Genomic DNA, 72089 nt, shown 5'->3' on the forward strand with positions numbered 1-72089 from the left:
TTCGATTAAATGGATTAATTCTTTATTATATTTGAATCATATATTTATCTGTATTGATTTGATTTTAATTTGTAGAATTCCACTACTTTCTCCATTAGTCACCTTGCTTTATTTTAATTTGCATTTAAAATTAAATTTTAATCTCTATTAAATCATTTAATATTTTCTTCTATTCTCTTAATTTGTCTCCATGTAATATTTTTTTCTATTCTTTTAATTTCTCAGTGGAGACTCGATACCCCAAAGTTGGGCTAAAATCACCACAAAAAATCTTTATATTTTTAACTGACAAAAAGTCACTGAAAAACTCGGAAAATGATGTTAAAAAAATCCCATGCTTTTTTTGCTGTTCTTCATGGAGTTCCATTGTCGGTCCTGCTTTGCCAGCATCATTCTCCTTCACTAGCCACATGCAAATCTTTGGTTTTTATTTCATCTGGCTCCACCATTATTTGCACTCATGATGTTGGGTTGTGATGGAGATTCATCTCAACCAAGAAGACGCGTGGGAGTTGCACCAGAGAAGAAAAGGGGGAAGAAAGAAAAAGGGATTTATGTAGTTTGTGGATTCAGTCATGTTTTCTCTATTAAATGGATTAATTCTTTATTATATTTGGATCATTTATTTATCTGTATTGATTTAATTGTTTTACTATAATATTGATTTAATAAAACCAGCACCAACAAATCCTATAATTTGCATTTAAAATTAAATTTTATTCTCTGTTAAATCATTGACTGCTGTTCGGAGCTTTAAAATGCATGCCATGTACAATTATATTAACTTAATACATTTAAAAGTCATAAATATTCCATCTTAATTAAGCAAACTTGATAAATCTAACTTGATAGATATAACTTAAGATATGAAGCGAAGAGTTAGCAGGGAGTGCAGATAGATGGCATATCATTAAAAAAAAAAATCTTAATTTTTCTAATTTTTTTTTTTTAAAATCTTAATTTTTTTTTCCCTAAGCGTGTGCTCTTCTTCTCGGTCAACAATCGAAACTATTTTCTTTCTTAAACCTTACGCAGCATGGGCCACTTTTCTTGGCTTTTTACTCAGATGATTTTTGTGTTATAGCTTTTTTTTATTATTATTATTATTATTTCAGAAAACTATCCTTAATTGGAAAATAAAATGGAGTTGCTCGCCTCGCAACATTTAATCACCTGTTTGAAAGTTTAATTATAATTATTTTTTAAAATATTTTTATTTAAAAATATATAAAAATAATATATTTTTTTATTTTTTAAATATTATATTTTATATCAACACATTTAAAATAATTTTAAAACAATAAACATGTAAACCTAATAGGGCTTAAGTCTAATCAAATTCACTAATCAATAAAGAAAATTATCATAAGTTGGTGTTGTAACAATATTTTTTAAATATTTTTTTATTTTTTTAAAATTATTTTTATATCAACATATCAATTAAAATGATTTATAAATATATATATAAAAAATTTAACCAATACCCATTTAAAACGAAATGGCAAACTGGGATTAAGCAACACTGAATTAATCAAATAGTTTATTGGATAGTGATAATTTTGTTGGGCCACGGAATTAGGTCACTGAACAACTTTTTAGTAAATAATTAGTTACTATGCTCTTATCCACACAATCCTTCATCACCATCCAATCCCATCACTGGAAAACTTATCCTCTTTGATCTCAATGCCCTTTTGTCATCTCCAAATATATGATTTTATCCCTTTCCCTTTGTATTTTGTCGTTTGTGTCTCTGTCTACTGGCTTAAGGGTGTTTAGTAATTCTACATACGGTTTTTTTTAAAAATATTTTTCAAATAACAATATATTAATATAATGTTTTTTAATTTTTTTTTAATACCAACCCATTAAAATTAATTTGATTTTTTTATATAAAAATAATTTAAAAATTATATCAATTACATTATGACTATGTTTGGGAACGCAGTTTAACCTGTATTTCCAAAAATTTCAATTTTTTGTTTTTGTTAAAATTAAATGTGTTTTGTATTTTTTGGATCGTTTTAATGTGCTGATATTAAAAATAATTTTTAAAAAATAAAAAAAATCATTAATATATATTTAAACATAAAAAATTATTTAAAAAACAACCACTATCAAATTATAAAAGACTCTACCACCAACTCCATGGATTGGTTTATTGGGATCAAATTAAGTCAAGAGAAGCATAGGTTTACGCTAATGTATGATTACGACCCGAACAAGGGTTTAGCAAGGATCGGAAGAGGGACAGGAGGGTTTAAAGGACACGTGTCAAGTCTTACTATAAAAGTTAAAAAATGATTAATGAGATTACGCTCGTCCTTTGAACCAGCCGCCATCTTTGACCCTCTCCTCTGGAATACTACTATGGATTTTTATTTTATTTTTAGTCTATTCTGAACTCTTGCTACACGTTTCACTCTTCCTAGCAACTTCCTTCCTATCAAACAAAACAATAATTTATGTATACCACAACTTTATTATTTTTCTAAATCATATAATCTTCTCTGATCTGTGATTTCTCTTCTCTTTTCTCTGGACGTACTAATCATCTTCTACCTATTTTCCTTTCCACATCTAACCAGTGCGAACTAGTTTTATGTATACTGCAACTTCATTATATTTTTAAACCATATATTCTTCTCTGACCTGTGATTTCTCTTCTTTTTTTTTGGCTGAATACTGGTCAAGCAAACCAGCACTTGAATCCAGGTAAATTATTTGTACTTCATCTTGTTGGTGTTTTTGTTTTTATATATGTAACTATAGTTTGAATCTTTAAAGTAATCAATGATAAATAAATTGATCTTTTTCTCGGATTTTATAATTCATGCCTTGTGGAGTTCATACTAAATTAACCCTAAACCTTGAATTCATTGTTTTTGTCTTTTCAAAATTCTTTGCTGTTTTTAACTCATTATTTTAGATCCACCCTTTTCTTTTCCAATTAATGGGACTGCCATTAATTTTTATTCTTTTCTGATCTGAGCTTTCTGTTCTTTTTCCATCTCAGTACATACTAATCGTCTTGTACTTGTGGTCAGATGGAAGGGTTCCCACAATCTTCTATGGAGGATGTTGTCAACGTGACATCGAATCCGTTCGATCTTCAATCACTAGAAGATACATTCATGTCTGAGCTTCTCTTGTACGTCATTCTTAAGCATATTTTATCAGAAGACGATTGCTTGCAATTTAGTTATTCTTCAGTTTATTCTCCAGAAACAATAATGTTACTGACTATGGAAGCAGGTCGCCACCGGAGGTTTCAGGCAACCAAAGCACCATATTATGCAATGATCAAGGTGGACAGAACAATGTGATCAACGATAGTATTCAACAAACAACTCTGTTTCCACCTTCATTTCCTCAAACCATGGTGATTACTCATGCCTACTCCAATTTGCTACAATGTCCATTGAATTAGCAAGTGTTTGTATCACCCATTGGATCACAAAGTTTTATGTTTTCGTGTATCAATTTATCTCGAGCATCTTCAAAATGTTTATTGTTAAACAAACAGACAACAATGGGAGATTTAGATGGAACATCATCGTCATGGATCAACCAAAACGAACCAAATTCGCCTCAAGCTCCATCAAGGTACATAATATTCATCATTATTTAAACTTCTTCTTCTTGTTCACACTAAATGAATTCATTATGTTTGAATATAGGTATCAGCCTAATCCTGATTTATTTGATCCTCAATGTGCCAGTCCCATGCTACCCGCATCATCAATGCCTTCGAGGTAAGCTAAAATGATATCAAATGCTTAGTGGATTAATAGCTTACAATTATGCATATGTATAAAGAAATTACTAAGAAATGTTGCTAATTTAGGGACCAACATTGGACTGATTATCAGTTATCAATGAGCAATCAAGTGCCTGCGATGCCACCTGGACCTCAACCTCCATTGAATCAATGGTATTAACCTCGAATATACACTTTTTTAATCATGAGAACAATAAACTTGACCAAAATTGACAAGGATCTTTCATGTCTTTTTGAGCTCTCTACCTCACTTTTTTGTGTGCACATAATGGAACTAGAAAATCAACCAAGTGAGAATAACAGCTCTAAGTTTAACTATTTGAATATTCTTCAGGCATCAGAACTCCAATATTCATCAACCTCATCCGGGACATGGCTATATGACACCGAACGCAACCACTTCACAACATGGTGGCTTCAATCAACCTGGACCTTCTTTTCCTGCTCCCCGGTATCAAATTTTTCATGTTTAGTATTTTCTGTTACAAAAAAACAATAGTTTTCAATCATTATTTAACTTCTTCTTCTTCTTGTTCCTCTTGTTTTTGTACTTATCAGTGAATTGATTATGTTTGAATATATATAGGTATCAGCCAAATCCTAATTTATTTGATCCTCAATGTGCCAGTCCCATGCTACCCGCACCATCAATGCCTTTGAGGTAAGCTAAAATGATAACAAATGCTTAGTGGATTAAAAACAAAGAATTATGCATATGTAGAAAGAAATTACTAACAAATGTTGCTAATTTAGGGACCAACAAGGGACTAATTATCAGTTGCCAATGAGCAATCAAGTGCCTGCGATGAATCAATGGTATTAACCTCGAATATACACTTTTTTAATCATGAAAACAATAAACTTGACCAAAATTGACGAGGATCTTTCAAGTCTTTTTGAGCTCTCTATCTCTCTTTTTTTGTGCACGTAATGGAACTAGAAAATCAACCAAGTGAGAATAACAGCTCTAAGTTTAACTATTTGAATATTCTTCAGGCTTCAGAACTCCTTTATTCATCAACCTCAGCCGGGACATGGCTATATGACACCGAACGCAACCACTTCTCAACATGGTGGCTTCAATCAACCTGGACCTTCTTTTCCTGCTCCCCGGTATCCAATTTTTCATTTTTAGTATTTTCTGTTTAAAAAAAATTAGTTTTTCAATTAGGAAAGAACATAATAGCTTGAACATGAACCCAGCAAGATAATCATAAGTTTGTATGCTTCATATTGCTTGCGAATGATTTTTGATTCAGGAGTCAATGTCTTTTTAATCAAGGACAAGTCCATCAAGCTGCTGTAATTCCTGACACAGACAATATGCAACAAGACAACTTCGTGCCTCGGCACTTTGGCAACTCTACTAGGTACTGATTGACTTCTAGCTGTTGTGTTTTAACACAGTATTAATACTTTTTTGATAATTACATACAGCATTGATTTTTGGTGTTATCTAATGGAAAGGTTTATAATTTCATCACTTCATTTTTATATAGGTCACAGATGGATAACCTCCAAGTCCGAGAATTGCAAAATCAAACTGCTAGGCCAAATGCCTCAAATCCTGGCCTTGACACTTCCCTGCAAAATCAAATTAGGGGTTTAAATACTCAACAAGTAAGAAGTCTAATTGAATTATCGTCGTCTTTTTCCCCCTATGATTGTGCAATAAACTAACAATCAATTTTAATGGAAAAATAAGGGCACAACACTGAAGTAGTTTCTCATCCATCCAGATATGGTGTAACTTGATCTGTTAATTTTTATTCCATATTTTGACTGATTTTTATTCTATATTTTGACCCCCCCCCCCTCCTTTTTTTTCTATAGTTTGAAATGGTCGGGTCAAATGATTCATTTTGGAATTATGTTGAAGTAAGGGCTGATGGTAGCATGAAGTGTAAGTTTTGTCGGCATACATATGCCATTAAAACTTCCATTTCCAGGATCAAATGGCATTTATCAGGAGAGCGAGGGCATAACGTTGTCATTTGTCGTGGGGTGAATAAAGAAGTTCAAGAAGCAGCCTTTCTAGCTATGTGTGGTGGAAATAAAAGACATAAAATCACAGCAAGTTCAATCAATGTTAATGATTGTGGAATTTCAGCTTGTCGACGAGAACAAAACATTGAGAATAGCATAGTAGGAGGTATTCGAAGGGTACAAAGAGTAGTTGGAAAGAGGATTTCTTCACATGCAATAGCAGGAAATGACGAAGTTAGCATGACTGGAATGAGAGCACAAGAAGATAGAGTTTCCAAAGAGGCTCTCGAGAGCAGACTGAGGACAGAACCAGTGGATCGAGCGTTGGAACAAAGCAATGCAGTACATGGCAATTTGGCAGGGGGTGCTGGAAGGATACAAGTGGGAGTTCAGGGCATGGAACAAGGTCTCGGAGAAGAGAGAATTCAGTCGCATTTACAAGCAGAAAATGGCATGGAAAACACTGGTGAAGAATCTTTTCGGCATGATGCATTTGAGACTGTACCAAGAACAGAACAAGTGCAGCTTCTGAAGCCTCGAGGAGATTCATCCCAATTTTTTCTTGACATTGGAAGTTGTTATGATCAACCTTGTGCTCCATCAGTAAACAATGATGTAACTAGGCATGATAAGCAGGACATGGTTAGAGTGAGGACAGAACCAGTGGTGGAGGAGGAGGATGTGGAGAAGAGTGGAAGATCAGTAGTGCAGGCTGGCCCACGAGCTATATCTTCTGAAAGTCTGAAATACAACAAGACTAGAGGAGTTCCATTACCTACTAGCTCTACAAAGCCAGTGGGTCAAGCATTTGAAGAGAATACGAAGGTGATTTGGTCTTCGTTAATGGATGATGAAGTCTCAACCATTGGCATTTATGGGATGGGGGGAGTCGGTAAAACAACAATACTACAACATATCCATAATGAACTTCTACGAAGACCAGATATTTGTGATCATGTTTTGTGGGTGACTGTGTCTCAAGATTTCAGCATTAATAGATTGCAGAATCTTATTGCTAAACATCTTGATCTAGACCTTTCATGTATAGATGATGATCTGCATAGAGCTGCCGAATTGTCAGAAGAACTAATGAAGAAACAAAAATGGATTCTCATTTTAGATAATTTGCGGAACAATTTTGAGCTACATGTAGTGGGAATTCCTGTCTGGTTGAAAGGATGCAAGCTAATTTTGACAACTCGATCAGAAACGATTTGTCATCGGATGGCTTGCCAGCACAAAATCAAAGTGAAGCCACTTTCTAATGGAGAAGCTTGGACTTTGTTCAAGGAGAATCTTGGACGTGACATGACACTTTCACCAGAAGTGGAAGGCATTGCAAAAGATGTTGCAAGGGAATGTGATGGTTTGCCACTAGGAATTATTACAGTGGCAGGAAGCTTGAGGGGAGTGGATGACCTCCATCAGTGGAGGGATACATTGAATAAATTGAGAGAATCAGGATATAGGGACATGGATGAGAAGGTATTCCAGGTATTGAGGGTTAGTTATGATCGGCTAGGTGATTTAACACTACAACAATGTCTCTTATATTGTGCCTTATTTCCTGAAGATCAAGAAATTGAAAGGGAGGAGTTGATAGGTTATTTGATCGATGAGGGAATAATTAAAGGAATGAGGAGCAGAGGAGATGCATTTGACAAGGGCCACATGATGCTTAATAGACTTGAATATGTCTGCCTATTGGAAAGTGCTCAAATAACGAGGGCCATACGAGGTGTCAAGATGCATGACTTGATTAGGGACATGGCCATCCAAATACAGCAAAAGAACTCTCAAGTCATGGTTAAAGCAGCTTCGCAATTAAAAGAGTTGCCAGATGCAGAGGAGTGGACGAAGAACCTGACGAGAGTCTCACTTATGCAAAACGAGATCGAAGAAATTCCTTCCAGCTATTCACCAATGTGTCCAAATCTGTCCACTCTACTTCTACGTGAAAATGTGGGGTTGGGATTTATTGTGAATTCATTTTTCAAGCAACTGTCTGGGCTCAAGATCCTCGATCTGTCTTCAACAGATGTTGAAATTATGCCGGATTCTATCTCTGATTTGGTGAGTCTCACTGCATTATTGCTCAATAAGTGTTACAACTTAAGACATGTTCCATCATTAAAGAAGCTTAGGGCACTGAAGAGGTTAGATCTCTCTCGTACTGCACTTGAAAAGATGCCGCAAGGAATGGAATGCCTAACCGACCTGAGGTATCTTAGAATGAATGGATGTGGTGAAAAGGAAACGTTTCCTAGTGGGATATTACCGAAACTCTCCCACCTGCAAGTCTTTGTACTAGAAGACTTTTTTGAGGGAAGTTATGCTCCGATAACAGTTGAAGGAAAGGAAGTAGTATCCTTGAGAAATTTGGAAACTTTGGAATGCCATTTCAAAGGTTTCTCTGACTTGGTGGAGTATCTCAGATCTCGGGATGGGATCCAATCAATAAGCACATACAGATTTTCAGTAGGAATTTGGTGCCGCATTGAAAAGTTTCCAAAGTTTCCAATTAAAACAGTTAGGTTGGGTAATTTGAGTATCAACAGAGATAAAGATTTTCAGGTCAAGTTCTTAAATGGTATTCAAGGACTGGTTTGTCAACACATCGATGCAAGAAGTTTATGTGATGTTTTGTCATTAGAGAATGCAACTGAACTGGAGGAAATCAACATTGAGGGTTGCTATAGCATGGAGAGCTTGGTTTCATCTTCTTGGTTATGCTCTGCTCCACCACCATTGCCATCATATATTGGTACGTTTTCTGGTCTTAAGGAGTTTTATTGTGGTAGATGTAAGAGTATGAAGAAGCTTTTCCCACTTGTGTTGCTGCCCAACCTCGTAAACCTGGAAGTGATTGATGTTAGTGATTGTGAGAAAATGGAGGAGATAATAGGAACAACAGATGAAGAAAGCAGCACCTCCAATTCCATCACGGAATTAATACTCCCAAAGTTAAGAACTCTGAGATTGTTAGAATTACCAGAACTGAAAAGCATTTGTAGTGCAAAACTGACTTGCAATTCTCTTGAAGATATTTCTGTAATGTATTGTGAGAAGCTGAAGAGGATGCCAATTTATCTTCCGTTGCTTGAAAATGGACAGCCATCTCCTCCCCCTTCTCTTAGAACAATCTATGCAAGGCCAAGACAATGGTGGAAGTCAGTAGTGGAGTGGGAGCATCCTAATGCAAAGGATGTCCTTCGTCCCTTTGTACACATTTTTGGATGGGATGATAAAGAATAATAAAGAGTAAAGGGTAAGCATCATCTTTTATTTCCCTTTTAATTTATTTATGTTAATTAACATCTGATTGATTGGGCTCAGTTAAAAGTTGATTAATATGAAATTTCTTATTTATATCGTGTGCTTACAATTAACATAAATAACATTTTTCATTATTTATTTCTGTCTTTTTAAGACTATTGAATTGTCATATATATATTTTTTAACTCTGTAGATAAATAATTATAATTTGATGTTTGATGAATAATATATTTTCATCCTATTAATTGAGTTTCTCCATGATGAAAAATCCAAAAAATAAAAAAAATACTATATTGATTTATCATTAAAGTAACCTAATAAAATAATAGATCTATTCACTAGTACAAATCATCTTATATCATTAACTAGCAATAAATTATTTTTGAAAAAATATATAATACAGATTAAAGAGAGAAGACACTTTTATAAGGATATATTTAATTAGAAAAAAAATTCATACATATATCTATTTTTTTTATATTCCTTAAGATTTTTTAAATTGTGTTTTGAAGCTTTTTTCTGTGTTTATGAACAACAACAAAAAAAAACCTAAAAGTATTGGTTAATCCATTATCATTATATTACGTTTCAAAGTGTTTTTTTTTCTACAAATAAATTAAAATATATATTTTTATTTTTTTAAAAAATTATTTTTAACATCGTGATATCAAAATAATTTAAAAGCAGAAAAAAAAATAATTTAAAGAAAATATTTTTCCAAAATGTTTGTGAGCTTTTTCCCAATTTGTTGAGGTGATGTTGGTGGGCTTGGTGTTGCCTCAAATAGCTTCATATTTAGTTGCTTTCCAAAGTTTTAACATTACAGGTAATTGCTCCAATTCTTTTGCACATTACCTAAGCGGTGGCCTGGCAATACATATCATCTTTTAGATGAAAGCTAACACTTTTTCCTCGCACCAGGAGACCTGCTGGGCATCAGACCGTGCATCCACACTTTTGAGCGGCACAGTCAAAATCCCATGCTCTTTTCGCTGTTCTTCATGGAGTTCCATTGTCGGTCCTGCTTTGCCAACATCAATCTCCTTCACTAGCCACATGCAGATCTTTGCTTTTTATTTCATCTGGCTCAACCATTTTTTGCACTTAGGATGTTTAATCTTAGGCCCTTTTTGAATTGTTCTGGCAGCGTGCTAACAGCCTGCTCCAAATGGTTGCCCAGTTCGATCTCGAAGCTTACAATGTTTTCAGATTAAGAGTGTGTTTGGTATTGTTTTCATTGTTCTTTTTAGAAGATATTTGGAATCATTTGCTGGATCTATTTTCTGTTTTTATTTTTCAAATTTGAGATGACTACTCAGAAAACAATTCCAACCAATTATTTGCCCTGGAATTTGGAGCAGGAATTGAGGTAGCTTGTTTCTGGCTCATGCTTCTCTAGGTATGATTTGTTGTGTTTTCGTCCTTTCTGCTAATTTATCTAAATATGAACTTTAGAATCTTTTAAATGAAACTAGCGTTCTTGATTTCTAGGCGGTTGATATAACAGTAATATTATTAAAATAAAAATAAAAATAAATAAATAAATATGCTCAGACTTTTACCATGTAGCAATAGAGAAAAACACGGCGTCTCTCTGTTTTTTTTTTTTTTTAAGCATTTTTTTTTTTAATTTCATTATAATAATTTATTTCAATAAGCTTTGTATGCTTATTATGAAGCTCTCACACAATATTATAAATTACAACTTGACTCTTAAAATCTTACGATTTTACGAGTCAATATATATATATATAACATGTCAAATCAGGTTAAAATTCAAAATCGGTCAAATTTCGTTAAAATCGGTAAAATCAGAACGATATACCTTGTACACGGGTTCACTGTATTGGTCTTTGTTAAATTATTTTTGAAGTTGGTGATATACCTTGTATCATCTCACTAGTTCAAGACTTGTCTTCTAGAAAATATTCTGAAACTCTATCAATAAAACATAGTTGTTCAATCTAATTTTTTTTCTTTTCGTATTTTTAAGTTATTTAAACAATGTATGAATTTTTATTTGAATTATGTATTTGAAGGTGTTTGGACATTTGTATTGTTTATTTCACTTTTATTTTAATTGTGTTATATTATTATTTACTACTTGACTAAAATTGTCAATATATAATTAGTTAAAATATTTTTCTTGTGATTTTACAATTTAAGTTTACTATCCAAGTTTATATTATATATTTTGTATCGTGTTAAAAAAATATTTTTGACAAACTTCCTTTCACAGTTTAAGAAAAAACATTTCAATGTAGAGTAGAAGCTCTCACAGACAAGTCAAGGCCGAGGAGTCGTGAAATTCACTTTGAACCAGCCTGGACGCACTTAAAATAGTAATGTTTTTTCTCTTGGAAACAGCCTGGGTGCACTTTAAGTATTTTAATCATAACTTTTCACTCACATATCGGATTACTGTGATTCTTGACGCGTTGGATAGGTATCTTGAAGGGCTACAAATTAGTCTCTGATGAGGATTTCAAAAAAGGAACTCCTAAAGCCTAAAATTTAGGCAATTTGTTTTTGACACAACGGGGATCATGGAGACGCGATGAAAAATGAGGTTGAAAAGTGGGGCTGCCTCCTTCAGAAAAAAAAGGGGCTGCCTAATTTGAAAAGAGTATTTCGTGTGGGAAATGCACCAGAGAAGAACCAAAAAAGAAAAAAGAAAAAAGAAAAGGGAATTATGTAGTTTATGGATTCAGTAATATTTCTAAAGTGTTGGTTGATCTATTCCATTGTCGGAGCATCAGTCCTGCTTCGCTCAACCATTATTTGCCCTCGGGATGTTTAATCTGAGGCCCTTTTTGAATTGTTCTGGCAGCGTGCTAATAGCCTACTGCATATGGTTGCTCAGTTCGATCTCAGTACATTCAATTTGTGTACTCTAATTTGTCTCCAATATCTCTCACCCCTTGTCAAATACTGACATGTAAACCGCTTGCATGGTTATCAATATCTTTCAAGTGAGTGTTGGATATATAACTTAAGATATAAAAAAAAAAAATTCCTTTTTTATTTATTTTTCATTTTTTTTTCTTAATGTTTGAGAAAGATGCCTACAGATGGGAATGAATGGACTGATTCGAAATCTTCTTCTTTTGAAAGGGATGGCAGATAAGCGCTAATGATGGAGATTCATCTCAACCAACAGATCCATTGTGTCTTGACCATGGAAGAGATATATTATGATCAACTCTGTGCTCCAATCGCTAAACAAAGATGTCATTATGTGTGATGTGCAGAACATGGTGGAAATGAAAGACGGATTGGTCTGAATATTTCTAATGAAGATGAGGAGCTGCATAGAGTGGTCGAATTGAAAAAAGAAATAATGGAGAAATACAGAAATGGGTTCTGATTTTAGATTGCTTATAGAACTCCCTTGCCGCTCTTGAAGCTAAGCTCTGGCTAGGTTCTTGAATAAAAAACTTACGCATCGTGGGCCACTTTTCTTGGCTTTTTGCTCAGATGATTTTTGGGTTTTTTTTAAAAATATTTTTCATGTGTTTACATTTCCTTGGCAGCTTCTTCGAAGTTTCAACATTGGGTAGGTCCACACGTTAACTTTTCATATCTTATAATATAATATGGAGAAGTGGTGGTTTTTTTATAAAAAAATATTGAGACATGGAGAAACAGACGGCCATACAAATAAGAGTCGGGAGGCCGAATGTATTGGGGCAGCCACCTCTCTGTTTTAAAAAAAGGAGAAGCGTGTGCTCCTCTTCTCAGTCAACAATCAAAACTATTTTCTTTCTTAAACCTTACGCAGCATGGGCCACTTTTCTTGGCTTTTTGCTCAGATGATTTTTGTGTTATAGCTCTTTTTTTATTATTATTATTATTTCAGAAAACTATCCTGAACTGGAAAATAAAATGGAGTTGCTCGCCTCGCAACATGTGATCCTCGTAGGGCTTAAGTCTAACCAGATTCACTAATCAATAAAGAAAATTATCATTGAAATAATTTTTTTTAATATTTTTTTATTAAAATAATAAAAATTTTCTAACAAAAAAAACAGGATCATCTTTTTGTTAATGGAAAACTGGTGTGTAGATTAGATAGCAAATCATACTTTATAGATGGAGGGCTAAAAATATAAATTTGTAGAAGGGAGTTTGAAAAATAATAATTTCCACGGTTATGGAAGAGTGCCCGATCATGACATGTTTTTTTTTTACTAACAAATATATTCGGGTTAGCTTGTATATAACTTAACTAATTTTACATGTCCTGAAATTAACGATTATATAAATTATTAGTGGTTCTGAAATTTTTGGAATTTAAATTAATAATTTTTAAAAATAAATTTAAAATTTAATTAATTAAATTAAACTTCTCATGTAGATCATGAGATGTTTTGAAAGAAAGGAGTATGGCGTTCATTGTACTCTAAACTCATTGACTGATGAACCTCTTAAATAAAAGCACACCATATACTGTCAATAAAAATAGAATATCAATAAAAGCTTATCATGTAAAAGTCATAAATATTCCATCTTAATTAAGCAAACTTGATAAATCTAATTACACAAATTTGACTTAATACATATTAAAGTTTGTGAAGATTGAAGACTGGTCTTAATTTTTGAGTTATTCTATATTAAATTATATTATTTTAATATATTTATAAATAAAAATACTTTAAAATTTTTAAAAATAACAACATTTACGTTCCTTTCTGCATTGTCAAAATCACTCTAAAAGTAGTAGTGTTTTTTGTCCTTGGAAACATCTTGGATGCACTTTAAAAATATTTTATTCACAACTTTCCACTCATATGTCAGATTGTTGTGATTCTTGATGCGTTATCTTGTTTGGAAACCTAGTGCTTTTAAAAATTTTTATTTGTTTTATTTTTTTCATCCTAAACATAAAAACAGGTGCAAAACAAATACCTCGCAAATCATAAAAATATATTTGTGATTATAATAGCCATTGCAATTCAAAATATTTTTGTTTAGAAATATATTAAAATAATATTTTTTTAAAAAAAATTCAATAAAAAAATTTAAAATTTTAAAAAAATGCAGTTAGATAGTGAAGTTGATGCTATAAGAACATTATATTTAAACATGCATATTAGAAAACAAAAACATATAAACATGAATATCCAAGGTATGATGGCGTCAACCTCCATAAAATTCAATATTTAAAATAATACTTAAATAAAATAATATTGTGGTATAAAGTATATATTTAAAGTGTATTTTAGAGATAATTTTTGTAATTTTTTTTAATATCACTATATTAAAATTATTGAAACATACTAGAAAAATTATCAAATTAATATTTTCTAGAGACAAATAAAAAAAACATTTAAAAGCTTAACGCATTTTCAAAACTGGAAAACATCAAAAGATACACTTAAGTAGTAGTAATGTTTGTTTTTCTTGGAAACAGCCTCACACATCGGATTGCTGTGATTCTTGACGCGTTGGAAAGGTATCTTGAAGGGCTAGATATTAGCCTCTAATGAGGATTTCAAAAAAGGAACTCCTAAAGCATGTACGTGGCTGCCAAAAAAAATCCTAAAATCTGGGCAATTTGTTTTTGACAACGGGGATCATGGAGACGTGATGAAAAAGGAGGTTGAAGATGCCTAATTTGAAAAGAGGGGCATTTGGCATAAAGAAGACGCGTGGGAGTTGCACCAGAGAAGAAAAGGGGGAAGAAAGAAAAAGGGATTTATGTAGTTTGTGGATTCAGTCATGTTTTCTCTATTAAATGGATTAATTCTTTATTATATTTGGATCATTTATTTATCTGTATTGATTTAATTGTTTTACTATAATATTGATTTAATAAAACCAGCACCAACAAATCCTATAATTTGCATTTAAAATTAAATTTTATTGTCTGTTAAATCATTGACTGATGTTCCGAGCTTTAAAGTGCATGCCATGTACAATTATATTAACTTAATACATTTAAAAGTCATAAATATTCCATCTTAATTAAGCAAACTTGATAAATCTAACTTGATAGATATAACTTAAGATATGAAGCAAAGAGTTAGCAGGGAGTGCAGATAGATGACATATCATAAAAAAAAAAATCTTAAATTTCTTAATTTTTTTTTAAAATAAATTAGAAAGGATTGAGTTTTTGTAAAACAGTTGCGTTGGGTAATTTGAGTATCAACAGAGAGAGATTTACAGGTCAAGTATTTAAATGGCATTCAAGGACTGGTTTGTGAATGCATCGATGCAAGAAGTTTATGTGATGCTTTGTCATTAGAGAATGCAACTGAACTGGAGGACATCAACATTCGAGATTGCAATAGCATGGAGAGCTCGATTTCATCTTCTTGGTTCCGCAACGCTCCATCACCATTGCCATCATATAATGGTATGTTTTCTCGTCTTAAAGAGTTTTATTGTTATGGATGTAAGAGTATGAAGAAGCTGTTCCCACTTGTGTTGCTGTCAAACCTCGTAAACCTGGAAATGATTGATGTTAGTGATTGTGAGATAATGGAGGAGATAACAGGAACAACAGATGAAGAAAGCAGTACCTCCAATTCCATCACGGAATTAATACTCCCAAAGTTGAGATTTCTGAGATTGTTTGAATTACCAGAACTAAAAAACATTTATAGTGCAAAACTAATTTGCAATTGTCTTGAAGATATTACTGTAATGTATTGTTAGAAGCTGAAGAGGATGCCAATTTGTCTTCCATTGCTTGAAAATGGCCAGCCATCTCCTCCCCCTTCTCTTAAAAACATCTATGTAAGTCCAAAAGAATGGTGGGAGACAGTAATGGAGGTGGAGCATCCACACGCAAAGGATGTCTTTTTCCCCTTTGTAAGGTTATCTTCTCAATCTATATTATAATATAATATAATATAGAATAAAGGGTAAGCATCATCTTTTATTGCTCACACTCTCAATCTCTCTTTCTACAATTCATTCTCTGCAAACACCATGTTAATTTCTTTATGTTAATTAACATCTGATTGATTGGACTCGTAAAGTGTTTATTAATATGAAATATTTCTTATTTATATCGTGTGCTTACAATTAACATAAATAACATTTTTTATTTTTTATATATTTCATTATCTTTTAAGACTATTGAACTGTCATATTTGTTTTAACTGGATAGATAAATAATTATAATTTGAAGTTTAATTAATATTATATTTTCATCCTATTGAATATTTCAAGATGAAAATCCCAAAAACAAATACTATATTGATTTATCATTAAAGTAACCTAATAAAATAATAGATCTATTCACTAGTACAAATCATCTTATATCATTAACTAGCAATAAATTATATTTTAAAAATGCATAATACAGATTAAAAAGAAAAAAAGAGAGAGAGAGAGAAGAAACTTAAAAAAAGAATAATAATCGAGTTACATGAATTGGAATTTTGAAATTTTTATAAGAATATATTTAGAATAAAATTTCATACCTCTATCTATTTTCCTTGTGGGAGGTACAAAAATTCAACTATTTTTGTAATGTTTTGAAAATTGAAAAGATTGGAAAATACAATAAAGCCCTTGGAGGCTTAAAGAGAGGGTATAAATGATTGAGGGGTAGTGTGGTAATTGACCAATGGTTAATAAATATAAATAAGAAAAAAAAAAAAAAAAGAGGGATCTGAATATTGGAAGAACAAACCGTAAGAGAGAAGGGAGGAAGAAGAAGAAGAAGAGAAAATAAGGGAAAATAAGGGGAAAAGGAGAAGAGAAGTAGAGGAAATAAGTAAAAAGGTAAGATTTATGGTTTTAAGTGTATAATATGTTAATTTCGGTTTTGATTAATTGTAGAGTTTTGAAGTTTGTATGTTGAGTTAATTGATGAATTAATTTGAAGGTTAGGAGTTGATTATTATGGGTATTTGATTAATTAGTTGATTTTGAGAGAATGAATTGAAGGATAATGATTTTGAGTTATGATTTTGTTTAAATGGTGAAAATTGTGTTAGAAATCAGGGGATAACAGTAGGTAATCTGTTGAAATTCTGGGTTTGAGGTTAAAGATGACAAAAATTCAGTTTGGTCCCTCAATTTGCGGAAATTGCAGTTTAGTCCCCAAACTTTGGAAATTTTACAGATTGGTCCCTGGGACATAAATTGAGGTTCTGAACAGAACTGAGGATGATTTAAGGGTAATATTCCAGTATAATTGATATTTTCAGTTTGGTCCTCCAAGTTGACAAATTACGATTTGACCCCTAATATTTTGATAAAATCACATTTTGGACCTTGGGGCATAATTCAAGATTCTGGACAAAGATAAGGACGAATTATGGATAAATTTCAGTATGGTTATGTATTTACAATTCGGTCCTCAATTTTGGTAAAATTACGTTTTGGTCCCTGTTTTGGAAACTTGAGAGATTAAGCCCGGTTTTATTTTATGCATTGGGATCTTTTGTTTTATTTGTTTTTGAGTATATTTCATATATTTATTGTAGGTTCTCCTAACGATCCTTAATAGGATTTTTCGGGTCTTTCGTCCGACATTCCTTTAGTTCTATATTTTCCGGGTGAGTGTAATAATCTTTAATATGCATATAATATAAATAAATATGTATGTTGAGTATACAATAAGTACAACTAGTAAATTTCTTGAATATTTATATATGTTGCTTTATTTTCCGAGTACTAATTTATTATTGAATTTTCACTCGCAATCTGTTAAAGTAAATTCTATTTGATATGATATACGTTTCTTTGATGATTATGTGAATATTTGTTATGCCTTGATATGGGACTTGTCAGTACTCCATGCTAACGGAGAATAGTTAGCCTGTGTGCACATAGTATTCTGTTACCTAGCTGGTGAGAGAGGTATCAGCCTGTGGCGATTGATCATCCCACAGTGGTCACCGACGGGTGTCATCTGGTCACCTTCGGGTGTCATCTGGTCACCTTCGGGTGTCATATGATCTCTGACATGTAATCCACTACATTATGATAATATGTTACGTTATGATAATTATATGTTACGTTATGATAATATATTACGTTATGATAACTATATGTTACGTTATGATAATATGTTTAGTAACTATATGTATATGTATATTAAGATAAATCATCTTACAACTTATTAATATCTGAAATATCTAAAATGTATATTAAATGTTATTCCCTCACTGAGTTGGTTGAACTCACCTCTCATTTTTAAATATTATTTCAGGTTCTTAGTTTCTGGGCCTTTGTTGAGTGTTTCCGCTTCTTCAGTTCTGGTCGGTATGCCTTGCTTGTTCGCGAGGTTTTCCTTTCAGTTTTGGTTTGATGTCTTAGGTGCTCCACTGTTACCTTGGTTAAATTAAATTTGGATTTTGACAATGTAATGAGTATTATGAATTATTATTTTTGTTTTAATAATTATCGTTAGGTTTCATCAGTATTTGAATAATATAATATTTCTGAATATTATGAGCCGCTGCGTATTTTTGAACAAATTGTTCTTTTGATATGTCTGTTCTGAGGCTTAGCGTAGGTGAGGTGTCCTTTCGACACCGCTCCTGCGTTGCCGGTCACGGACCCGGGATTCGGGTCGTGACAATTTTCTTTTCTCCTGATTATTAAAATTTTATTTTTAAGCGTTTCCGGTCTTTATCAAAATCCCATGCTTTTTTTGCTGTTCTTCATGGAGTTCCATTGTCGGTCCTGCTTGGCCAGCATCGGTCTCTCCTTCACTAGCCACATGCAAATCTTTGCTTTTTATTTCATCTGGCTCAACCATTTTTTGCACTCAGGATGTTTAATCTTAGGCCCTTTTTGAATTGTTCTGGCAGCGTGCTAATAGCCTACTCCAAATGGTTGCTCAGTTCGATCTCAATGCTTACAATGTTTTCAGATTTACTTGAGATCGAACAGCCTGCATATCAAATACTGACATGTATACTGCTTGCATGGTTATCAATTTCTTTAAAAGGAGTGTTAGATATATAGCTTATGATCATTTTTTTATTTTTTATTTTTTATTTTTTTTCTTAAAAAATTGTGAAAAACAATGAGGAAACTAATTTAAGGACTGGGAGACGAACTAGTTCATAAGGGTTTTTTGTTTTTTATTGGCAACTCAGAATCCAGAAGTAATTCTCCTTGATGCTTGAGAAAGATGCCTCCAGATGGGAATGAATGGACTGATTCGAAATCTTCTTCTCTTAAAAGGTAATGATGTTGGGCTGTGATGGAGATTCATCTCAACCAACAGATCCATTGTGTCTTGACCATGGAAGATATTTATTATGATCAACTCTGTGCTCCATCGCTAAACAAAGATGTCATTATGTGTGATGTGCAGAACATGGTGGAATTGAAAGACGTATTGGTCTAAATATTTCTAATGAAGATGAGGAGCTGCATATTTCTAATGATTTTTGGGTTTTTTTTTTTTATATATTTTTCATGTGTTTACATTTTCTTTCCAGCTTCTTCGAAGTTTCAACATTGGGGTGGGTGCACACGTTAACTTTTCATATCTTATAATATAATATGGAGAAGTGGTGGTTTTTTTATAAACAAATATTGAGAAATGGAGAAACAGACGACCATACAAATAAGAGTCGGGAGGCCGAATGTATTGGGGCAGCCACCTCTCAGTTTATAAAAAAGCATAAGCGTGTGCTCCTCTTCTCGGTCAACAATCAAAACTATTTTCTTTCTTAAACCTTACGCAGCATGGGCCACTTTTCTTGGCTTTTTGCTCAGATGATTTTTGTGTTATAGCTTTTTGTTATTATTATTATTATTTCAGAAAACTATCCTTAATTGGAAAATAAAATGGAGTTGCTCGCCTCGCAACATTTAATCACCTTTTGAAAGTTTAATTATAATTATTTTTTTAAAATATTTTTTATTTAAAAATATATAAAAATAATATATTTTTTTATTTTTTAAATATTATATTTTATATCAACACATTAAAATAATTTAAAAACAATAAACATGTAATCCTCATAGGGCTTAAGTCTAATCAAATTCACTAATCAATAAAGAAAATTATCATAAGTTGGTGTTGTAACAATATTTTTTTATTTTTTTAAAATTATTTTTATATCAACATATCAATTAAAATAATATATAAATATATATATATATAAAATTTAACCGATACCCATTTAAAACGAAATGGCAAACTGGGATTAAGCAACACTGAATTAATCAAATAGTTTATTGGATAGTGATAATTTTGTTGGGCCACAGAATTAGGTCACTGAACAACTTTTTAGTAAATAATTAGTTACTATGCTCTTATCCACACAATCCTTCATCACCATCCAATCCCATCACTGGAAAACTTATCCTCTTTGATCTCAGTGCCCTTTTGTCATCTCCATATATATGCTTTTATCCCTTTTCCTTTGTATTTTGTCGTTTGTGTCTCTGTCTACTGGCTTAAGGGTGTTTAGTAATTCTACATACGGTTTTTTAAAAATTATTTTCTAGCCCAGCAGTGGTTCCACTAGCCTTAGCCTCATGTTTCTTCAATCTTCTGCTGCTGTGATTATTAAAGCCTATGCTACCTTGGAATTGAATTTCCAAGGTATGATGGCGTCAACCTCCATAAAATTCAATATTTAAAATAAAAATAAACTTCAATATTTCCAAGGTAGGGTTTAATTGAATAATTAATTAATTCACAAAGGATTTTATTTTATTTTTAGTGACAACTAATTTCATCAAACACCAATAACCTGATTTTTTTTTTTTGATTAACGTGGGTGTCCGGGCCAGCTTGCGCGCACCTCGACTAATCCCACGGGCCCTGAAGTTAACGACCATGTAAGTCTCCCGTGGCCATCATATAAGCAACCTAACTTAGGGTTTGAACAATAACCAGATTTTTTGATCATAGGAGTTTGAGACATGGCACATGCTACAATAATGTTGGGACCACAGTCACACTCTAACAATAATGTTTGGACCATTTAAGATTGTACCCTACTACTTCACTCGAACTTTATTTTGTATTTATAATAAGGAAAAAGCATGATTGGGTTGAAAACCTTTTTATGCTCGGTCGAAGGCTTTTGGGACTATGTTTTCATTACATATTGTGGTATAAAGTATATATTAAAAGTGTATTTTAGAGATAATTTTTGTAATTTTTTTTTAATTTTTAATATCAGCATATTAAAATTATTGAAACATACTAGAAAAATTATCAAATTAATATTTTCTAGAGACAAATAAAAAACTACATTTAAAAGCTTAAGCGCATTTTCAAAACCGGAAAACATCAAAAGATACACTTAAAGTAGTAGTAATGTTCGTTTTTCTTGGAAACAGCCTCCACACACTTTAGTATTTTAATCATAACTTTCCACTTACACATCGGATTGCTGTGATTCTTGACGCGTTGGAAAGGTATCTTGAAGGGCTAGATATTAGCCTCTAATGAGGATTTCAAAAAAGGAACTCCTAAAGCATGTACGTGGCTGCCAAAAAAAAGTCCTAAAATCTAGGCAATTTGTTTGTGACAACGGGGATAATGGAGACGTGATGAAAAAGGAGGTTGAAGATGCCTAATTTGAAAAGAGGGGCATTTGGCATAAAGAAGACGCGTGGGAGTTGCACCAGAGAAGAAAAGGGGGAAGAAAGAAAAAGGGATTTATGTAGTTTGTGGATTCAGTCATGTTTTCTCTATTAAATGGATTAATTCTTTATTATATTTGGATCATTTATTTATCTGTATTGATTTAATTGTTTTACTATAATATTGATTTAATAAAACCAGCACCAACAAATCCTATAATTTGCATTTAAAATTAAATTTTATTGTCTGTTAAATCATTGACTGATGTTCCGAGCTTTAAAGTGCATGCCATGTACAATTATATTAACTTAATACATTTAAAAGTCATAAATATTCCATCTTAATTAAGCAAACTTGATAAATCTAACTTGATAGATATAACTTAAGATATGAAGCAAAGAGTTAGCAGGGAGTGCAGATAGATGACATATCATAAAAAAAAAATCTTAATTTTCTTAATTTTTTTTAAAAATAAATTAGGAAGGATTGAGTTTTTGTAAAACAGTTGCGTTGGGTAATTTGAGTATAAACAGAGAGAGATTTTCAAGTCAAGTACTTAAATGGCATTCAAGAACTGATTTGTGAATGCATCGATCCAAGAAGTTTATGTGATGTTTTGTCATTAGAGAATGCAACTGAACTAGAGCGCATCAGCATTCAGGAATGCTATAACATGGAGAGCTTGGTTTCATCTTCTTGGTTCTGCTCTGCTCCACCACGATTGCCACCATATAATGGTATGTTTTCTGGTCTTAAAGAGTTTTATTGTTATGGATGTAAGAGTATGAAGAAGCTGTTCCCACTTGTGTTGCTGTCAAACCTCGTAAACCTGGAAATGATTGATGCTAGTGATTGTGAGATAATGGAGGAGATAACAGGAATAACAGATGAAGAAAGCAGTACCTCCAATTCCATCACGGAATTAATACTCCCAAAAAAATAAGAGTCGGCAGGCCGAATGTATTGGGGCAGCCACCTCTCTGTTTAAAGTTAAAAAAAGAAAAGAAAAGAAGATGTATAAGCACTTATATTATTTATTAATTATACATGATATATTTTCACAGCAAAGAATATTGTAAAGTTAAATACGTACACGTAGAACTTCACGAGATGGGGTATGCTTCTTTCTCATTTTCATGTGTTTACATTTTCTTGGCAGCTTCTTCGAAGTGTGAACATGGGGGCGGGTCCACACGTTAACTTTCTATATCTTATAATGTAATATGTTTGGGTTGCTTCCTGGCAACTTCCTTCCTATCAAACAATACGTTAATTAATTATTATTATTGAGGCGACCTTACTAATAAATAGTATTATTGAGGCGACCTTGCTGCTTAACATTCTCTTCCACATCTCATCTCATTATAGAATTCCCTATTTTCCTTTCCACATCTCATGATCAGTGCGAACTAGATTTATGTATGCTGCAACTTTATTATTTTTCTAAACCATATATTCTTCTGTGATCTGTGATTTCTCTTCCTTTTCTTTTGGCTGAATACTGCTCAAGCAAACCAGCACTTGAATCCTGTTGGTAAATTATTATGTAAGTATGGTTTGAATCTTTAAAGGAATCCATGATAAATAAATTGATCTTTTTCTCGGATTTTATAATCCATGCCTTGTGGAGAGAGTTCATACTAAATCAATACTGAATTCATTGTTTTCGTCTTTTCAAGATTCTTTGCCGTTTTTAACTCCTTATTTTAGATTCACCCTTTTCTTTTCCAATTAATGGGACTGCCATTCATTTTTATTCAGTATTTTTCAACTTTTTTTTTTCTTACAATGATTCAATGAATTAACTTGATCGCTAATTACCTTTCAATAAACAAAATAAGAATAATTAAAAAAGAATAAATAGGAGTTGAAAGAGGTTTGTTTAACAGTAAACAATGAATCTTGCATTTGTTTTGCTCCCCAAATTATGAATAAAGAGGAGTTGAAAGAGGTTTTTGTTCACCCCGTCAAAACAATCAGCTCTTCTACCTTCAACAGTTATTCTGCATCTTTCTATCTATCATAAAAAGAATTTGAGTATGATAATTTATCTTAAAAGACAAAGGATTAAATCATTAACAACAACATTTATATTTCATATTTTTCATCCGAATTTCTTTAACCAACAAGTAAGTCATATATATGTTCTTTTCTGATCTGTGCTTTCTGTTCTTTTTAGACCTCAGTTTTTTTGTCTTTTCTGATCTTTTCTGGTCAGATGGAAGGGTTCCAACCATCTTTTATGGAGGAGGTTGACAACTTTGAATCACTACTGTCTGAGCTTGAGTTTCTCTCGTAGGTCATTTTTAAGCATATTTTATCAGAAGATGATTGCTTGCAATTTAGTTATTCTTCGGTTTATCCTATTATTGCCAAAAAACAATATAATGTCGTCACTGTCCATGGAAGCAGGCCGCCACCGGAGGTTCCAGTCAACCAAAGCTCCATATCATGCAATGATCAAGGTGGACAGAACAATGTGATCAACAATAGTATTCAACAAACAACTCCGTTTCCAACTTCCTTTCCAGAAACAATGGTGAGTGCTCCAATTTGCTAAAATGTGCATTGAATTAGCAAGTGTTTGTATTATGCAAAAAGTTTTATGTTTAGTGTATCGATCTCGAGCATCTTCAAATTGTTTACTGTTAAACAAACAGACAACAATTGGGAGATTTAGACATTTTTTATGATATTTTTTTATCATTAAGTTTTATATAAAATTGGGCTCAAACTCCATCAAGGCATCATAATTCCTTTATTCATCAACCTCAGCCGGGATTTACAATTTATTAATTTTAGGCTGGTTATAATTCAGCTTTAATTTATTAATTTTTATTCTATTTTTTTATAAGATTAACATGATTTATAATTTTGTTAAAATAACTCAAATTACACTAGTTTTTAGGTTTGGTGGGATATTTTTTTGTTTATTAATTAAAAAAAAACTAAAAGTTGTAAGAGAATAACTATTCAACCACACTCATTTCATTATGGATTACAATAGTAATCGATAATGTTTTGCCTTTTCTATTTTTTTTTTCTTTTCTTTCCTTTTTATTATTATTTTTTAAAAAACTTTTTTTTGTCTATTTCATATCTGGGCCAAATTAGCATGCATATATATATATATATATATATATATATATATATATATATATATAGGGTTGATATTTAATTTTACAGTTATCTATTTTTGTTATGATATTATTAAATAAAAATAATTTTAAAAAACATTATAATTCTAGTTAAGTCCATAATCTGGTTCATGGGTTTGATGTGCTAGCCCAAATTACCTGATTCACAAGTTTGAACAGGTTTACCCATTGATCGAATATGTTTTTTTTTTCTGTTTTTTTTTTTATTTATTTAATTTTTCAATTTTGTCTTTCAATATTAGATTGATTTGGAAATAGACTAAATGATTTATTTATGTTTGCTTTCTATAGGGTTATCAAAATCTTAAAATAAATATTTATTTTAGGATGATAACATCTATTTTTATCATATAATTAAATAAAAAAAGTTTATAAAAAATGACCAAACCCAATAGAATCCATGACCCACGTCGCGAGGGACTGAGATCGATCAAATCTGTCATTGTTTCAATATTTGTTTTTTAAAAAAGTTGTCTAGAAGTTTTTTTTTTTAAAGCTAAGCCATGTTTTTACTAGTTTTCTAAGTTGTATTTGGATATTGATCGATTTAAACTGAGTTAATTCCCATATAATTTAATTAAAAATTTAAATTAAATAAAAAGTTAGGTTAGAAGATTTTAATATTAACTCTCCTGACGAGTTTTAATAATATCGCCAACAAACTTTCTTCACTCTTAACATTTTATTTTTTATATTTAAAAAAAATTAATTCAAACATGGAAAAACACTGGCCAAAAAAACTAGGACATATTATTGAGTGTAGGTTTTTGTTTATTAAAAGTAAGGATGGAGTCTTTGACTGCATGTAATGGCATCGACTGAAAACCTTTAATCACATGCTATTAATCACATATTTAATCTGTTATTGTTAGAGCACATGCTTTTCAAACACTTTGAATTTTTTTCTTTTTAAATTATCATTTTTTTTATTAAAAATAAGTTTTAAAAAATAAAAATCATTATTTTAAATAAAAAATATTTTAAAAAAGATAAGTATATTATTGTTTCTCATATTCATGTGTTTACATTTTCTAGGCATCTTCTTCTAAGCTTCATAATTGGGTAGGTAAAGTAGTGTTTTTAACTCCTTATTTTAGATTCACCCTTTTCTTTTCCAATTAATGGGACTGCCATATATATATATACTTTTTTTTTTCTTTGCTATGTGCTTTCTGTTCTTTTTTCACCTCAGCATGTACTAATCATCTTGTACTTTTGGTCAGATGGAAGGGTTCCCACCATCTTCTATGGATGATGATATTTTCGATCTTCAATCACCACTTCTCTCGTACGTCATTCTTAAGTATATTTTATCAGAAGATGATTGCTTGCAATTTAGTTACTTCAGTTTATCATTATTCCATGGAAGCAGGCCGGCACCGGAGGTTCCAGTCAACCAAGGCTCCATATCATGCAATGGACAGAACAATGTGATCAACGATAGTATTCAACAAACAACTCAGTTTCCAACTTCATTTCCTGAAACCATGGTGAGTACTCATGCTTACTCCAATTTGCTACAATGTCCATTGAATTAGGCATCATAATTCCTTTATTCATCAACCTCAGACGGGACATGGTTATTTGACACGGAACGCAACCACATCACAACATGGTGAATTCAATCAATCTGGACCTTCTTCTCCTTCTCCCTGGTATCCAATTTTTCATGTTTAGTATATTCTGAAAAAAAAAATAAAAAAATTTCAACCATTATTTAACTTCTTCTTCTTCCTCTTGTTGTTGTACTTATCAGTGAATTCATTATGTTTGAATATAGGTATCAGCCTAATCATAATTTATTTGATCCTCAATGTGCCAATCCTTTGAGGTAAGCTAAAATGATATCAAATACTTAGTGGATTAATAGCAAAGAATTATGCATATGTATAAAGAAACATCATAGCTTGAACATGAACCGAACTAGATAATCATAAGTTTGTAATGCTTCATAATGCTTGCGAATGATTTTGGATTCAGGATTCAATTTCTTTCTAATCAAGGACAAGACGATCAAGCCGCTGTAATTCCTGACATAGACAATATGCAAAAAGAGAACTTCGTGCCTCAAAACTCTGGCAACTCTACAAGGTACTGATTGACTTCTAGCTGTTGTGTTTTAACACGGTATTAACACCTTTTTGATAATTAGATACACCATTGATATTTACTGCTTAAGAGAGGCTACCAAATATTGAAAGGTTTCATAATATGATCACTTCATTTTTATAATTAGATACACCATTGATTTTTGGTTTTATAATATGATCACTTCATTTTTATACAGGTCACAGATGGATAACGTCCAAGTCCGAGGATTGCAAAATCAAACTGCTAGGACAAATGCCTCAAATCCTGGCCTTGACACTTCCTTGCAAAGTCAAATTAGGGGTTTAAATACTCAACACGTAAGAATTCTAACTAAATTATCGTCGTTTTTTTCCCTTATGATTGTGGTATAAACTAACTATCATTTTTAATAGCAAAATAAGGGTAACAGCACTGAAGTAGTTTCTCATCCATCCAGATATGATTTTTATTCTTTATTGACCCCCCCTTTTTTTTTCTATAGGTTGAAATGGTTGGATCAAATGATCCATTTTGGAATTATGTTGAAAAGAGGGGTGAAATGGTTGGATCATTAATCAAAACAATACTGAAGTGTAAGTTTTGTCCACATACGTATGCCATTACAACTTCCATTTCAAGGATCAAATGGCATTTATCAGGAGAGAGAGGGCATGGTGTTGACATTTGTCGTGGGGTGACTCCAGAAGTTAAAAAAGAAGCCTTTCTAGCTATGTGTGGTGGCAACAAAAGACATAAAAGCACAGCAAGTTCAGTCAATGTTAATGACTGTGGAATTTCAACTTGTCCACAAGAACAAAACATTGAGATTGAAAATATGGGAGGAGGAATTGTAAGGGTACAAAGAGAAGTTCAGGTTGTAGAACCTGGAGTAGGGGAAGAGAGGATTACTTCACATGCAATAGCAGGAAACGACGTAGTAAGCATGACCAGAATGAGAGCACAAGAAGATGGAGTTTCTGAAGGGGCACTGGAGAGCAGACCGAGGACAGAACCAGTGGATCGATCCTTGGAACAAAGCAATGCAGTACTTGGCAATTTGGCAGGGGCTGCTGGAAGGATACAAGTGGGAGTTCAGGGGGTGCTGGAACAAGGTGCCGGGGAAGAGAGAATGAATCGGGTTAGTGTGAGGACAGAACCAGTGGAGGAGGATGTGGAGAATAGTCGAAGATCAGTGCAGGTTGGTGCTGGAGCTAGATCATCTGAAAGTCTGAAATACAACACAAGTGAGACTAGAGGAGTTCCATTACCTACTAGCTCTACAAAGCCAGTGGGTCAAGCATATGAAGAGAATACGAAGATGATATGGTATTTGTTAATGCATGGGGAAGTCTCAACCATTGGCATTTATGGGATGGGGGGAGTTGGTAAATCCACAATACTGCAACATATCCATAATGAGCTTCTACAAAGACCAGATATTTGTGATAATGTTTGGTGGGTGACTGTGTCTCAAGATTTCAGCATTAATAGATTGCAGAATCTTATTGCTGAACATCTTCATCTAGATCTTTCAAGAACAAATGATGAACTGCACAGAGCTGCCAAATTGTCAGAAGAACTAAGAAAGAAACAAAAATGGATTCTCATTTTAGATGATTTGTGGAACAATTTTGAGCTACACAAAGTGGGAATTCCTGAAAAGTTGGAAGGATGCAAGCTGATTATGACAACTCGATCAGAAACGGTTTGTCATCAGATGACTTGCCAGCGCAAAATCAAAGTGAAGCCACTTTCTAATGGAGAAGCTTGGACTTTGTTCATGGAGAAGCTTCAACGTGATGTAGCACTTTCACCAGAAGTGGAAGGAATTGCGAAAGCTGTTGCAAGGGAATGTGCTGGTTTGCCATTGGGAATTATTACAGTGGCAGGAAGCTTGAGGGGAGTGAATGACCTACATGAGTGGAGAAATACAGTGAACAAATTGAGAGAATCAGAATTTAGGGACAATGAAGTATTCAAGTTATTGAGGTTTAGTTATGATCGGTTAGGTGATTTTAGCACTACAACAATGTCTCTTGTACTGTGCATTATTTCCTGAAGATCATGAGATTGAAAGGGAGGAGTTGATAGGTTATTTGATCGATGAGGGAATAATTAAAGGAAAGAGGAGCAGGGGAGATGCATTTGATGAGGGCCACACGATGCTTAATCGACTTGAAAATGTCTGCCTATTGGAAAGTGCTAAAATGAAGTATGATGATATTAGATGTGTCAAGATGCATGACTTGATTAGGGACATGGCCATCCGAATACTGCTAGAGAACTCTCAAGGCATGGTCAAAGCAGGTGCACAATTAAAAGAGTTGCCAGATGCAGAGGAGTGGACGGAGAATCTGACGAGAGTTTCACTAATGGCAAACAAGATCGAAGAAATTCCTTCCAGCCATTCACCTAGGTGTCCCTATCTATCAACTCTATTGCTATGTCAAAATGATTGGTTGGGATTTATTGCGGATTCATTTTTCAAGCAATTGCATGGGCTCAAGGTCCTCGATCTGTCTTGGACAGGTATTGAAAACTTGCCAGACTCTGTCTCTGATTTGGTGAGTCTCACTGTGTTATTGCTCAATGATTGTCGGAAGTTAAGATATGTTCCATCATTAAAGAAGCTCACGGCACTGAAGAGGTTGAATCTCTCTCATACTACTCTTGAAAAGATGCCGCAAGGAATGGAATGCCTAACCAGCCTGAGGTATCTTAGAATGAATGGATGTGGTGGAAAGGAGTTTCCTAGTGGGATATTACCAAAACTCTCTCACCTGCAAATCTTTGTACTAGAAGAGCTTGTGTGGCCCAATTATGCTCCAATAACAGTTAGGGGAAAGGAAGTAGGATCCTTGAGAAATTTAGAAACTTTGGAATGCCATTTCGAAGGTTTTTCCGACTTCGTGGAGTATCTCAGATCTCGGGATGGGATCCTATCATTAAGCACATGCAAGATTTTAGTAGGAGAGGTGGGTATATATTTTCAGCAATACATTAAAGAATTTCCAAGTAAAACAGTTGGGTTGGGTTGTTTGAGTATCAACAGAGATAGAGATTTTCAGGTCAAGTTCTTAAATGGCATTCAAGGACTGATTTGTACATGCATCGATCCAAGAAGTTTATGTGATGTTTTGTCATTAGAGAATGCAACTGAACTGGAGCGCATCACCATTCGAGAATGCTATAACATGGAGAGCTTGGTTTCATCTTTTTGGTTCTGCTCTGCTCCACCACCATTGCCATCATGTAACGGTACGTTTTCTGGTCTTAAAGAGTTTTCTTGTTATAGATGTAACAATATGAAGAATCTGTTCCCACTTGTGTTGCTGCCAAACCTCGTAAACCTGAAAGGGATTAAAGTGACGTTTTGTAAGAAAATGGAGAAACTGATTTGTAATTCTCTTGAAGAAAGCAGCACCTCCAATTCCATCACGGAAGTCATTCTCCCAAAGTTAATAACTCTGGAATTGGTTGGCTTACCAGAACTGAAAAGCATTTGCAGTGCAAAACTGATTTGTAATTCTCTTGAAGATATTACTTTAATGGGTTGTGAGAAGTTGAAGAGGATGCCAATTTGTCTTCCGTTGCTTGAAAATGGGCAGCCATCTCCTCCCCCTTCTCTTGAAGAAATCAAAGTATATCCAAGATACTGGTGGGAGACAGTAGTGGAGTGGGAGCATCCTAATGCAAAGGATGTCCTTCGTCCCTTTGTAGAGTTTGAAGATTTAAAATGGTAATTGATTGTAAGCTTAAATTTGCTCATATTCAATAATATTCAATTCTTTCAATCATTTTCGATATGATTGATGAAAATAGTCCTTTAAATCAACAAGGATATTCTTATTAGTTAATATTGAAATAATCCTTCATCCCTTTGTACCTTTTTTTTAACTGGATAGATAAATAATTATAATTTGAAGTTTGATTAATATTATATTTTCATCCTTATCAAGTTTCTCCAAGATGAAAATCCAAAAAATAAAAAAATAATATATTGATTTATCATTAAAGTAACCTAATAAAATAATAAATCTATTCACTATTATAAATCTACACACATTTTTAAAGTGTCTAAGAAAGAGTATGAATATGGCAGTTTTGGTTTCTAAACTGAAACTGCCGTATTCATAAACATATTTTTTTAAATAAGTGAAACTTCTAAGACCAAATTTAATATTAAAACTAGAAAGTAGCATAACCTGAAAATACTATATTGATTTTTTTCTTTTTTTTCCTCAATGGAACTGTAAAACCTCTGGGCCAAAAAATATTATTGTTTCTCATATTCATGTGTTCACATTTTTCTAGGCATCTTCTTCTAAGCTTCATAACTGGGGTGGTCCACGCGTTAACTTCTTATATATATATATATATATTTTATTAACGTGGGTGTCCGGGCCAGCTTGCGTGCACCTCGACTAATCCACGGGCCCTGAAGTTAACGACCATGTAAGTCTTCAGTGGCCATCATATGACCAACCTAGGGTTTGAACCTGAGACCACAGAGGGAGCAAACCTCTTGGTCCCAAGCTTTGACCACTGGGCCACCACCTAGATGGTTAACTTCTTATATATATTGTTTGTAGGTAAGCGGCGGGTTCCTTCTTAGCAACTCCTTATGTGATTTCTTTGATATATTTTTTTTCTCTTATTTTTTAATATTAGATTGGTTTGGAAATAGACAACATGATTTATTTTTATTTGGTTTTTATAAAATTATCACAATCTTAAATAAATCTTTATTTTAGAAATGATACTCAATTTTATGAGCATTTATTTTTATCTTATAATTAAATAAAAAAAATTATAAAAAATTACTAAACCCAATAGAATTCATGACCCAGGTCACGAGAGACCGGGATCGATCAAATCTATCATTGATTTAATATTTTTTTAAAAGTTATTGTTTAGAGTTTTTTTTTTAAAGCTAAGCCATACTTTACAGACTTTCAAATTATATTTAGATATTAATTGATTTAAATTAAATTAATTTCCATATAATTTAATTAATAACTTAAATTAAATAAAAAAAATTAGAATTAAAAGATTTTAATATCAACTCCCCTAACCAGATTTAATAATATCGCCAAGAAACTTTCTTCGCTCTTAACATTTTATTTTTTATATTTTTTAAAAACTAGGATATATTATTGAGTGTAGGTCTTGTTTATTAAAAGTAAGGATGGAGTCTTTGACTGCATGTAATGGCATCGACTGAAAACCTTTAATCACATGCTATTAATCACATATTTAATCTGTTATTGTTAGAGCACATGCTTTTCAAAAACTTTGATTTTTTTTTCTTTTTAAATTATTATTTTTTTATTAAAAATAAATTTTAAAAAATAAAAAAATTATTGTAAATAAAAAATATTTTAAAAAGCAAAGTATATTATTATTTCTCATATTCATGTGTTTACATTTTCTAGGCATCTTCTTCTAAGATGGTGTTTGGCTACGCGGCTGCGGCTACATTTTAATTAAAACTAAAACGCAGTTGGCAGTCATTTGGTAATGAAAAAAACTGAGTTACTGTTTATGAGTCCCACATGTTTTTTACGTTCGGACCGCAGGTAATGAAAAGCAATAAATTCATGCTTTTTATGTACTGTGCATGCTAATTGCACTGTTCATCGAACAGTGCAATCAGCAAGAACAGTGCACACTAATGCAGTGTTAACGTTTTTTTTTCTTTCTTTTTGTTTTTTTTAAGTGTATTAAATTTTTTAACATTTTTATTTTTTTTAAAAAAAAAAAACACTAGTTAAACAGTGCACACTAATGCACGGTTCACGTTTTTTTTTTTGGTGTATTAAATTTTTTAACATTTTTATTTTTTTAAAAAAACACTAATTTAAAGTGAATTAAATTCACTCGCACTGTAATGTGAACAATTTTTTTTTCTTGAAAAACTAGTATAGAGTGAATTAAATTCACTCGCACTGTAATATCAATTTTATACCTGATAATATTTTATCTACGCTAAAAAAATTATGAAAACTGTAATTCTTATCAGATGAATTTTGTACGTAATGGAATTATAAATAGTTTAATGGAATAATAAAAAATATTTTATATAAAGTATTTTTTTATTTCATGATGTAATATGAGGTAATTTTTATTTCATGATGTAATATGAGTAATTAATTCTACAATATTTAAATTTAAAACCATCAATATTAATATATATTTTTTAAAATTATTTTATAACCTCAATTTCAAAAGCATTCTTAACCAAACATATTAATTTGAGTATCATCGGAGATAGAGATTTTCAGGTCAAGTTCTTAAATGGCATTCAAGGACTGATTTGTGAATGCATCGATGCAAGAAGTTTATGTGATGTTTTGTCATTAGAGAATGCAAATGAACTGGAGCGCATCAGCATTCGGGAATGCGATAACATGGAGAGCTTGGTTTCATCTTCTTGGTTCTGCTCTGCTCCACCACGATTGCCATCATGTAACGGTACGTTTTCTGGTCTTAAAGTGTTCTTTTGTCATGGCTGTAAAAGTATGAAGAAGCTGTTCCCGCTTGTGTTGCTGCCAAACCTCGTAAACCTGGAAAGGATTGAAGTGAGTTTCTGTTACAAAATGGAGGAGATAATAGGAGCAACAGATGAAGAAAGCAGCACCTCCAATTCCATCATGGAAGTCATTCTCCCAAAGTTAATAACTCTGGAATTGGTTTGCTTACCAGAACTGAAAAGCATTTACAGTGCAAAACTGATTTGTAATTCTCTTGAAAAAATTAATGTATACCGTTGTCAGAAGCTGAAGAGGATGCCAATTTGTCTTCCGTTGCTTGAAAATGGCCAGCCATCTCCTCCCCCATCTCTTAAAGAAATCTTAGCATGTCCAAGACAATGGTGGGAGACAGTAGTGGAGTGGGAGCATCCTAATGCAAAGGATGTCCTTCGTCCCTTTGTAAAGTAATATAATATAGTGTGCTTACAATTACATAAATAACATTTTTCTTTTTTTATTATTTCATTAAAGACCACTGAATTGTCATTTTTTTTTTTAATTCGATAGATAAACAATTATAATTCTAAGTTTGATTAATATTTTATTTTCATCCTATTGAGTTTCCCCAAGATGAAAATCCAAAAAATAAAAATTAAATACTATATTGATTTATCATTAAAGTAACCTAATAAAATAATAAATCTGTTCACTATTGTAAATCATCACTGAAAGTATTCTTCTACACACATTTTTAAAATGTCTAAGAGAGCGTATGAATATGGCAGTTTTGGTTTCTAAACCTGAAACTGCCATATTCATAAACACATTTTTTAAATACTAAATTTAATACTAAAACTAGAAAGTAGCATATGCGTGATTTTTAAAATTCTGATTCCTATAATTATTATCTTTTTTTATTTTTTAATTATAATCTAAAATTTTATTGTGTTTACCTTTGGGTCACGAATTTAAGATGAAAGCACACAAAAAAGGAACTGCTAAAGTAGACGATTTCAAAAAAGGAACTGCTAAAGCCTAAATTTTAGGCAATTTGTTTTTGACACAACGGGGATCATGGAGACGTGACGAAATATAATTTTAAAATTTAAAATAATTTAAAATAATTAAGATTAAATAATTTTTTAACTTAAAACAATTCAATTTCAATAAAAATATCAAAATATCATGAAATTAAAATGTTTTAACACTAATATTTTAAGTATAAAGATAGATCAATGTTATCAAGGCTAATAAGATCTAAAACTTCTATTTTTTTTGCTTAAATTCCTACAAAGTATAAACTTGAAAAAAAATAACATCAATATAAACCATATATATTAATAATAAATCTAATTTTAAAAAATTAATATCATAGTTAATAAAAATAGTAATGAAAAAGAGTTTTTTATACTTTAATGGTTTAATTAATTAATTGAACTAGTTCAATTTGATTCAATGTCTTTGGTTATGATATTTTTTTTTAATAAAAAACTAAAGCATGAACATTTCCTGCTACGCTGTCAAAATCACTCTAAAAGTAGTAATGTTTTCTAATCACAACTTTTCACTCACATGTCATATTGCTGCGATTCTTGACGCGTTACCCTTGTTTGGGAATACTTGTGTTTTTAAAAATTTTGATTTTTTTTAAATAAATTATTTATATTTTTAAATTATTTTAATGTAGTGATTGTAAAAAAAAAATTTAAGAGATAAAAATATTATTTTTATATATTTTTAAATGGCTGCCAAAGAAGTCCTAAAATTTAGGTTATTAATGAAAACGTGTGGGACACGGGGACCATGGGACGTGATGAAAAAGCAGGTTTAAAAGTTGGGCTGCCCATAAAGAAGACGGGAATTCCACCAGAGAAAAAAAAAACAAGAAAAACTAAGAACGAATAAGAAGCTCATGAATAGTTAAGAGACGTATTCACACCCATTTCATTGTAAATTATAATAAGTAATCCAATGTGTTTTGTTTTTTTTTTTTTAAATTATTTTTGTTTATTTAACATTGGGTGATTTAAAATTTAACTTTATAATTTATTTATTTTTATTTTATATTTTTATAAAGTTAACATGTTTTTATATTAGTTTACTAGTTTAATGAAGTATTTTTTTGCTTATTAATTTTTTTAAAAAAAGCTAAACGGTGTGGGAGAACAACTATTCACCCACACCCATTGTATTATAGATTATAATAATAATTTATAGTGTTTTGCTTCTTCTTCTCTCTTTTTTTCTTTTCCTTTCCTTTTTTTGGTTATTAATTTTTTTTCTATTTCATATTTGAGTTGGTTTAGAATTTAGTTTTATAATTGATTTTATTTTTCTTTGTATGATGTTATCGCGGTCTAAAAATATATATATTATTATTGGGCTGATGTTTAATTTTATAATTATCTATTTGTATTATCATATTGTTAAATAAGAATTTTTTAAAAAAAAAATATAATCCTACTGGAGTCCATAACCTTGTTTATGAGTTTGATTTATTAGCCCAAGTTACCTGATTTACAGGTTTACTCACTGATCGAATATGTTTTTTTATTTTTTTAATTGATTTTTTTTTTTTATTTTGACCTTCAATATCAGATTGATTTAGAAATAGACTACATGATTTATTTATTTATTTTATTTTTAATGCTAATACATTAAAATTAAAAAAACATTAAAAAAATCTATTTATCTTTTTTGAAAAAACAACTAAAAACAAAAGCAATCACCTGCTCTTAATTAATCACATATTTATTATTATTTTTTTATTAATTTTTTTTTAAAAAATAAAAAACATTTTAAAAAGGAAAGGATGTAATTGTTTCCAATATTCACGTGTTTACATTTTCTAGGCATCTTCTTCCAAGCTTCATAATTGGGGTGGTCCACACGTTTAACTTCCTAGCAATATTTATACCTTTTTGATAATTAGACACACCATTGAATTTTGGTTTTATAATATGATGACGTCATGTTTATCATGATAAGTCAAAACAATTATATTGATTTAATACATATAAAAGTCATAAATATTTCATTTTAAATTAAGCTAGATATAACTTAAGATATGAGAAAAAGAGTTAGCAGGGAGTGGTGAAGATAGAAGACCTGATATTTGACTCATCAACTAGGCAGAGAGTAACGACATACGCCCTTTTAATATCAAAAGCTAAATTAGTATTCTTTGAGGTTACTTAAATTAAATATTGGTACATAGCTTTTATTCATTTATTCCTAAATATTGACCTTAAGAATGATAAATGGGGTGTTATAGTTAATTTTTAATATAAAAGATTTATAGGTATTGTTTGATATGTCATTTTGATTTTCTTTCTAAAACCAAATTTTAAAATAGACACATAAAATTTATTGGTTTGGATTAAAAGTTTAACTATTTGATAATCTTAAATTTTTAATACTAGGAAGCTCGCCACATATATGTCACAAGCAATTATTTGGTTGAATAATATATATATATATAAATCAAGAAGTTTACTAAACTTATTATTCTGTAAATTTGGTTTCTGAGTGTTGAGTATTTTAAACGATCATGTGATTGGAGAGATTTGATTCTTGTATAATTATTGGTAGCTTATTATTTAATAAAAATACTTTCATTCTTTATTATCGGCTGGAAAGTGAATTGAACATTTATTAACTGAGTTTTTTTCTCCATTTTGTTGAATAAAAATGATTTTTTATTTTATTTTATTAAGCCTTTTTATAAGCCAGATAATTTGTCAGATAATTTTAGCAGAGTCGTATGTTTGCTGGTCAAAAGCCATTCCCATCAATAAGATGGAGTAGCATGAACAATTTATTTATTTATTTTTGGTTTATGCTAACGATTTATTTGATGATTAATATCGATTTATTTCCACTTTCTAGTATACCATAGTAGCCTAGGTGTGTTTTTCCGGAATGGTTATGAGCATTTTTCCAATCTGCTGGGGGTGATGTTGGTGGGCTTGGGCTAGGAGCATGGTTATTTTTAATCTTGGGCTTTTTGCGAGGCTTCACGCTGCTACCTTTTTAGTTCATGAATTTGAGATTAAAAAAATCATGAAAAACTTGGAAAAAGATAAAAAGTTATTGGTTGATAATTTTTCAATGGGGCTAGGCTGGACCCAGCAGGCCTAGCCGGGTCACAGGCTTGACCCAGCTAGCCATTTACTTTACCAGCAGGCGTGCGTGAGCAGTTCACGCACGCCAGCTATAGGAACATATAATTAAAATGCAAAAAGGGAAAGCGCAACTAACCTGGTGCTGGAAATGGCGATCCGGATTTTGCAGTCTTTCTTGATCGTCTATCCTTGCCTCAAGATCCCTGTGTTCGTTCGTTTCCCTTCTGTATATGTATTCCTTCTATCAGCTGCTCGTTCCTCTCTCCTTTTTAATTTCTTCCTCTGGCTGTGGAAGCTGACGCTGGAGAAGAGGAAGTCGATGATGATGCTGGTACTCTCTGCTGGTTCTTCCTTTCCTGCTTTTTTTTTTCTTTGTCTTCTTTTGTTCACTTTGTTTGCGTTCTGGGGACCAAAGCAAAGCCGGGAACGCTGGCTTTTTGCTCCTTTCGTTTCTTAGCTTGTGCTTTCGATCCTCCCTCTCTCGGTACCCTCTGTTTTGTTCTCTGCTCTCTCTCTATCTACTCCCTGTCTATCCTCCTGTTTATTTCTCTTCGTCTCTGTTCCCTGAGAGGAAACAAAAATTTGCTATTCTGGTTCGTTCTTTTGTCTTAGTTTTCTGCCGTTCGTGGCTTTTTCTTTTTTCTTTTTCTGGTCCCCTCGCGAGGTTGCCTTTGCCCAGCTTTTATAAGGCCAAAGATCGATCAGCGCTGTAACGATCGCCACTTAAATGCCCTGTAACTGGTTGCCTTCAATGATGAAACTCAAGTGTTGGCTGGAAACTGATGAAACAGAGGAAGAAGACAGTGAACAGTCGTTGCAAAACGACTCCGTTTTCCAGTTCTAAAGGCTGTCTTTAATTTGGTCCCTGTAATTCTTGTAATTTTGCAATCAAGTCCCTGGTTAAAATGTAATTAGATCCTTGCATTTTCGTGTCATTTTCAATCTAGTCCTTGGATTATAATGTTTGCAATTTGGACCCCAATTAAACCCCAAACTTTGATATTTCTTTGATTAAGTCCCTGATTGGATTAATTAAATTAATCTCAAGCTTAATTAAGTCCAAAAACTTATCAATTCTCCAATTAAACCCTTAATTGGATTAATTAAATTAATTTCAAGCTCAATTAAGTCTCAAAACTTATCAATTCTCCAATTAAACCCTTAATTGGATTAATTAAATTAATTCCAAGCTCAATTAAGTCTCAAAACTTATCAATTTTTCAATTAAACCCTTGATTGGATTAATTAAATCAATTTTCAAACTTAATTAAGTCTCACAACTTATCAATCATGTTGCCCTTAACCCAAATTTTAATTAATTCTTCATTTATTTTATTTTTACGTGTTTTTTCATTATTTTTTCAGCATTTTTTCAGTAAATAAAATAATTAAAATAAAAGGGTCAAAAATTTGGTTATGACAATAGTAATAGAACAAATTTATTATTTTCTTTTTGTTAAAACCATATTAAGATAATTTGCTAAAGATTAGTTAAGAGGAAGACAATTCTAGCCATTCCGTCGATAAATTAGTGAGATTGCTCCAATCACGGGGAAGGCTTTGCCAAATACTTCATCTCATGGATTCTGAGTTCTTAGCTATCAAATGGCTTTCAAAACAGTTGATTCTAAGTTTCATTTCAATAAATGCCAGTACCAACATTAATTTGGAAGTGCTATAACATGGAGAGCTTGGTTTCGTCTTCTTGGCTCTGCTCTGCTCCGCTCCACCATCATCTCCATCTTATCATGGTATATTTCTATTTTTAAAGAGTTTGATCTGCGATTCTCTCCAACAAATTGGGATAACAAATTGTCAGATGCTGAAAAGGCTGGCAATTCATCTTCCGTTGCTTGAAAATGGCCAGCTATCTCATCCCCCTTCTCTTAGAGTGATGGAGTACATCCAAAAGAATGGTGAGAGTCAGTGATGGAATGGGAGCATCCTAATGCTAAGGATGTCCTTCGTCCCTTTATTATTTAAATGATGACTCTGCCCTTTATCATTCATGTGCTAGGTTGGAATCCTTAAACTGGAGAAGAGTCCACTTATATTTCCTCGCCAACCAAGAAGATGAAGAAGACGAACTTTTCTATGACGAAGCTGCAATCAACTCTGTCCTTGATGAATCAGAGAGCAGATCCAGAAATATTACAAAATGTAGGTAACAGGTTTACGTACATGATTTAATTTGTAGAGGAAAAAAGATTGAACTTCGCATAATTAAATTGATGTCGTTCTCTGAAACTTACAGATCCTCTGTTTGTTATATTACGGTTTCTTATGAAGTGTAAATGGCTTCCTTACTTTATCCGTAAGAGAGGTGGAGGGAGTTAACCTCCATGAGATAGTTATCTTAGAATGGATCTCGCTCGTACTGCGCTTGAAAAGATGCCGCAAGGAATGGAATGCCTAACGAACCTGAGGTATCTTAGAATGAATGGATGTGGTGAAAAGGAGTTTCCTAGTGGGATATTACCAAAACTCTCTCACCTGCAAGTCTTAGTACTAGAAAAGTTTACGGCGCGAGGTGATGGTCCAATAACAATTAAAGGAAAGGAAGTAGGATCCTTGAGAAATTTGGAAAGTTTGGAGTGCCATTTCGAAGGTTTCTCTGACTTCGTGGAGTATCTCAGATCTTGGGATGGGATCCTATCATTAAGCACATACAGAATTTTTGTAGGAATGGTGGATGAAGATTATTGGGCATACATTAATGATTATTCGACAAACATTGGTGATTATCTGACATACTTTGATGATTATCCAAGTAAAACAGTTTTGTTGGGTAATTTGAGTTTCAACGGAGATAGAGATTTTCAGGTCAAGTTCTTAAATGGCATTCAAGGACTGATTTGTCAATGCTTCGATGCAAGAAGTTTATGTGATGTTTTGTCATTAGAGAATGCAACTGAACTGGAGCATATCAGAATTGAGGATTGCAATAACATGGAGAGCTTGGTTTCATCTTCTTGGTTCTGCTATGCTCCACCACCATTGCCATCATATAATGGTACGTTTTCTGGTCTTAAAGAGCTTAATTGTTGTGGATGTAACCATATGAAGAAGTTGTTTCCACTTGTGTTGCTGCCAAACCTCGTAAACCTGGCAAGGATTGATGTTAGTTATTGTGAGAAAATGGAGGAGATAATAGGAACAACAGATGAAGAAAGCAGCACCTCCAATTCCATCACGGAATTCATTCTCCCAAAGTTAAGAACTCTGTATTTGTATCGTTTACCAGAACTGAAAAGTATTTGCAGTGTAAGACTGATTTGCAATTCTCTTACTGTAATCCGTTGTCAGAAGCTGAAGAGGATGGCAATTTGTCTTCCGTTGCTTGAAAATGGCCAGCCATCTCCTCCCCCTTCTCTTGAAATAATCAAGGCATATCCAGAAGAATGGTGGGAGCATCCTAATGCTAAGGATGTTCTTCGTCCCTTTGTAACGTTTCCGCAGGAGGAGACTAGTTGGCGCCTAAGATAATATAATATAGAATAGAGGGTAAGCATCATCTCTCTCAATCGAATTGTACCTTTCGTATTGTTAATCCTTTCGTTGTTAGAATACTTCTTTGTTGCATCATTTATCAATTCTATCCTTCTGCAAGAATACTAATCGATTGTAACCTTAAATTTGCTCATATTCAATAATATATCATTCTTTCAATCATTTTTGTTAAAAATCATGTGCAAAACATAATTATTTTTGACATGAATGATGAAAATAGTCCTTTAAATAAACAAGGATATTCTTATTAATTAATATTGAAATAATCCTTTATCCCTGTGTACCTTTTTTAAAAAAAACCCGATAGATAAATAATTATAATTTGAAGTTTGATTAATATTATATTTTCATCCTATTGAGTTTCTCCAAGATGAAAATCCTATATTGATTTATCATTAAAGTAACCTAATAAATGTACTTTTTAAAAAAAAAAATTCATGCATTTACATTTTCTTAGCAGCTTTTTCGAAGTTTCAACATTCACCTCCGCACTGTTAAAATCATTCTAAAAGCAATAATTTTTTTTTTCCTTGGAAACAGCTTAGATGCACTCAATTATTTTAATCACAACTTTCCACTCTCATGTTGGATTGTTGTGATTCTTATGCGTTATCTTGTTTGGAAACACTCGTGCTACAAAATAGTCTCTGATGAGGATTTCAAAAAAAAGAAGAACTAAAGCATGTACGTGGCTGCCAAAGAAGTCCTAAAATTTAGGTTTTTGATAAAAACGTGCGGGACACGTGATGAAAAAGGAGGTTTAAAATTAAGAAGAAAAGGGATTAATGTAGTTTATGGATTCAGTAATGTTTCTTCTATTAAATGGATTAATTGTTTGATTATATTTATTTATCTGTATTGATTTAATTGTTTTACTATAATATTGATTTAATAAAAAGAACTCCTAAAGCATGTACGTGGCTGCCAAAAAAGTCCTAAAATTTACTCAATTGGAAAGGATCATGGTACTTACTGCCATGATTGTTATGCCCGCAATCAAAACATAATTTGTTTTTGTACTTAGAATTATGTTTGAGTGCATTTAAAAATCTGTTTATTTTTTTAAAAAAATTAAATTAATATTTTTAATATTTTTTAATATATTAATATTAAAATAAAAAAAATATTTTAAAGAGGAAAAAAAAAATATTTGACAAAGAATGAATAGGAAGCTTACGAATAGTTAAGAGTCGAATTGCAAAGTATAGTTTACCCGTTGACTCATAGATTAACTGATTAACCCCATCATATTATTTATTTATAAAAACTAAAATAATAATGTTTTTTCTAATATTATCTTTTTTAATATTTTTATTTTAAAAAAGTTTCACGTTGTATAAAAAAAAGATGTTTTAATTTAGCAACGATAGAGCATCCACAAGGAAGATGTTTTTGCCTTTTTCTTTTTCTTTTTTTTAATTTGTTTTTGTTTATTTGATTATAGGCTGGTTTAGAATTCAGCTAAGACATCTAATAAAATATTTTTATTCTTAGAAATTTTGTGAAAACAATCAGAAAACTAATTTAGGGATTAATTGAGTAATTAATTATCTTACAGAGGATTTTCTATTCTTTTATTTTATTTTTAGAAACAACTAATTTAATCAAACCCCAATAGCCTGATTCTTGGATCACAGAAGCTTGAGACATGGCACATGCTACAAGGAAAAAAGCATGATTTTGTTGAAAACCTTTAAGATTGGACTGTCGCATTCTAACAATAATGTTTGGACCATTTAAAGATTGGACCCAACTTCACTTCAACTTTATTTTATATTTATAATAAATAAAAAGCATGCTGCCAAAGAAGTCCTATAATTTAGGTTTTTGACACACGGGGATCATGGAGACGTGATGAAAAAAGGAGGGCTGCCTCTTCTAGAAAAAGGGGTATTTGTTGGCAATTGCGCCAGAGAAAAAAAAGAAGAAGGAGAACAGGCAAGGAAAGGAATGGCTAATACAGTGAAGGGTAGCCAAATTGTTCAGATTTCCAATTATTCCAACGGTATTTGTTTAATATTAAAAATAAAAAATTATTTTGATTACTAAAAACGAATAGAAAGCTTAAAAATAGTTTAAGAGACGTATTCCAAAGTAAAAAACAAAACCACATCATATTATTTATTTATAAAAACTAAAATGATGGTATTTATTTAAAAAAACTAAAATAAATATTTATTTTTAAACATTATCTTTTTAAAAATTTTTATTTTAAAAAAGTCTTACATAGTTATAGATAAAAAAAGATGTTTTAATTTAGCAACGATAGAGCATCCACAAGGAAGATATTATACGGTTATTAATTTTCATTACAAGAAAAGCTTAGAGACTTGGAGAATCACTATAAAAAAATAGTACGTAATTCAAGGTGTTTTGCCTTTTTAAAAAAAAAAAAATTGCCTCTTTCCCTTTCCACATCTAACCATTGTGCAGATAGAAGACCTGATATTTGCCTCATAAAATTTATTTTAAAATAAATTTATTGGTTTGGATAAAAAGTTTAATTATTTGATAATCTAAGATTTTAAATACTATGAAGCTCGCCACATATATGGCACAAGCAATTATTTAGTTGAATAATACACACATACACTGAGTGTGAAAGTTTACACACTTCAAAGTTTAGTTAAAGATAAGAAAATAATTGTTAAACCGTGTTTATTTTAAAAAACTTAAAATTTAAAATTTAACTAAATAAGATATTGATTGGGTGGAATTTAATCGATCAATCAAACCAATCTGATTCATATCTAATTGGATTACTAAAAAAAAAATGAAATGATATTATTTTAATAAAATAATTAATCTGAATTAACTTAATAAATAATTCATAAGTTATGATATTATATTAAAAAAATTATCTTAAACCAAATAAATCAAGTAACTTAAAAATATTGTAATGTTATTTTTGATAATTTAGTAAGGATTTGGAGAATATATATTTAAAAATAATCTTTGTCATAAGATTAAGTTATTCCAACAATCCGAGTCCATTAAAACCTGTTTGTTAAGGTGGTAAACCATAACAAAAACATCGATTTTTATTATTTTATTGGCAAAATGCAGGTATAACAGCAGTGCATCATGTTGCCCAAAAAAAAAATACAAATCTTAATTTATTTTTAATTATTTTTGAAAACCGGAGAAGCAGGTAAACTGTGACTAAAATAGTGTTTGATTTTATGGTAATAATTATTTTTTAAAGTGTTTTTTATTTGAAAATATATTAAAATAATATTATTTTTTATTTTTAAAATTTATTTTTAGCATTAATATAAAAAAATATTAAAATAAAAAATATCAAGTTATTTTAAAAACATGGTTCAACTGTATTATTATTATTATTATTGCCAGGGGTTTGGTTGTTCCAGGGAGGGCCGGAAAGGTTACGGGATGGAGAGTTGTTGATAACCATTAACCAATAACAGGGCTAAGATGAGTGAGGCTAATTAAAAGCATGTAAAAGTGTATCAAGTGACTGTTTGCTATTAATATTTTTGAATTGTTTTGAGGTGGTAATATAAAAAAAATAAAAAATATTTTTTTAATATATTTTTAAATAAAAAATATTTTTTTTAAAAAAAACTTGAATTATGCTACTCTTTCTCATATTCATGTGTTTACATTTTCTTGGCAGCTTCTTCAAAGTTTGAACATTGGGTGGGTCCACAGACTCCACACGTTAGCTTTCTATATCTTATAAATATAGTTTATAGGTATTCTATATCTTATAATATAGTTTATAGGATTTAGAATCTTGATGAATGAAACCAGCATTCTCGATTTCTTGGGATAGAAAGAAAGTTGGAATAACTTATATTTGGATTTTTCTTGGGGTGGAATTTCTTGCTCCATCTGTGTTGCAGCCTGTGTTTTGCATCCAAAATTATTATTATATGTGCTTTGTGTGTGTGTGTATTCTTTAAGTTATGTGTATATATATATATTCTTTAAGTTATGTAACGTCATTGTTATTGTAGGACATTACTATTATTTAAGTATTATCGAAGTCCTAGACTTTGGTTCCAATTTACTCTCTAGACTAATTAAACTTTATTTACATGTGATCAAATTTATAAAAAATAGTTTTTTATATGATTGATTTATAAGTTTGATAAATTAACCCAAACCGATATAGATAAATTCAATATAGTTTCCTTGCAAGAATTTTGAATTATCTTTTTTAAAAAAATTAAAACAATATTGTTTAGAAAAAATCAATTAATTAATAATAAAATAATAAAATCAATAAAATCATAGTGCCATGGGTTGATTTTATTAGTTTAAGTCAACATTAATAAAACAAAAGATTTGAAATTTAATTAATTATTAAATAACATGTTAATGGTTAGATTACAGTTTCTTCTTTACAAATAACCAGTGGGGAAAATTAACATAAAAAACAAATCTTAATTTTCATTTTTTAAATAAATTAGGTAGGATTTGAGTTTTTTTAAGTAATTATATCTTTATTAGCTTAAACAAAGATACTTATTAAAAGGACATAATAGAAAAGGGAAATTTAAGAGTAATTAAACTTGTAAAAGCATGTTGAAGACCATATCTAAAATATAAGGACTAATTGGGAAAAGTCTTCAAAGAAAAAGGACTACTTTTTTATGGGATGGTGGGGGAGTTTCTCGGAATTGAAATGGTCGAGGATGTAGAGGAGTACTGTCATCATTCCCATCACTGGCCTGTTATGGCAAGTCGTCGGAGGGAGGGCGACCCATTTTCCTAAAGGATTGTTTGGCAAAGCGTACACTTGCATAAAGGAATGGTTAAGGCTCTCTTGAAAATTAAAAGTTGTGTAAAAACTATAATGATTAGGATGTGCATGATAACGTTGTGGTTTAAAATTTTTTTATTTAAAAATATATTAAAATAATATTATTTTAAATTATTTTGACATCAACACATTAAAATAATTTAAAAACATAAAAAAATAATCTTAAACAAACAAAATTAAATTATGATGCAACACGGTTTGTATTGCGTTTCCAAACATGCTTTAGGTCAGAGTTTAGATTTTTTTTCCACCGGTCTTCAACTATGAATATTGAAATTTATTATTCATTTGTGTCTTTGATTTTGCAGATTCGAGCCAAGCTGACATTACCCGATTGACTCTTTTTCAATCAATTTTTATAAAAATAAAAACTTAAAAATCAAACCAAATTTTCATTTTGAGTTATAAAATAAGCTATAAATTTCAAATCCAACAATGGATTTATAAAAGAGAAAAACATTTAACTATGTAAATACAATTTGAATTATTTGTACCACATTTTGTATACATTTAATTTTCTTAACACTAAAGAATGAACATGTAAGTGTTGTTAAAATAGTTTTTAATATTAAAAAAAAATATATAAATATAAATCAAAGGTCTTATATAATAAAATAAAACGAGGATCAGTTGTTTCGTTTTATACATCTGGTTGGTTTGTGATCGCTTGCTGCACCCTTTCCCCTTTGGAAAATGGAAGCAGAAACTTTCTGCATTCGATCGGGGGCCACAGAGGTTAGCTAGCTAACTTTAATTCCGATTCCGACATGATTATTAAAGTTATGGAACATGATCCATCATCACTAGCCTCTCCTCATTCATGTGTTAGGTTGGAATCCTTAAACTGTTTTTTCCACGGTTTTTCGACTAGGTTCAGGAATTCATTTTATAAAAAACTATAGATTTTTGTATCATTCGTGGATATATAGTAAAAATTCCTTTTGATGTTAAGAACATCATCGTAACAAAAACCTTAACTAGTAGGAAAAACACGCAGCAAATACAACTCAACTCAAAAATTCATCAATCATGATGTTACCATGTCATAATTAATTTGAGATAAGGAATATGTATGGACTTTACAAATAGGTATTATCATCTAGAATACTATGATTCTTATTAGCAATTTTTTTTGTACATATTCAAGGCTTTCTACCAGAATTCTTATTAGGAAAAACTTGTGTAGATATTCAAGGTAGTTGTGGTTTTATTTCAATGGACTCGACACTTTTTTCTTATAAACGTTTAACGTACGTGTACAAATTCTCAAAGTACTGTAGGTTTTGAGTCCTGAGTTTTATTTCCAACCATAGGTTTTTAACGGTTGTTTCAGTACCCCTAAGCACTATTTTTATTGCTAATGCTATTCTTCGTTAAATTTTTAGGGAATGGAAGTTGAAGTGGATCAGATAATGACATTGATGGGGGAGGAGTGCGATGCATCATTCCTAGCATAGTACTTACAGCTCTTGAAGCTAAGCTTCAGGCTCTTACATTTTCAGGTCAGCTTTTTCAAAGTTTCAACAATGGGGTGGGTCCACGAGTTAAAGTGTTTGGCATTATTATCATAAAATGTTTTTTTTAAAAATAATTTTTAGCTTCTGATTCTTTTGTTGAAGATTTTAATTATATGCAGCGGTAGACAAAAGAAAAGCGAAATAGAGGTGTACAGCAACTTGTTGTCTCTTGTAATATAATCTTTGGCAGGATAGTTATGGCTTTTTTCCTAGCAACTTCTTGTCAAACAATAAAAGAATCTTTCCTACTGTAACATTCTCTTCCAAATCTCATCTCATTATACCATTGATTTCCAATTTCCCTTATCAAATTTCTTAAACCTTTCCGATGATCAGTGCTTCCTTTTCTGATTGAATCGAATCATCTGGAGCTCAACATCTTGCAACTTCCTTGTTATTTTTAAACCATATATTCTTCTCTGATCTTGTTTAGCAAACCAGCACTTGAAGAACTACTTGAATCCAGGTAAATTATTTATACTCCATCTTCTTCATTTTCTTTTTCACATGTAACTCTGGTTTGAATCTTTCAAGTAAAACACAAGTTGTAGAAATTCTAATGAGAAACTTTGGAGTTAGGATCATCAACACCTTCCAAAAATAAATAATTTGATCTTTCTCAGTTGTAACAATCCATGCCTTATGGAGTTCATACTAAATTGACCCCAAGTTAATCTTGAATTCATTTTTTTTCCTTCTTAGTTTCTTTGCCGTTTGTAACTTATTATTTTAGTTTCAACCTTCCTTTTCCAATTAATGTACTTCCATTAATTTTTATTCAATATTTTGACCCTTTTTATCTGTAGGACAAAATGGGTAGATCCGATGATCCGTTTTGGAAGGAAGTTGAAGATATGAATGGTGGAAGCATGAAGTGTAAGTTTTGTGGGCATTTATTTGCCAATGGTACTTCCATTTCGAGGATCAAATGGCATTTATCAGGAGAGAGAGGGCATGGTGTTGAAATTTGTTGTCAGGTGCCTAAAGAAGTTCAAGGAGCAGCCTTTCTAGCTATGCGTGGTGGCAACAAAAGACATAAAGACATAGCTATGCGTGAAGGATCTTTTCAGCATGTTGACAGAAGTGTGGATGCTCATGAGAATAGAGGAGAAGCAACACAAGGAACAGATTTAGTGGATCAATTTGTTGATGGCACTTGGGTTCAGATACACTCTGCCCTTTCAAAGGAGCAGCAGCTGAATGAAATCTCTACGTATTTAATGCAGGAAGATGAGGATGTGGAGCGTCTGCATGATGAATTTGAAACTGTAGCGAGAACAGAACAAGTGCAGCATCTGGAGAGAGGTAGCTCTTGTGAGAGGCCATCAATTAATCAAGCTGATGAGCCTCGAGGAGATTCATCCCAACCAACAGATCCATTGTGTCTTGACCATGGAAGATATTATGATCAACTCTGTGCACCTTCACTAAGCAAAGATGTCGTTATGTATGATGTGCAGAACATGGTTAGAGTGAGGACAGAACCAGTGGAGGAGGAGGGTGTGGAGAATAGTCGAAGATCAGTGCAGGTTGGTGCTGGAGCTAGATCTTCTGAAAGTCTGAAATACAACACAAGTGAGACTAGAGGAGTTCCATTACCTACTAGCTCCACAAAGCCAGTGGGTCAAGCATTTGAAGAGAATACGAAGGAGATATGGTCTTTGTTAATGGATGATAAAGTCCCAACCATTGGCATTTATGGCATGGGGGGGATTGGTAAAACGACAATACTCAAACATATCTATAATGAGCTTCTACAAAGACCAAATATTTGTGATCATGTTTGGTGGGTGATTGTGTCTCAAGATTTTAGCATTACTAGATTGCAGAATCTCATAGCTAAATGCCTTCATCTAGACCTTGCAAATGAAGATGATGATGTGCATAGAGCTGCCAAATTGTCAGAAGAATTAAGGACGAAACAAAAATGGATTCTCATTTTAGATGATTTGTGGCACAATTTTGAGCTTGATGAAGTGGGAATTCCTGTGCTGTTGAAAGGATGCAAGCTGATTATGACAACTAGATCAGAAACGGTTTGTCATCGGATGGCTTGCCACCACAAAATCAAAGTGAAGCTACTTTCGGAGGGAGAAGCTTGGACTTTGTTCATGGAAAAACTTGGACGTGACATAGCACTTTTACCAGAAGTGGAAGGAATTGCGAAAGATATTGCTGGGGAATGTCCTGGTTTGCCATTGGGAATTATTGCAGTGGCAGGAAGCTTGAGGGGAGTGGATGACCCACATGAGTGGAGAAATACATTGAACAAATTGAGAGAATCAGAATTTAGGGACATAGATGATAAAGTATTCAGGTTATTGAGGTTTAGTTATGATCGGTTAGGTGATTTAGCACTAAAGCAATGTCTCTTGTACTGTGCATTATTTCCTGAAGATGATATTATTGCAAGGGAGGAGTTGATAGGTTATTTGATCGATGAGGGAATTATTAAAGGAAAGAGGAGCAGGGGAGATGCATTTGATGAGAGCAACACGATGCTTAATAGACTTGAATATGTCTGCCTATTGGAAAGTGCTCAAATGGGTTTTAATGATATTAGACGTGTCAAGATGCATGACTTGATTAGAGACATGGCCACCCAAATACTGCAAGACGAATCTCAAGTCATGGTTAAAGCAGGTGCGCAATTAAAAGAGTTGCCAGATGCAGAGGAGTGGACGCAGAATCTCACAAAAGTCTCACTAATGAGAAACAAGATCGAAGAAATTCCTTCCAGCTATTCACCAAAGTGTCCCTATCTATCAACTCTATTTCTACGTGATAATAAAGGGTTGCGATTTATTGCGGATTCATTTTTCAAGCAATTGCATGGGCTCAAGGTCCTCGATCTGTCTTGGACAGGTATTGAAAACTTGCCAGACTCTGTCTCTGATTTGGTGAGTCTCACTGCGTTATTGCTCTGTATGTGTGACAACTTAAGATTTGTTCCATCATTAAAGAAGCTCAGGGCACTGAAGAGGTTGGATCTCTCTTGTACTCGACTTGAAAAGATGCCACAAGGAATGGAATGCCTAACCAACCTGAGGTATCTTAGAATGAATGGATATGGTGAAAAGGAGTTTCCTAGTGGGATATTACCAAAACTCTCTCACCTGCAAGTCTTTGTACAAGAACAGTTTATGCCGCAAGATGATGCTCCGATAACAGTTAAAGTAAAGGAAGTAGGATCCTTGAGAAATTTGGAAACTTTGGAGTGCCATTTCGAAGGTTTTTCTGACTTCGTGGAGTATCTCAGATCTCGGGATGGGATCCTATCATTAAGCACATGCAAGATTTTAGTAGGAGAGGTGCGTAGATATTTAGAGCAATTGATGGAAGATTTTCCAAGTAAAACAGTTGGGTTGGGTAATTTGAGTATCAACGGAGATAGAGATTTTCAGGTCAAGTTCTTAAATGGCATTCAAGGACTGATTTGTGAATGCATCGATGCAAGAAGTTTATGTGATGTTTTGTCATTAGAGAATGCAACTAAACTGGAGCGCATTAGCATTCGGGAATGCCATAACATGGGTTTCATCTTCTTGGTCCTGCTCTGCTCCACCACGATTGCCATCATGTAACGGTACGTTTTCTGGTCTTAAAGAGTTTTATTGTTACAAGTGTAAAAGTATAAAGAAGTTGTTCCCGCTTGTGTTGCTGCCAAACCTCGTAAACCTGGAAAAGATTGATGTTAGTCATTGTGAGAAAATGGAGGAGATAATAGGAACAACAGATGAAGAAAGCAGCACCTCCATTTCCATCACGGAAGTCATTCTCCCAAAGTTAAGAATTCTGGAATTGTTTGATTTACGAGAACTGAAAAGCATTTGCAGTGCAAAACTGATTTGCAATTCTCTTGAACATATCCTTACATAATTTTTTTAAAATAAAAATAGTATTTTTATATATTTTTAAATGGCTACCAAAGAAGTCCTAAAATTTAGGTCTTTGATGAAAACGTGTGGGACACGGGGACCATGGGGACGTGATGAAAAGGAGGGTTTAAAAGTGTGGATTGGAAATCTATTTGTACAATATATCATCTTCTGCTGCTGTGATTATTAAAGCCTTGCCAATAATTACAGATTATAGCACCCACGAGGATTGGAAATCTTTTTCCTTGACAAGCACAGGCAATATTATTGATTCAACTTTCCAAAATGTATTCTTTAGCCACCACAAAGTTTAACACACACACACACACGAGTGTGAAAGTTTATACACTTCAAAGTAAAGTTAAAGATAAGAGCATATATAATTGTTAAACCCCGTAGATTTGTTTAAAAAAAACTCAAAATCTAAAATTTAACTTAGATTGGGTTGTAATTAAATCATATAAGATATTAATTTAATAAAATTTGATCGATTCAATCAAATCTAGTTTATATTTGACTAAATTAATTAAAAAAAAATGAAATGATATTATTTTAATAAAAATAATTAATTTGAACTAACTTAATAAATTATTTGTAATATTAAAAAATTATCTTAAACACAAAAATTTAAACAGATTTAAAAATGTTATAATGTTACTTTCTAATAATTTAGTAAGGATACCCCACAGCCTCCTCCTCTGGTTCTTGTCGAGAAAGTGTATGGAGCCTTGACAAATAAAGGTTCTCTGATCTGTTGATTGGGTTTGGGTCTCAACCGTTTGTGAGATTACAAGAGTTCTGGCAGTCGATAGTAATAGAACAAATTTATTAATAGAACTGGTCGTAATTACTGGTCAGGAGTTCTGGCAGTCGATAGAACAAATTTATTATTTTCTTTTTGGTAAAACCATATTAAGATAATTTGCTAAAGATTAGTTAAGAGGAGGACAATTCTAGCCATTCCGTCGATAAGTTAGTGAGATTGCTCCAATCACGGGGAAGGCTTTGCCAAATACTTCATCTCATGGATTCTGAGTTCTTAGCTAAACTTAAATAAAATATTATAATAGTGGAGTATCTAAATTATCTAATAAAATATTTTTTATTTTTTATAAATTTTGTGAAAAAAAATAAAAAACTAATTTAGGAATTAATTGAGTAATTATTAGTTCACAGAGGATTTTATTTTATTTTATTTTTAGTGACAGCTAATTTCATCAAACACCAATTGCCTTGTTCTTTAATCACATAAGCTTAAGACATGGCACGTGCTACACTGCTAATGCTGGGACACTGTCACGTTCTAACAATAATGTTTGAACCATACACTTGAGGGCTTAGTTGTTGTGGTAAACTGCAAGTTCAATCCTTGCGAATGTCCCGGGTTCGAACCTTAAAGAGTACCCCTGTCACTCCTGTGGTGTCTTACCTGTTCACTGGGCTTGCAGGATGTTCAGTGGGCCCGGGGATTAGTTGTGGTGCGCGCAAGCTGGCCCGGACATCCCGGTTATAAAAAAAAAAAAAAAAAAACAATAATGTTTGAACCATTTAAGATTGGACCCTACTTCACTTGAACTTTACTTTATATTTATAATGAGGAAAAAGTATGATTGGGTTGAAAACCATTTTATGCTCGTTCGAAAGCTTTTGGACCAGGTTATCATGTGTTTGATACTGTTATATAGAGTATTTTTTAAAAATAATTTTTGTAGATTTTATTTTTAATATCAATACATCAACATCATTAAAAACAACTAAAAAATTATTAATTTAATATTTTTTAAAAACAAATATAAATTTTAAAAAATATTTAAAAGCATATGGACATACCCAAACCGGTAAACATCAAAAGCTACATTGGTATGTCTCTATGAATATATGATAATGGAGCCTTTTTTTTGAATATTTAAAACTAGAAAGTAGTATAGGCGTGATTTTTAAAATCTTGATCCCTAGACTTTTTGCATCTTTTATTTTTTTATTTTTAGTTTTAATTCAAAATTTTATTTTATTTCACTTTTGATCCATGATTTTGAGATGAAAGAAAAAAAGTCACCTAAAAAAACTTGGAAAAAGATAAAAAGTTATTGGTTCAATACACATATAATAATCTATCTTCAATAGTAAATAAAATCATTGCAATTTAAATACGATTTAATTATTGAATGTGAATAAAATAAGATATAATAATAAAATAGAGATCGTCGTCTCCTCAGTCCTCACCCTATGTAAGAGATGACTGCTTTTGCACAAAACTCTTCACCTCACCAATCAACAAAGAAAATTCAGGCGATTCAGGCAGGCAATAAAACCCATGAAAAGCATTTGGATACTCTACCAAATGTACTTCTTTCCCAGATTTCTTCAGCCCCTCATGGTACCTCTTCTGCCAATCTTGCAAGGGATCGAACCCTCCGACAAAAAGTAACGTCGCAGGGAACTTCACGCCTGAAATATCCACCGCATTTGGTCCGAAAACATTAACCACCGAGTGGTTTCGGTCCGATCCCTCAGGCAGAAACGCCTTCCACATCCAGAAAATTAGTGTTTTATCTCGGTTTTTTCTAAGCCTTAGATGCATTTTTTAATTTTAGTCATTGATTGTTTTTGTTTTCAATTTTATCATCATAGATTGTGCTGACTGCTATGGAGTTTTAACTCTGATGCAGCAACTTGCTGGGTTTAACTGAGTTCTGTATTTCTCAATTAGCAGCGTGCAAATAAACAGCATTTAGCTTTTTCACTAATGCAATAAACAACATTTAGATAAAATTGATGAGAGGCATCATTCATAGCATAGTATTTACAGCTCTTGAAGCTAAGCTTCAGGCTCTTACATTTTCAGGTCAGCTTTTTCAAAGTTTTCAACAATGGGGTGGGGTCTACACGTTAACTCAGCATTAGCTTCTGATTCTTTTGTTGAAGTTTTCAATTATATGCAGCGCTAGACAAAAGAAAAGCAAATTTGAGGTGTACAGCAACTTGCCATATCTTATAATATAATCTCTGGTAGGTGAAATTTTGTGGCTTCCTTCCTAGCAACTTCCTTCTTGTCAAACAATACAATAGTCTTTGCTACTGTAACATTCTCTTCCAAATCTCATCTCATTATACCATTGATTTCCCATTTCCCTCATAAAATTTCTTAAACCTTTCTGATGATCAGTGCTTCCTTTTCTGATTGAATCGAATCATCTGGAGCTCAACATCTTGCAACTTCCTTCTTATTTTTAAACCGTATATTCTTCTCCGTTCTTGTCTTTTTTGCTGAATACTGCTTAAGCAAACCAGCACTTGAAGCGAAACTTGAATCCAGGTAAATTATTTATAATCCATCTTCTTCATTTTGTTTTTCACATGTAACTCTGGTTTGAATCTTTCAAGGAAAACACAAGTTGTAGAAATTCTAATGAGAAACTTTGGAGTTAGGATCATCAACAGTTTCCAAAAATAAATAATTTGATCTTTCTCAGTTGTAACAATCCATGCCTTATGCAGTTCATACTAAATTGACCCCAAGTTAACCTTGAATTCCTTGTTTTTTCTTCTTAGTTTCTTCGCTGTTTGTAACTTATTATTTTAGTTTCAACCTTCCTTTTCCAATTAATGTACCTCCATTAATTTTTATTCAATATTTTGACCCTTTTTATCTGTAGGACAAAATGGGTAGATCAGATGATCCGTTTTGGAAGGAAGTTGAAGATATGAATGATGGAAGCATGAAGTGTAAGTTTTGTGGGCATTTATTTGCCAATGGTACTTCCATTTCGAGGATAAAGTGGCATTTATCAGGAGAGAGAGGGCATGGTGTTGGCATTTGTGGTCAGGTGCCTAAAGAAGTTCAAGGAGCAGCCTTTCTAGCTATGCGTGGTGGCTACAAAAGACATAAAGGCATAGCAAGTTCAAGCATGGAATACACTGGTGAAGGATCTTTTCAGCATGTTGACAGAAGTGTCTCTCCTTGGAGACTCAGAGTTGATGCTCATGAGAATAGAGGAGAAGCAACACAAGGAACAGATTTAGTGGATCAATTTGCTGATGCTACTTGGGTTCATATGCACTCTGCCCTTTCAAAGGAGCAGCAGCTGAATGAAATCTCTACGTATTTCATGCAGGAAGATGAAACTGTAGCGAGAACAGAACAAGTGCAGCATCTGGAGAGAGGTAGCTCTTGTGAGAGGCCATCAATTAATCAAGCTGATGAGCCTCGAGGAGATTCATCCCAACCAAACAGATCCTTTGTGTCTTGATCATGGAAGATATTATGCCCAACTATTTGCTCCATCAGTAAACAATGATGTCATTATGAATGATGTGCAGAACATGCTTAGAGTGAGGACAGAACCAGTGGAGGAGGAGGGTGTGGAGAATAGTGGAAGATTAGTGCAGCCTGGCGCAGGAGCTAGATCTTCTACCAGCCTTAAATACAACACAAGTGAGACTAGAGGAGTTCCATTACCTACTAGCTCTAAGAAGCTAGTGGGTCGAGCATTTGAAGAGAATACGAAGGTGATATGGTCTTTGTTGATGGATGATGAAGTCTCAACCATTGGTATTTATGGGATGGGGGGAGTTGGTAAAACAACAATACTGCAACATATCCATAATGAGCTTCTACAAAGACAAGATATTTGTGATCATGTTTGGTGGGTAACTGTGTCTCAAGATTTCAGCATTAATAGATTGCAGAATCTTATTGCTAAACGTCTTCATCTAGACCTTTCAAGCGAAGATGATGATCTGCATAGAGCTGCCAAATTGTCAGAAAAACTAAGGAAGAAACAAAAATGGATTCTCATTTTAGATGATTTGTGGAACTATTTTGAGCTTGATGAAGTGGGAATTCCTGTGCTGTTGAAAGGATGCAAGCTGATTATGACAACTAGATCAGAAACGATTTGTCTTCGGATGGCTTGCCACCACAAAATCAAAGTGAAGCTACTTTCGGAGGGAGAAGCTTGGACTTTGTTCATGGAAAAACTTGGACGTGACATAACACTTTTACCAGAAGTGAAAGGAATTGCGAAAGATATTGCTGGGGAATGTGCTGGTTTGCCATTGGGAATTATTGCAGTGGCAGGAAGCTTGAGGGGAGTGGACGACCCACATGAGTGGAGAAATACATTGAACAAATTGAGAGAATCAGAATTTAGGGACATAGATGAGAAAGTATTCAGGTTATTGAGGTTTAGTTATGATCAGTTAGGTGATTTAGCACTAAAGCAATGTCTCTTGTACTGTGCATTATTTCCTGAAGATGATATGATTGAAAGGGAGGAGTTGATAGGTTATTTGATCGATGAGGGAATAATTAAAGGAAAGAGGAGCAGGGGAGATGCATTTGATGAGGGCCACACGATGCTTAATCGACTTGAAAATGTCTGCCTATTGGAAAATGCTAAAATAAAGTATGATGATATTAGACGTGTCAAGATGCATGACTTGATTAGGGACATGGCCATCCGAATACTGCTAGAGAACTCTCAAGGCATGGTCAAAGCAGGTGCACAATTAAAAGAGTTGCCAGATGCAGAGGAGTGGACGGAGAATCTGACGAGAGTTTCACTAATGGAAAACATGATCGAAGAAATTCCTTCCACCCATTCACCCAGGTGTCCCTATCTATCAACTCTATTGCTATGTCAAAATCGTTGGTTGGGATTTATTGCGGATTCATTTTTCAAGCAATTGCATGGGCTCCAGGTCCTCGATCTCTCTTGGACAGGTATTGAAAACTTGCCAGACTCTGTCTCTGATTTGGTGAGTCTCACTGCGTTATTGCTCAAACACACCAACATACGTCATGTTCCATCATTAAAGAAGCTTAGGGCACTGAAGAGGTTGGATCTCTCTGGTACTCAGGCACTTGCAAAGATGCCGCAAGGAATGGAATGCCTAACCAACCTGAGGTATCTTAGAATGAATGGATGTGGTGAAAAGGAGTTTCCTAGTGGGATATTACCAACACTCTCTCACCTGCAAGTCTTTGTACTAGAAAAGTTTACGAAAGCTCCAACAACAGTTAAAGGAAAGGAAGTAGGATCCTTGAGAAAATTGGAAACTTTGGAATGCCATTTCAAAGGTTTTTCTGACTTCGTGGAGTATCTCAGATCTCGGGATGGGATCCTATCATTAAGCACATACAAAATTTTAGTAGGAAAGGTGGGTAGATATTTAGAGCAATTGATGGAACATTTTCCAAGTAAAACAGTTGGGTTGGGTAATTTGAGTATCAACGGAGATAGAGATTTTCAGGTCAAGTTCTTAAATGGCATTCAAGGACTGATTTGTGAATGCATCGATGCAAGAAGTTTATGTGATGTTTTGTCATTAGAGAATGCAACTGAACTGGAGCGCATCAGCATTCGGAAATGCCATAACATGGAGAGCTTGGTTTCATCTTCTTGGTTCTGCTCTGCTCCACCACGATTGCCATCATATAATGGTATCTTTTCTAGTCTTAAAAGGTTTTATTGTTATAATTGTGAAAGTATGAAGAAGTTGTTCCCGCTTGTGTTGCTGCCAAACCTCATAAACCTGGAAAGGATTGAAGTTAATGAATGTGAGAAAATGGAGGAGATAATAGGAACAACAAATGAAGAAAGCAGCACCTCCAATTCCATCACGGAAGTCATTCTCCCAAAGTTAATAACTCTGAAATTGTCTTGGTTACCAGAACTGAAAAGCATTTGCAGTGCAAAACTGATTTGCAATTCTCTTGAAGATATTAGTGTAATGTCTTGTAAGAAGCTGAAGAGGATGCCAATTTGTCTTCCGTTGCTTGAAAATGGCCAGCCATCTCCTCCCCCTTCTCTTAAAGAAATCAACGCATATCCAAAAAAATGGTGGGAGTCAGTAGTGGAGTGGGAGCATCCTAACGCAAAGGATGTCCTTCGTCCCTTTGTAAACTAATATAATATAGTATGCTTACAATTACATAAATAACATTTTTCATTTTTTTTATTTCATTAAAGACTACTGAATTGTCATATTTTTTTTAACTCGATAGATAAACAATTATAATTTGAAGTTTGATTAATATTATATTTTCATCCTATTGAATTTCTCCAAGATGAAAATAAAAAAAATAAAAAAAATATTATATTGATTTATCATTAAAGTAACCTAATATTATAAATCATCAGTGAAAGTATTCTTCTACACACATTTTTAAAATGTCTAAGAGAGTATGAATATGACAGTTTTGGTTTCTAAACCTGAAACTGCCAGAAACTGCCATATTCATAAACACATTTTTTAAATACTAAATTTAATACTGTTAACGATATTATCCAATCTCCTGAAGATAATACTGATACTGAAGATAAACATGATCAGGGATTGATATCCCTGACCTGACCTGACCTGACCTGCTCATACCTGATCATACCTGAACAAGAGAGATTACTACGACTGAAGATAATCGTGATCTCCAAGCATATCTACAATAAAGATAATATTGATATTGAAGATAAACATGATCAGGGAGTACGATAATTATCAAGAAGTCTGGATACTGAAGAGATCATGATCAGGGATTGTTATCCCTGATCATACCTGCTCATACCTGACCTGACCTGCTCATACCTGCACAAGAGATATTCATTGAATCTGAAGATAACGTGATCACATTAGAAAATATGTGTATATCTTATCATTAATTGTACTCTTGATTATAGGATTTATTTTGAATTTAAGATGGTATTATATAAGACCATCATGTAACAGTAAAAGATCATTCAACGGAAATACATTCTTCTGTATCTCTCTAGCCTTCCCGTCTACAGCTCTTCTCTTCTTCTTCTCCTATTCTTTTATCTTACATGGTATCAGAGCCCTTGACTCACGTCACACAAATGGCCTCCTCTACAGAAAATACCTCTGATGCTGCTGCTATTAGCATTCCCGCTCTTGTTTCCCCTCCTGCTATAAATGTCACAAAACTCTCAAAAGACAACTATCATGTCTAGAAAGCTCAACTAATTCCCTTCTTCCGTGGGCAAGGTATTTTTGGCTACCTTGATGGAACCATTCCCATTCCATCTAAAGAAATTTCTGCTGCTGCAACCTCCTCTGTCATCTCCAATCCTCTCTATGAACATTGGCAGCGCCAGGATGCTGTTATAGTTGCCATTCTGTTCTCTACAATCTCCGAGAATGTTCTTATCCAAGTGGTATCTTACACCACCTCAGCTGCTATTTGGTGTGCTTTAGCCAAATCTTTTTCCTCTCAATCACGTGCTAGAGTTATTCAACTCCGCACTGAACTTGTCAACACCCGTAAAGGGTCACAATCTGCCCATGACTTCTTTATGCAGATCAAACGCATGACAGATGAACTTGCTGTTGCCGGTCATGCTCTTCATTGTGATGAAATTATCTCCTATCTACTGTCGGGTCTTGGCCATGATTATGACTCTCTTGTCACTGCCATCACCGCACGGACAGATCCTGTCACCTTAGAGGAAGTTTATGCCCTCTTACTCACCACAGAAGCACGGCTGCAACACAACAATGGACCTCCTATTCAGCCTGTTGTTCATGTAGCTACCCGCCAGCAACACTTTTCTTCCTACAGAGGACGAAATATGTATAGAGGCAGAGGAAGAAATTTCAGAGATACTTATTTTCGAGATGCTTCATCCTCTAATAATTCTAATGGCAGGAACAATTTTCATAGAGATGCTATGATATGCCAGGTATGTGATAAACCTGGTCACTCTGCCAAAAAATGCTACCATCGATTTGATGTCACATACCGTGACAATTCTGCAAAAATCAACACTCCGCAAGGGCTAATGGCGACAACAAGGTCTGTTTTTGCATCTGATTGGCACCCTGATACTTGTGCTACAAATCATCTCACCAATAACATGGACAACTTAAATCTTCAAAGTGACGACTATACTGGTTCAGATCACGTTCTGGTTGACAATGGTGCAGGTTTGCAAATCTCTCGTGTTGGTTCTTCTATTTTTACTCCATCCAAAACCCCTTTTATGCTCAAACAATTATTACTTGTTCCTGAAATTCAAAAAAATCTCATTTCTGTTCAACAATTTTGCAATGATAATCTAGTGTTTTTTGAATTTCATGATCAATTTTTTCTTATTAAGGACTACTTGGGGAAAATCCTTCATCGCGGCACCTTTAAAGATGGGCTATATTCCTTCTCCAACCTGTCGGACAAATTCTCCTCTCATGCACTCACTGCTGTACGAGAGTCTTATCAAATATGGCATCACCGACTTGGCCATGCATCATTTCCAGTTATTCAAAAAACTATTTCCGCATTTACGTTACCTGTTGCAAGTAAAAAGCTTCCAGTTTGTTCGGATTGTCAACTAGCTAAAAGTAGTCAATTATCTTTCCATTCCAGCAATCATAAATCTATTCATCCTTTAGACATAGTGCACACTGATGTTTGGGGTCCATCACCCATCTTGTCAAACAGTGGCGCTCGTTATTATGTATGTTTTTTAGACGATTGCACCAAATTCATCTGGTTATTTCCTCTTAAACTAAAATCGGATGTTGAAAAAGTTTTTCTGCTCTTTAAAACTTCAGTTGAACGTCAATTTAATCGTTCAATAAAAAATATTCAATCTGATTGGGGTGGTGAATACCGTCGTATGTCAACACTATTAACTCAAATAGGCATTCACCATCGCAAAGCATGCCCATACACTCATCAGCAAATGGGTGCAGTTGAACGTCATCATAAACAAATTGTTGAGGTCGGTCTTTCATTGCTTTCTCACTCTAAACTCCCACAACAATTTTGGGAAGATGCTTTTCTCACAGCCACATATATCATCAATCGTCTTCCCACTCCTATTCTCAATCAAAAATCTCCATACGAAATTGTTTTTCGTCATACTCCTGATTATCGTTTTCTTAAAGTTTTTGGTTGTGCATGCTGGCCTTATCTTCGACCATACAACAAACACAAAATTGATTTCAGATCTAAAGATTGCATTTTTATTGGTTATAGTTCGGACCATCATGGATATAAATGTCTTGACCTTGCAACAGGTAAAGTTTACATGTCCCGTCATGTCGTTTTCGACGAAAACAAATTCCCATACCAAATTACTGAAAATCATTCGACTATTTCTCCACTCACTACATCAGTTACTGTTTCGTTTCCAAACACTGTTCCCTCTATTTCACTAACACCTGCAGGTACAAACTCTCCTCCATCATTGCCAAACATGGATGCTGCTCTGCCGGTATGCTCTTCCAACCCGGAACCATCACCTCCATTACTTGATGATACAGCTCCATCCTCTCTACCAAGACCACTGTCGCATCCCACAGACATACCACCACCTCCATCCAACAATCACCCGATGGTAACCAGATCAAAGAACCACATTTCCAAACCAAAAAAATCCTCTGATGGACAAACCTTGTATCCCCTGCCCCGTGCACTGCTAGCTACTGCTTCTCCTCCCTAAAAAAGAACCAACTTCGTTTACTGAAGCCTCAAAATCTTCTCACTGGAGGTCTGCCATGAACACTGAGTTTGATGCCTTGCTCCGGAATCGCACCTAGGAACTGGTTCCTCCATCTCGCAAGGTAAATGTCATCGGCTGTCGCTGGATCTTCAAGCTAAAGAGGAAGGCTGATGGTTCTATCGAAAGATACAAGGCACGCCTTGTTGCTAAGGGGTTTCATCAACAATTTGGGGTGGACTTCAATGAAACCTACAGCCCGGTAGTGAAGCCTGCAACAATCCGGTTGGTTCTGTCAATTGCAGTATGTAAACACTGGAAAATTCGTCAGCTGGATGTCCAAAATGCCTTCCTTCACGGCACACTTTCAGAAGAGGTTTACATGGATCAACCACCAGGTTTTAAACATCCTCAATTCCCTGAATATATCTGCAAACTCAAGCGGTCCTTATATGGACTTAAACAGGCGCCTCGTCAATGGTTTTCTCGGCTTGCTGCTGTGCTGCTACAACTCGGATTTGTTGCCAGCAAAGCTGATTTGTCACTCTTTGTTCTAAACGACACCACCAGCATCCTCTATGTTCTTATTTATGTTGATGATATTATCATCACCGGCTCTAATGATGTTGCTGTCCAGGATATTATACAGCACCTACACACAGAATTTGCTATTACTGATCTTGGTTCTCTAAGTTTTTTCTTAGGCGTTAAAGCCTTACGTGATGCTACATGTCTCTATTTAACTCAACGCAGGTACATTGTTGATCTGCTCACTAAGTCCAAGATGGATGGTGCCAAGCCGTGTTCAACTCCAATGTCCACTTCTGTCAGCTTGACAGCAACAGATACAACAACGTTTGAAGATCCTACTCTATACAGAAGCATTGTTGTTGGCTTGCATTATCTGTCTTTCACTCGGCCTGACATTGCTTTCGCCGTGCATCGTGTTAGTAAATTCATGCATCAACCCAAGCTATCCCACTGGTTGTGTGTTAAGAGGATCCTGCGTTATCTCAAGCAAACAATATCATACGGCTTACTGTTGTCTTGCTCCAATTCATTCACATTTCAGGCATTTTCTGATGCAGATTGGGCAGGGGACATAGATGATCGTCGCTCTGTTGGTGCGTATTGTATATTCCTTGGATCTACTTTAATTTCATGGCGAAGCAAACAGCAAGCCACAGTCGCTCATAGCAGTACTGAAGCGGAATACAAGGCTCTCGTGGACACGGCAGCCGAACTCCAATGGTTACAATATTTAGCTGCCGAACTTGGTCTGCCACTCTCCACAAGTCCCACTCTTTGGTGTGACAATATAGGTGCTACTTATCTGTCGCACGTGTGCGGCGGCGCGGCGATCGTCCACCCTCAAGGAATAATCGGAATATTTATTCCTGGAAAATAAGGGAGAGACAAGGAATTCTTGTCTCTATATGTGAAAATATGGACTGGGAGTCGCCACCTAGTATTATGGTTACTAGGAACCTTAACTGGTCTTCAGAGATCGAGTACGGAGACTGGTTGCGTAAAGGGAAGGTATTAGCACCCCAACTACGCCCTACCTAAGGTAAGCTGCATTGTTTTGTCTGATAAAATCTAAAGTCTTGTTGTGGTTTGTAATTGTTCGGAATACGCATTACATGTAATGTCATACCCCAGGTTCGATTGTCCGGAAAAAAAAAAATTAATATCCAGAATATGCATTACATATAATGTCATACCTCGAATACTAAGAGACAAACAAAATAAAGTTTTTTGTTGTTTTTGAAATTTTGGCCAATATTCTCTTGACTTTAATAAACTGGTTATTAAAGCCAAAATGCATGCTAAAAACATTGTTTTTTTGGTGTATGAAAAAATACAATATGATTTTTTAGCTTTGAGACACTTGGCCGTATGCACAAAAACATTTTTTTCTCCTTTTTTTAAATTTTTTTGTATTTTTGGAAGTTTTTGATGAAAAACCGGGTAGTTTAATACCAGATTTGTATTTTTACGACATAAAAATACTACCCGATATTAATAAAAATAACATAAATCAACAGTGGGAACATTTTTTTTCATAAATATTTTTTAAAACAATAATATTTTTTTTTCTATTTTTTTACAATGGGCCGGATCAGGCCCAATTGCATGGGTTGGGCCAAACCTGGCCCATTTACATGGGCTGGCTGACGTCCCAGCCCAGGCCCAAATGGGCTGGTTACTGTGCACATAGTAACCGGGTTACTGTGTGCACAGTAACCAGTGAATTAATTAGCCAGTTACTGTGCCCATGCACAGTAACCGGGTAATTAATTCATGGCTTGCAGAACGTGCACAGTGCACGTTCTGCATGCAAGAAGATGAACAGTAAAACGAGATAAGGGGTTGAGGGCTGACCTGTGGTGGCTGTCGTTGATGGCGGAGCTGCTGGTGGCGACAGGAAGCGGCGCTGACACTGCGTTTTTCCTTCTCTCTCTCCTCTGTTTTCTTCTCTGCTTCTTCCTTTCTCTTCTCTGTTCTCTCTCTTTGCTCTCCCTTTCTCTTCTTCCCCCTTCTCTTCTCTTCTCTTTTTTTTTTCTTTTTTTCATTTTTATTTTCAGCAGCCCTCCCCTGTATTTTATAGGAAAACAGGGGGGCGAATGGTGGGGCGGCCACTGTTGGCCGCCCCTGCACTATCTGTTCAATGGATAAAAAGGAGGCAAGTGGGCGTCGAATGGTAGGCGTCTTATTGCGCCAAATCCGGGAAAGAAGTTCGGCGAAAAGTGGAGAAGAAAAATTCTTCTCCCCTGTTCTCTGCGTGCGCAGGGAAGAAGACGATGGTGCCGTTTCCAAACGGCACCGTTTTGCGTTTTTTTTATAATATATTTTTTGAATTTTTTTATTTTTATTATTTTTTATGTGGGGACCAAAAAATGGGTTACAACAGTCGTCAAGCAATACAAATTGAAATATTTAGGCTAAAAAAGGCACCATCGTGAACACGTAATACCAGATTTGTATTTTTACGACATAAAACTACTACCCGATATTAATAAAAATAACATAAATCAACAGTGGGAACATCATAAATATTTTTTTTAAAACAATAATATTTTTTTTTCTATTTTTTTACAATGGGCCGGATCAGGCCCAATTGCATGGGGTGGGCCAAACCTGGCCCATTTACATGGGCTGGCTGACGTCCCAGCCCAGGCCCAAATGGGCTGGTTACTGTGCACATAGTAACCGGGTAGTTTACTATACTGCTTCTTCCTTTCACTACCCAAGGGATAACTATCAATTTTTATTAAAGCCACAGTCGCTCATAGCAGTACTGAAGCGGAATACAAGGCTCTCGTGGACACGGCAGCCGAACTCCAATGGTTACAATATTTAGCTGCCGAACTTGGTCTGCCACTCTCCACAAGTCCCACTCTTTGGTGTGACAATATAGGTGCTACTTATCTATCCTCCAATCTGGTGTTCCATGCCCGCACAAAGCACATTGAAATTGATTTTCACTTCGTCAGAGATCTGGTCTCTCAACAGAAATTGATAGTCAGGTTTTTATCTACTCGTGATCAGCTAGCCGATCTTCTGACCAAACCACTCTCTACAGCACGCTTTAATTTTTTGTGCTCCAATCTTCACGTTTGTGACCTCCCGTCAAGATTGAGGGGGCGTGTTAACGATATTATCCAATCTCCTGAAGATAATACTGATACTGAAGATAAACATGATCAGGGATTGATATCCCTGACCTGACCTGACCTGACCTGCTCATACCTGATCATACCTGAACAAGAGAGATTACTACGACTGAAGATAATCGTGATCTCCAAGCATATCTACAATAAAGATAATATTGATATTGAAGATAAACATGATCAGGGAGTACGATAATTATCAAGAAGTCTGGATACTGAAGAGATCATGATCAGGGATTGTTATCCCTGATCATACCTGCTCATACCTGACCTGACCTGCTCATACCTGCACAAGAGATATTCATTGAATCTGAAGATAACGTGATCACATTAGAAAATATGTGTATATCTTATCATTAATTGTACTCTTGATTATAGGATTTATTTTGAATTTAAGATGGTATTATATAAGACCATCATGTAACAGTAAAAGATCATTCAACGGAAATACATTCTTCTGTATCTCTCTAGCCTTCCCGTCTACAGCTCTTCTCTTCTTCTTCTCCTATTCTTTTATCTTACAAATACTAAAATTAGAAAGTAGCATAGGCGTGATTTTTAAAATTTTATCCCATAGAAATTAAACAAACAAGTCTAAAATTTCACTAATGAGGATTTCAAAAAAAGGAACTGCTAAAGCCTAAAATTTAGGCAATTTGTTTTTGACACAACGGGGATCATGGAGACGTGATGAAATATAATTTTAAAATTTAAAATATTTTTAAATAGTTAAGATTAAATAATTTTTTAACTTAAAATAATTCAACTTCAATAAAACATCAAAATATTATGAAATTAAAATATTTTAACACTAATATTTTTAAATAAAAAGCTAGGTCAATGTTATCAAGGTTAATGAGATCTAAAACATCTATTTTTTTGCTTAAATTCCTACAAAGTATAAACTTGAAAAAAAAATAACATGAATATAAACCATATTTATTAGTGATAAATCAAATTTTAAAAAATTAATATCATAGTTAATGAAAATAGTAATGAAAAAGAGCTTTTTATACTTTGATGGTTTAATTAATTAATTGAACCAGGTTCAATTTGATTCAACGGCTTTTTAAGACCGGAACAGAACATGTGGAATGAAACTGGAACATTCTGAACGGAATTTTTATAATAGATGTTGAAGTTTCCTACCGCAATGCTTGATTGCGTTCGTGGGGTTTCTACCCCCAGAATATGAAGTTATTTTCTACTTAAGGCTTTCTGCCCTCTCTCTAGTCAACTGAAAAACGACAACATACATTTTCTGCCTTCTGCCTTCTGGTATCTGCCTAGCTGTGATATAAAACACTTTGAGTCCATATTTGAAGGAATAGCATCCACGAGGAAGTCCAAATTAAATGCGTAGTCCTCCTGTTTCTTCAATCTATTTGTACAATATATCTTCTGCTGCTGTGATTATTAAAGCCTTGCCAATAATTACATATTATAACACCCACGAGGATGACGTTCATTAAATTTTTCTCTGCAGTCAATCTTTTTCCTTGACAAGCACAGGAAATATTATTGATTCAACTTTCCAAAATGTATTCTTTAGCCACCACAAAGCTTCACACACACATAAAACAAGGCAGCCCTTTTATGTTATCAACTGCCAATGGGGCAGTAACAAATGTGGAAAAAAAATAAAACAAGAGAAGGACGTGAGAAATCAAGAGAAAAACAAGAAAAAGTGAGAGAGAGCTTTGAAACTTGTAAGATTGAAAGACTTAGAACCTTAAATTTAGGAAGAATCAAGTGAAGGAAGATATAAGAAAGGTGAGGAGGGCTAGCCACACTAGGAGGAGAAGAAAAGTTGGGAGAACTTAGATTGGTAAGCATGAAAAATTTAGATTCTTACTTGAATGAAGTGTTTTTGGGTTTATTTGAGTAAGTTATCAAACAATGACAATTAAATTTGATTTAATTTCTTATATTCTTGATTTTTGTTAAATTAGGGTTCTTATGAGAATTTGAGGGTTTTGAGAAAAGTAGTAAACATGATGGAATTGAGGTAGAATAGTATAGAAATAGTGAATGTAAGTAACAATTAAGAAAGAAATTGAATAATTTTGAAGAAAAAAACTTGTAATTAAGGATGAGGAAATATAGGGATGAGGTTTTGATTGTTTTATGTTTGAGAAATGATGTTTTTTATCTTATTTGAAGTATTCAAAATATGAACAAGTGAAGAAACATCATGAGAATGTGAAAAGAATGAATAAATAAATGGTGGAATAGTTCATGGGAAATTCTTTAAGTGAATTAAAAGAAGAAAATTGATTAAAACTATATGTTGAAAATGAAGTGATAAATGAAAGAAAATTTTGATGTAAACCCCAATTAAAAAAAAAAATTACGTGCTTCAAATTTAGGCACATAGGAGAAATAGTAATGGATTAATAACGTAGTACAATTTGATTTATTCAGGAGTTGTTTCAGGAGCAGGGCATCAGGCAGAAGGAGCTGGACCTTCACGAGCAGACGGTAGGTGATTCATCCCTTTCTTTAAAATTCAAAGTTTCATTATTAGTTATGAGTTGTTTATGACATGTTGATATGGAAGAAGTAGAAGAAACTGTTGGTATTATAATGAGGATGTCGGGTGGTTGGTATGGAATTACCGGTTGATTAGTATGAATTACCGATTAGTATGAAATTATCAATTGGTTGGTATAGAATTACTGGTTGGTTGGCATGAATTACCGGTTGGTATGGAATTACCGGTTGGTTGGTATAGAATTACAGGTTAGTATAAAATTACCAGTTGGTATACAATTACCGGTTGGTTAGCATGAATTACTGGTTAGTAAAGAATTACCTGTTAGTATGGAATTACCGATTCATATGGTGTTACCAGTTAGATTGACTATTGATAGAGAATAGCCGGATGTTGCGTAATTCGTATGGAATTACCGGTTATATTAGCTATTATAGAGAATAGCTGGATCTTGGGTAATTCATATGGAATTATAGGTTCTATTGGCTATTGATAGAGAATAGTCGGATGTTGGGTAATTCGTATGTAATTACCGATTTGATTATTGGCCATTTAAGAGGGTTAGCCGGGTTTGAGGTAAAATTATGAATTACTAAATTAAAAATTAAGCAATGAGTGTTGGTTACATAGGTCTTATAAGTACAAGATTAATAAATTATGAATGGGTTATTAATGCTGATATATTTTGAAGACTTCTGAATATAATAGCTTTATCATTTTTTTTTAATATGTTATCTTCCTTAATTCTTATTAATGTTATGTTTACATGTTGTTCATGAGGTGATGCGGAGCATTATATATATAGACTTTGTGTTTTAATTTGTTTATTTTTATGGGATGCAATATATTTGTTTTATATGTAATTTGTATTATACGTAGATTGTAATATTTGTATCATGAAAATGTTTGCTTTTGGTACTTATACATTAAAAAGTATGAGTAAGGAACTAATATTATTAAATTACTCGAAAAGAAAATTTAGTAATTATAATCATGCATGTTTTAAAAGATGGATGCATTTTAATGTAATAATTAGTTTAATATGAATCTTTGAGTTTATAATTGTTTGTAATTAATGTTTTATCTGTTGATGATGTAAGATTGAGAAAATACAATGAACTATAGTTATGTGAAATATTGTATGATGAGATGGAATATAATTCAGAATGGTTGGATCAAAGTGGAAGATTAGAGTATTGTGATTGAATAAAGTCTAGTCGATAACTTGGTAACATTAGAAAACAAAGGAAATTCTGCTGAAATTTTCAAAAAAAAATAAAAAATCCCATAATCTTAGACATATTATTCAATACTTGATATTGGTAAAGAAATGTTTGAGATTTAATGACATAATAATTTGAGGATGTTACAAATATTCTTGCCTCTGTTATCTTTTCCAACCCGTTTGAGGGATGCTTGTTGAATAGAGTTTACCTAGGAATCTAGAAGTTATTGGTGACAGAGGATCTGGATCCTTTTTTAAGAAAAAGTGAGTTCAACTGTTACATTTTGCTTACATTATCTAGTTGCACTAAATCAAGAAATTTACTAGACTTATTATTTTGTAAATTTGCTTTCTGAGTGCTGAGCATTTTAAATGACCATGTGATCGGAGAGATTTGATTCTCACATAATTGTTGGCAGCTTAGTATTATTGAATAAAAATACTTTCATTTTTTATTGTCGGCTAGAAAGTGAATTGAACATTTATTACCTGAGTTTTCTTCTCTATTTTATTGAATAAACATGATTTTTTTTTTCTGATTTTATTAAGCTTTTTTATAAGCCTAATAATTTTAGCAGTCATTACCTATGTATGCTGGTCAAAAGTCATTCCCATCAATAAGATGGAGTAGCATGAACAATTTATTTATTTATTTTTGGTTTCCGCTAACGATTTATTTGATGATTAATATCGATTTATTTCCACTTTCTAGTATACCATAGTAGCCTAGGTGTGTTTTTTCCGGAATGGTTATGAGCCTTTTTCCAATCTGCTGGGGGTGATGTTGGTGGGCTTGGGCTAGGAGCATAGTTATTTTTAATCTTGGGCTTTAGGCGAGGCTTCACGCTGCTACCTTTTTAGTTCATGAATTTGAGATTAAAAAAATCACCAAAAAGCTTGGAAAAAGATAAAAAGTTATTGGTTGATAATTTTCCGGTAACAAAAATACAATATCTTAGTCCATATTTGAAGGAATAGCATCCACGAGGAAGTCCAAATTAAATGCGTAGGCCTCCTGTTTCTTCAATCTATTTGTACAATATATCTTCTGCTGCTGTGATTATTAAAGCCTTGCCAATAATTACAGATTATAGCACCCGCGAGGATGCCAGTACCGACATTTGGAAGTGCTATAACATGGAGAGCTTGGTTTCGTCTTCTTGGCTCTGCTCCGCTCCGCTCCACCATCATCTCCATCTTATCATGGTATATTTCTATTTTTAAAGAGTTTGATCTGCGATTCTCTCCAACAAATTGGGATAACAAATTGTCAGATGCTGAAAAGGCTGGCAATTCATCATCCGTTGCTTGAAAATGGCCACCTATCTCATCCCCCTTCTCTTAGAGTGATGGTGAGAATGGGAGCATCCTAATGCTAAGGATGTCCTTCGTCCCTTTATTATTTAAATGAAGACTCTGCCCTTTATCATTCATGTGCTAGGTTGGAATCCTTAAACTGGAGAAGAGTCCACTTATATTTCCTCGCCAACCAAGAAGATGAAGAAGACGAACTTTTCTATGACGAAGCTGCAATCAACTCTGTCCTTGATGAATCAAACAGCAGATCCAGAAATATTACAAAATGTAGGTAACAGGTTTACGTACATGATTTAATTTGTAGAGGAACAAAGATTGAACTTCGCGTAATTAAATTGATGTCGTTCTCTGAAACTTACAGATCCTCTGTTTGTTATATTACGGTTTCTTATGAAGTGTAAATGGCTTCCTTACTTTATCCGTAAGAGAGTTGGAGGGAGCTAACCTCCATGAGATAGTTAACCAAGGAGTGGAGGAATGCCTTGGAGGACCTGAGACAATCAAGAGTTAAAATAAAATTAAAAATCAAATAATACTTCAAAATTTATCAGATATAATAAAACATCATAATACTTGTTACATTAAATAAAATTCAATTTTGAAAATAAAAATCTAAACTTAAATAAAATATTATAATAGTGGAGTATCTAAAATATCTAATAAAATATTTTTATTTTTATAAATTTTGTGAAAAACAATAAAAAAACTAATTTAGGAATTAATTGAGTAATTTATTAGTTCACAGAGGATTTTATTTTATTTTATTTTTATTGACAGCTAATTTCATCAAACACCAATTGCCTTGTTGTCGGATCATATAAGCTTCAGACATGGCACGTGCTACACTACTAATGATGGGACACTGTCACGTTCTAACAATAATGTTTGAACCATTTAAGGACTCGTTTGTTTACTTGGAAAATGGTTTTCGAAAACCAGTTTTCAAACTTTCCTGTGTTTGTTTGTCATTAGGAAAGTTGGTCAACGGAAAACACTTTCCGGTCAACGGAAAACACTTTCTAGTCAACGGAAAACACTTTCCGGTCAACAGAAAATACTTTCCAGGCAATTTTAGTCAATGAAAAATTTGGTTTGGTTTTCAGGAAAGTGTTTTCCCTTTAGCTGTGTTTGTTTTCCGGAAAGTGGTTTCCGGGAAATCACTTTCCAAACTTTCTTGTGTTTGTTTGCCATTAGAAAAGTTGGTCAATGGAAAACATTTTCCAGTAAAAGGAAAATTTGGCTTAGTTTTCAGGAAAGTGTTTCCCTAAAAAATTTGGGGGAAAACACTTTCCGGAAGTTGTGAAAAATTTAGAAATGTCATTATTTGCTGATTATATAAAATTTGATCCTCAAACTTTTGATTGCTATATATATTTTGTTTTTAATATTTATTTTCAATTTCATCTCTTAAAATTTTATTTTTATATTAATTTTGGTCCTTATTTTTGATAATTGTTATTTGCTTTTTTCTTATCATTTTTTTTTATTGAAAATTTTTATCTATCAGATTTGGTCCTCATTCTTTTGATTGTTACTTATTTTATTTGAAATAATTTATGAAATGTTGATTATTATTATTTTAATTTATTCATCTTTTATTTTTTTAATTTTTTAAATTTGATCTCTATTATTTTGATTATTATTTATTTTATTTGAGATAATTTATGAAATTATATTTTTTTTTTCAATTTCATTCTCATTCAACTTTTTAATTTGTAAGATTTGTTTTTTTATTATTTTAATAAACTTGAGAAAAATAAAATGTTAATAAGTTATTTTTCCAGCTCATTTTCCATGACATAACCAAACACTGGAAAGTGTTTTCCAGCTTATT

General features: G+C 33.1%; 6 protein-coding genes and 1 long non-coding RNA gene across 7 annotated transcripts; all 7 read left to right on the forward strand.

Moving 5' to 3' along the window:
* Positions 1–2430: 2430 nt before the first annotated feature.
* LOC118041001 (disease resistance protein At4g27190) lies at positions 2431–10429 on the forward strand. The gene is made up of 14 exons (XM_035048095.2): positions 2431–2715; positions 3048–3151; positions 3256–3382; positions 3527–3606; positions 3681–3755; positions 3848–3934; positions 4116–4232; positions 4368–4442; positions 4535–4597; positions 4778–4894; positions 5041–5151; positions 5281–5401; positions 5615–9035; positions 9965–10429. Exons 2-13 carry the CDS (start codon positions 3048–3050, stop codon positions 9020–9022), a joined length of 4485 nt encoding a protein of 1494 aa, XP_034903986.1. The 5' UTR covers positions 2431–2715; the 3' UTR covers positions 9023–9035; positions 9965–10429.
* Positions 10430–16529: 6100 nt separating this feature from the next.
* LOC140955179 (uncharacterized) lies at positions 16530–18844 on the forward strand. Its single transcript, XR_012168943.1, has 3 exons — positions 16530–16783; positions 17491–17562; positions 18219–18844. It is a non-coding gene; the product is annotated as an uncharacterized lncRNA (long non-coding RNA).
* A 7608-nt stretch (positions 18845–26452) lies between these two features.
* LOC118041000 (probable disease resistance protein At4g27220) lies at positions 26453–30573 on the forward strand. Its single transcript, XM_073406924.1, is given in 5 exon segments — positions 26453–26558; positions 26708–26818; positions 27015–27135; positions 27300–28817; positions 28819–30573. Coding segments are annotated over 5 exon segments (3537 nt in total). The 5' UTR covers positions 26453–26493; the 3' UTR covers positions 30541–30573.
* Positions 30574–31985: 1412 nt separating this feature from the next.
* Positions 31986–33819, forward strand: LOC118040983 (disease resistance protein RPS5-like). Its single transcript, XM_035048072.2, has 2 exons — positions 31986–32004; positions 33068–33819. Exons 1-2 carry the CDS (start codon positions 31986–31988, stop codon positions 33736–33738), a joined length of 690 nt encoding a protein of 229 aa, XP_034903963.2. The 3' UTR covers positions 33739–33819.
* Positions 33820–39755: 5936 nt separating this feature from the next.
* On the forward strand, positions 39756–40880 carry LOC140955034 (disease resistance protein UNI-like). Its single transcript, XM_073406561.1, has one exon. It carries the CDS (start codon positions 39756–39758, stop codon positions 40878–40880), a length of 1125 nt encoding a protein of 374 aa, XP_073262662.1.
* Positions 40881–47418: 6538 nt separating this feature from the next.
* On the forward strand, positions 47419–51217 carry LOC118040999 (disease resistance protein At4g27190-like). Its single transcript, XM_035048093.2, has 2 exons — positions 47419–47676; positions 48017–51217. The coding sequence occupies exon 2, from the start codon at positions 48023–48025 to the stop codon at positions 50792–50794; it is 2772 nt and encodes a 923-aa protein (XP_034903984.1). The 5' UTR covers positions 47419–47676; positions 48017–48022; the 3' UTR covers positions 50795–51217.
* A 2824-nt stretch (positions 51218–54041) lies between these two features.
* LOC118040982 (probable disease resistance protein At1g61300) lies at positions 54042–58049 on the forward strand. Its single transcript, XM_073406753.1, has 2 exons — positions 54042–54404; positions 54745–58049. Exon 2 carries the CDS (start codon positions 55289–55291, stop codon positions 57998–58000), a length of 2712 nt encoding a protein of 903 aa, XP_073262854.1. The 5' UTR covers positions 54042–54404; positions 54745–55288; the 3' UTR covers positions 58001–58049.
* Positions 58050–72089: the final 14040 nt, after the last annotated feature.

The sequence above is a fragment of the Populus alba genome, chromosome 19, assembly GCF_005239225.2.
Source record: "Populus alba chromosome 19, ASM523922v2, whole genome shotgun sequence".
Classification (NCBI taxonomy): domain Eukaryota; kingdom Viridiplantae; phylum Streptophyta; class Magnoliopsida; order Malpighiales; family Salicaceae; genus Populus; species Populus alba.

Coding starts and splice junctions, on each gene's coding strand:
- LOC118041001 (XM_035048095.2), top strand. CDS start 3,048: ATGGAAGGGTTCCCACAATCTTCTATGGAGGATGTTGTCAACGTGACA. Junction 3,607..3,680: donor TCGCCTCAAGCTCCATCAAG/GTACATAATATT, acceptor GTTTGAATATAG/GTATCAGCCTAATCCTGATT. Junction 5,152..5,280: donor CACTTTGGCAACTCTACTAG/GTACTGATTGAC, acceptor ATTTTTATATAG/GTCACAGATGGATAACCTCC.
- LOC140955034 (XM_073406561.1), top strand. CDS start 39,756: ATGGATCTCGCTCGTACTGCGCTTGAAAAGATGCCGCAAGGAATGGAA.
- LOC118040999 (XM_035048093.2), top strand. CDS start 48,023: ATGGGTAGATCCGATGATCCGTTTTGGAAGGAAGTTGAAGATATGAAT.
- LOC118040982 (XM_073406753.1), top strand. CDS start 55,289: ATGAGCCTCGAGGAGATTCATCCCAACCAAACAGATCCTTTGTGTCTT.